This window comes from Diuraphis noxia, unplaced genomic scaffold (genome assembly GCF_037042655.1).
Source record: "Diuraphis noxia isolate RWA-SAM2 unplaced genomic scaffold, SU_Dnox_SAM2 contig0003, whole genome shotgun sequence".
In the NCBI taxonomy this organism is placed as follows: domain Eukaryota; kingdom Metazoa; phylum Arthropoda; class Insecta; order Hemiptera; family Aphididae; genus Diuraphis; species Diuraphis noxia.
Window position 1 is genome coordinate 55,554,312 of NW_028301713.1, and position 72,089 is coordinate 55,626,400.

Genomic DNA, 72,089 nt, shown 5'->3' on the forward strand with positions numbered 1-72,089 from the left:
ATTCGATGGTCAATAATTAAAATAAATGCTGTCCTTTAACTGAAGGTTAAATAGTGGCTTAAAGCATTTTATATGAAGTGTAATACAAACAAAACATCTAAATTAATAATTTATATAGGCCAATTTTCAAACGGTTTTTTGTTGTTGGCGTTGTCATCATGGGTACATATAAAACCACAACATGACCTTACGGTTAATCAGACATCAGTGATCGATGGCCATATATCTAAACTAATTTAATACATCACGTTTTGTCACAGGTAAATGATCACAATAATTTATATTTTATTTCATTTTATATATAGAGGTAGGTTACGATGTAATGATAGGCATTCACATAGTTTTATTCAAAGAATTAGCTCGTTCTAAAGAAAATTATGATGGACTCATTACCAATGTTTCACATGGTAATATTTTTTAAAACAAAAATTAAAATCATTTGCTCAATATTATATTAATAAATACTGTTAATAATTATGTTTTAGCTTGTTATAACTACAATGATCATAACTGCTGATGGACAGATAAACCGTTATATAAATCCTACATGGCTGGAAATGGATGCTAACAGCGAATTCTATCCTGGTGGTGAAGTAATAAGTCAAATCCTTCAAGCTTACGGTTTAGGAGATAGTTATGGACCTTCACGACTTAGATCATCTGTTCTCGATCGGAATGGTTACGGGAGATCTTATCCAAGAAACCGAATTGTAAACAATTTGAACAATGTATATGACTCAGATCCTTTATTAACTCAGGAATACGTTGATCGTAATTATGATTATGTTGACAACACAATCAGGTAATTTAATATTTAAATTTTATCTTATATTTGATTTATGACAATATAAGTGGCCCATTTACAACGAAGCATTAAGTTGTATGTAGGTTATGTTTATAGCCTATATAGGTACTAAATAGACTCCATAGAGTAGGTAGGTGTGACATGTACTTGTGATTTATCAAATCAGATCTCACCCCCACCTTTTTACTGTTAATTATTCGTTTGATAATGTGTTGAACATTTTTATGTACCTAATTCAAAATTTAAATGATAAGTTTCTTAGTTATTAACATTTTTGTACTAAGGATAATAGACCTCAAATATGGTTTTGCTTGAATATAAAATAGACTTAAAATATTGGAACTAGTATTTATTATACTTGGACCATGTTCACAAATTATCATTGTTAATAGATTGATATTAATGAATATAATTTACACAAATTTATATCTCCATAGAATGTTCCTTAAATAGTACAATAAATCTAAAAATACCACGAATTTAAAAATATCATCTTTAAGTATACTTAAAATTTCCAAAAATCTGGATTTTGAATAACTCCGTTATTAAAGAAAAAAGAATGAGCATGGCTGGGAAATCACTCTGTATATATACTAGATTATTTCATAGTAATTAAGCATTTGATTCACTGATGATTCACTTCAAGCAGAATTTAAAATCATTAAATATTTGAACATAAAAAATTCAATTCTGAAATAATTTACAAAAATCAGATTTAAAAAATTGTATAAGAAAATACTAAAAATGTATTGGACACCATAATATTTGTCTCTCTAAATACCGGTTTTGAATTAATATAAATCCCATAATTGTACTGTAAATTGTGATCAAAAATAATATTAAAGTCTGTTTTGTAAATATACCATAAAATTAAACAAATATGAAAATCCATGTGTAAAAAAAATGTTTATTTAAAAATATATTACCTTTATTAAGTACCTACTTAAAATTAGAAATATGAACGACTATTAACAAAAATTTGTTGTCTTATATATTTTTCGAAAAAGTTTGACAATTTTTAAAAATAACCTAAAATATGTACCTATTTGTGTCCACTTCCCAGTTGATATAGAGAGACCATATGATTTTGTCAAATCATTTTTGTTACTGTAGAAAAATATTTAAATAATAAAAAATAAAAAATAAATTATTAAAAAATATTTGTCACAATAGTTTTATAAGAGAGAGGTAAATAAAATAAACCTTTCATTTCAATACAATACATTATTTTAATATGATTTTTACCTACTTTGTCAATACTATGTTCTGTAGTTTAGCAATTTATTTCCACGTTGAACTACATACTTTTTCTCACATTTAAGGTTGTGAATTATACACGACTAAAACAACTTAAACAAAATAATGTTATCAAATGAAAACCGAATAAAATATATTTATTATATTTTAAATGCGTATTTTTTTATTTATCATAGGAATGTATTTAACCACATATTTTTTTCTGATTTATTTTCAATTAAAATGTTGCATACGATATAACATTCTAATAATAAACATTTTTTCAGGGGTTCTAACCATAGGAATAGGAATAGTTTAATCGATATTCCTCGGAGAACTAGGATTAATATGGTTTCTGCTCCGAGAACTATTTATTACCCAGCCGATTACGTAGACAGAGATCCTCCAGCACTATCTTACTCAAGGTCAAGATCGGTAATCGGAGATCCAGTAACGTCCCAGGAACTAATAGTTCGTGGCCGAGAAACTTCGAGACTTATCCCAAGATCCACTGTGGCAACCGAAACCAACGAAAAACGCAAAATTTAGCAGATTTCCATACATATATCATGAGTTCAGTAATGTCTAGACATGGTGTGTGACTTGGATAAAAATTAAGTTATAAAATCAAGTATTTTGACTTTATATAATACTTGTCCTATATATGTATATTACAAAGTTGATTTATAAAAAATTGACTTCTATCACGTTTCTTGTATCGTAAATAAAAAATATATATATAATTTATTTTTTCTTGGTTTATTTTCCTATTATTATGCAATATACGGATCACGATTCTTGGCGACGCGAGTGAATTAATGCATGATTTTTGGCTATGCATGCTACCTAACTATACCTAATATTATAAGAAACAAGAATGCGTGTCAGACGAAATAAAAGTGAACGTGTGAACATTTTCTATGACAGTCAGACGTAGTTCACATTATAATAGTAAGTAGATACATATTATAATATATTATATATGTGCACTCAACTCTAAAGTGTTTTATCTTCCCAACGTTGTATTAGTGTACAGTAGATATTATAAATATAGTAGAGTTACATATATAATATGAACAGAATTGGATTGACTTAAACAGTTATATATTATATATTATTGTTTTAATAATATACTTAAACGAAAGTATACTTAAAGTATAATACACAATATACATGATACATCTATATGACTATATATTGCTATGTTTGCTTGTGACGTATTATATATCTTTAATGCGAAATTATGTATTGATACGAATATACAATACCTTCTTTATATTATGTTATATTTGTATAACGTTAGATAATATGGATATATTATTATTATTCGTATTATTTTATAAATCGTTTTGAGACATCAAATTATCAGCAAATGCCATTTAAATTTCTGTACATTCTTATAAGTCATCATGCGTTGTAAAATCAGTTGTTCTCTCGATGATAGAAGGGGAAATTACTAGTTTCACACAATGTATACAAAACGTAGTCCAATTATTATTTCGTTTATGCACTCTCTCCCGCACTGTCTGTCCGTCCGTCCAATTGTGTTTGCTCTAGTTTCAGTTCATTGTTTGTTTTCGTCATTTTCGCAACTATCATTATAGGGTAAAAATATCGTGATCTGCATTTAAATTGAACCTAACATTACGTTAATGCATTTAGGCTACTACGAGTACTTACCACTCATGATGCAGACACGCTTTTATTACTATACCAAGTATACCTACAATAAGAGTAATAAGACCCTGAAATTAAAGTATTAAACACAATATTGTACATTTACGTAGAAATATATAACTACTTTTATTATGGTCGCAATTTTAAAAACAATAATAACTATTTATTTTATAATAAAAAACAACTATTGATTGTAATTGTACGAATATTAATTATTATCGATTGCAAAGCTAAAGAATGCCAAAAACCCAGTGAAACGGATTTAAAATCTTAACGCATTCAATGTCATAACTCATATATTCATATACTTATATAACAAAATAACTTAATTGATATAATAAATAACATACTAAACACTCGTGATTGCAGACATATCATATAATGTATATTATCAAGTTTTTAATACAAAAACAATTCAATTATTATATTATTGGCAATGATAAGATTTACACGATACGTCGGAAGATGGTTACAGTAGCTTTGCGCAGGTACCTATGCGCATAAACAGAATATGAAAATATAATAATACATCATTAATTACGTCAAATAAATTTAATTTAAAAGTTTAAGCTAAGATTATATCGTAGAATTACATATGTTCTCTGCAATGAGTTATCTCGTATACCTAATTATCTATGCAAATCCTCGTAGTATTTTTTAAAATTATATAATCTAAAATATAATATGATGATTATAGTTCGCATGTTTGAAATATTGAAATATGATTTATCAACTAATAAGATTTCATGTACTTGGGTACAATCATGCATTTTGAGCAATAACACCTATTAAACCTATATTCTTTCCAAAAACTATTTGTACCTATAACCTAAATTCGTTAGTCATCGCGCAATCGTACAACATAATATAAAGTACAGTGAAATTGATCTAGGATTGACTATAAATGATGCATAAGAAATTAATAGATTTTTTTATTATGAAACATTTTAAAATAATGGAAGCGTTAAATATATAATGTATATTATATGTGTATATTGTGTGTACCTTATACACAATACATATATACGTATAGCATGTACGCCGTACAGTAATGATTGTTGTGATGTAATGAACGCCTACAATTTTATACACAGTTCTCTCAAATTTAATTTAAATATACATTTACTAAACAAACCACTCCCGCATAATATTAAATGACCACACAAATATTAAACTCAAGGATACAATATTTAAATTATACAGATACTTAAATAATATCATCATACGAATAAACTTATCATTCTATCTCTACATATAGTTTTATTTTAGTTTTAGCTATGATTATATTTGTACATTTTTGATTAATCAATATTATGCAATATTACATAAAATACCTACATTCTACAATAATGCACTTACGACCTATACCTATTCAACATCATTCTTAGCCTACTATTTTAAAAACAAAAAATAAAGATTATGTTTTCACTAGATTTTTGTGATGAAGACTCATCGTATATTAATATAATACGAGTATTATCATTTAAGGTACTGCAGTATCTGTAATATGAGTAGATCAATCTTATGATTTAAACTTATAACCATACGATAGAGACATAGAGGAGATTTTGCGGGTTAAGTATTTGAGTTGAAGTATTATCAACTTTATTTTTAAACACAATTATCAAAGTAATTTAAAAATTAAGAGATACATTTTATATTTATGTCCAGTGTTGATATGTTTAAAAGTATGTAATTATACTTTTCTTTAAAATGAATACAATCTATTGACTATTTACTAAAATATAATTTTGATTATATTAATCTTAGAAATACATTGGTTCTTTTTTATTTTAATTAATGTTATTTGCTATTATTTTTTTAGTTTAAAAGTATGTTTTAAATTGTATGCATGTCTGCTTATTTTTTATCTATTGGAATTTTTTTTATCCAATTGGTAACACACAAAGGAAAAACTTTAAAAAACATTTTGAAACATCTTAGGCTTATGCCATAATTATACCAACCTAATTGCTGGCTATTTTCTTTTAGGTAGTCCTAAACCCTTAAGATAATGGGTATTTAAACAGAATTTAAATATTGTATTGAAATATTAAATATATTTATTAATTTACATATTTTAAAGGCTGTAACTTAAAAATTCCACGAGTTAGGTATAGGTACTTAGGAATGTTAACGATTTCTATTAGTTATTAATGTTATTACTATTGTAATTCTAAAATAATTCAAACTCCGCTTTGAACCATTTTTTTAAACTATGATTTATGATATTGCAATACTGAATAATAATGGATAGGTATACATCACTATCCTATGTCTAGCGAAGCGAGACGAGCTCTACTATCTATTAACCGGTATTTGTATCCTGTCCAGTTATTGCATTCATAATATAACTAAATAATTATTGTGTTAGTAATTAAATTTACGTACAAATCAATGACAATAATTATTGTTATTTCACGTTTATTTGTGTTTGTATCATTTATATTTATACCATTAATGTTAAATAAACTGGATTTATTTAATCTATAGAATTTAAAATGTATACCTACTTTATTACTTTAATACTTACCTTTTACAGTCATATACTCATTAAACTTAACACAATATAATATGTAATAATATGTTTCACTAACCTTCAAAATACAATGAAATTCCTGTACGATTTTAGTCACAAAAAAATCAAATATCCGCGTAATTCACATTTTTTCCCATATACTGTATATATTATCTATTGTCATAAAATTAATAACTAATATTTAAAAACTAACAACAATAAAAAAACATTCATATGGGATGATTTTTATAACAAATTGTATAGTTATATACGAAATGTTTTTTGTTTAGAAAAAAAAATGTACTTAAACAATATTTTAAAATCATAAAATAATAGGCACCTATGCATAAAATATTTTTTGTTAACCTACATTAAAATTAAATCCCATAAATAACAATTCCTATCATTGAAAATGTATATATGTTACACTTATTATATTGTATAAAAAGTAGTGTGTAGTTTAAAATGATATTACCGTTATCATAAGTATAGGTATGGTATATGTATATTGTATATACCTATATATATATATATATGGAAATATGTAGGTATATTGCAATGAGATAAAAAGAAAACATATATAGAATACATAGAAATAGAAATGCTACTGAGAATGAAGAGGAAGTTTAGGGTTTTCTTATAAGTAAGAATCCATCTCGGTTTAAAGATAAATAATTCAGTATTTGGGACTGATGCTGAAATATTGTGAGAAATTGTAAGATGTTTTGTGACATAAGGTAGGTATAGTAATAGTATTGCCGTATAGTTACAAGGTACATTATATACTATTACAGGTACATTATTGTGTGCCCTATGCACAATATGGGCCTGATGCCGGAGCACAAGGATAACCAGATAACCTCTAATAGGTACCTGCTTATTGGAACTCAAACTATGGAGGTACGAATTACGAACTACATAGTCTATAAGTATCTACATTATACAATGTATATAAATATAAATCAGCTTTAAAATGTAATACCTAATATTACCTATGCATATGCTTACACTCCTACACCATACAATACCTATAACTATACCTTGTTTGATAGCTGTTTTCCAACTCTAGTATATATAATCAACTAGTTTGATATTTGAATTTAATTCTTTGATTGATTTTTTTTTTTAAACATAACATTGAAACAAAACGATAATCGAAACATATATGTAGATTGTAGGTATAATGTAGGTACATGTGAATATAGGTAAATACTAGACACATAATATATATATATATATATATATATATATAGCATATTTAATATATATACATAGGCGTAATCTGAGGTAAAATCTTGGGGGGCAGTCTGTGATAAAACTAAATTTATAAGGTAGGTATAAAAAAAATTGGCTTTATCCCTCTCAATAAATAAATCATACTGATTTGTGGTTTATTTCCTTTTATACTGAAAAATAATATCATGGCTAAATAAAATTTGTTTAGCCATGATTAATATACAATGCTATACTGCTATAGTATATTTTTTGTTAAAATAAAGTTAACTTAGAACTATGATAGGGGGGCAAAAAGACACTATTACCCACTCAGCAAAATATTTAAGGGGGCAGTTTCTCCGTCTTGCCTCCCCTAGATGAATATGAATATAAATATTGATTATTGTAATAATTGCAGGAGTGAATAATTAATTTAAATCGACTAAAAGTATACGAAACAAACAACAATAATTTCACAAAATATAAAATACATCCAATCTTCAGCACTTAAATATTTTCATCCACATTTACGTAGGTACCGTTTATTTATTGTTTTCGAATTAAACATGCGCCGCAAGCCATTTTTGGATAATAATACCAATATAGGTGCTTACCTATGTTAAATGTAATATTGCGTACCTAAATAGCGTGCTTAATTCTATTTTGTTGTACAATATTATAAATTGTAATATATATTCTATATTAAATTCTAATGTAGAATGTTACGTGAGGATGTAATAACTGCAGCCAGCTGGCATTGGCGGCGGTGGCTAAAACGTGAACAATTATTATTGCGAACTCGTGATATACTACTTTTGTTTGTTTGTGTGTGTAGTATTAAAAATAATAATGTATATACGTATGGGGGAAGTCAACGCGTTTGCAAACTAGAGTAAAAGGAACACCGCCTCTGAACTGACTGAACTACATCGTGATCACGCTAACGTGAATCAGTCATGCTTTGAACGCTGTTCTCGTACAGACTTGTTTTTCCTCGCGCAACTGACCGGTGTTTTTCAAAATATAATAATATATGATATTGATATCTTCACTAAATACTATTTTTAATATACAATTTAATTTTGTACCTACGATGATTATATAGATTTCACAAACCAAATATATATAAGACACAGTACATTTTAAATTTAAATCAAAATTTACAACAGTTCGGATGTCATAAGTATAAGTATAGTGGAATGATAAATTAATAATTATAGTTCTTAAATGCCATTATTCAAATGTTCTGTTATATTGTGAAGTATCTGCAGGTACGTGACTATAACCATAATACTTATTCTGTTATTTGAATTATTTAATTTTAAGACGTTTACCGTGTAGATTAGGTACACTTAAGTAGGTTGGTATATTACATTTATACATTTTCTAGTTATTTTATTTTACTTACATATTACAACTTCAGTACCTACCAGATAACTATAGCATAGGTAATCACTAATCAGTACATCAGCGATTGCCGATTTATTATAGTCCATAATAAGTCTAGACTCTTTAATAATGATGAATTATTACTATTACTATTATTAAACTATATTCTATATACTACACGTGTTTTTAAATTTAATTTTAATTTTCCACTTGTTAATAAGTTATTAATTGGATAATAGATAAATACTTACAGTATTTTAAGTTAAGGTACCCTAAGTGGATATTGTGGCATTACACAAATTTAGTAGTGGTTAATTTATTTAAAATATAAGATGTCAGTTAAAAATTATAAATAGCACCTACTAAATAATTTCTTAGACAAATATAAGGATAAAGAATTATAGGTCAAATAATTTTTTTCTTTTTATTGATCTTATAAACTCGGCAACTATAGCCATTATAGTTACAATTTAATTTGGGTTACAGTATTTACAGTTTTAACAAATATTTTTTTTTAGATAATACAACATTAAAAGTGAAGTTAATATAATTACTTTGTACCTATATAAAACTAATATAAAATTTTATAATTTTATTTTATTTAATTTTTAAAGTTTTTACTATTAAACATTTTTATCACCGGACTGTAAGCCTGTAACTCTACACCTATATATAAGTAGTATGTATATTAATAAATTGATATACAGTTCGAACATAATTATACATGTAAATGTCACTGTATTTTTCATTAAGTATAATACATTTAATTGTAATAGTAGGTATATTATATTTCTTGATTGCTCATTCTGCCAAAATTTAAAAATCTTAAACCCTAATTGATCCTTATTTTTTGTTATTTATTACTTATAAGGTAAGTATATACTCACATACTTAGGTATTTAGGTATATCGTATTTTATACCTACTTATATATAGACTAAGTGAAAGGTTTTACATATTGGTTGCAATTGATTAATTTTTTAAGTATTTAACTTGACTTTTTAAATAGCTTTTATGAATATATTTATGTTTAGTATAATTTACATAAAATGTATTACCTACACTTAACATTTATCATACAAATTTCTACTATACAGTCCTATCTACAATTAAATATGTTTTGTATTCTTTATTATACCATTTAAGTTTATTATTATTTTAATTAGAAAGTTGTTTCACCTTCAAATAAAATATACAAGTCCTTAAAAAATCCAAATTTATAAAATGTTTAATAAATGTCACAACATTGGATATCATATTGTAAGTCTTGAGTAGTATAATTTTAGCGGTTCTAGCACCTAGTGTCCTAGTCCCTTGTCGATGCGAGTCAATGCCTTGCGCTGCCATTCCCCCTCCATGCCATGCTGTGCCGTGGCTTTCTCCAGCACGTGTTACGTGCCCCCCCCCCCCGAAAATTAAAAGTGGTCAAAACTAAAATAATAGATAAATAGTATCATATCATATCATATATTATACATGATATAGCAAACTATTATTATAGTAGATGATTCATTATATTTTCATATTTTCATTTACCTATATCAGAAATCAATAATCGTCTATAATCCTAAAATTATCAATTATCGGTCAGTCGTCAGTAGTTCAGTACACCTCCAATCATAAACTATACAGTACACAAATGAATATCGTTATGTCTTTTAATATTCATAGTATTTATTATTTTATTAGGAATATCAAACATTTGCTTGTTATATTTTTATTTATTTCGTTTTAAATTATATTACGCGTTATGTTCAAAATTGCTCTACTTTGTAAATTTAAATAAATATACTAACAATAATATATTATTGTTCGAATACGCTATCTAGTTGTTTTAACTGGATTAATCTTATTTTAACGCGGTAAGTAGATATGAAATATTTTAGCAATTCATGGCTTAAAATGCTATTATTACTTAAATAAGTACATTGAAAATCAATTTCCACCCAATCCTGCAATTACCAATAATCGAGCAGCGTGTTTTCAGTCGTATACTATAATGTACAAACAAATATCATTACGTCTTTTAAATTTTAATATTTCACATGCCAGAATTACAAGTTATTATTATAATAGGTAGATGATTCATCATATTTTCATTTAATGAATTAATATTAAGTATAGCATTAACAGTATTTTATCTTTAACGGTTTAAAATACAAGTCAAGGTAATATTTATAAATATTATATAGGTACAATATTTAGGTTATTATATAATATACATTAAACATATTAAACTAAATCTATTTCATCAATATTACCCTAACTTGTACTGTAAACCTTTAAAGATAAAATAAAAATTATTTATTTACAAATCATATTTTGTTAATTCAATTGACTGATAGCTGGTTTATAAAATAAAACAATTTAAATTGGAAGATTTTTGGGTTCTTCCTGTGAAACCGTAGTAATATGGCTTGGCCCGCTGGCAGGTGGTAGCGACGAATCGTCAACAAAACGATGCCACGTTTCGTGAATGCTGTTTTCAATTATAAACGCCGAAGCTTGCTTTTTATCTGAATGGTATTATTATAACTATTGACGATTGTTATGTTGTAAGTTTGTATTTGAGATCTATTTTGGTGTATTAAGTTAGACGGTGCAGCCCCTTTATCAAATACTTTTTGTAAAGCTCAATATATAAAATCATAGCCTATCTTTATAGAGGCCTTCGGCCCTTCGCACTAACATACATGGTTACGTTGGAATTATTTAGATTTCGTTCATAATTGTCAATACTGAGTTTCATATCGCCAATATTTTTTTGTTCCTTAAAAAAAAAGATTTAATTCAGTGCGTGTAGGTACATATGATTTGATATAATATAATATGAGATACAGCATGGTGACAGACGAACGGACAGCTGAGCGAAAGAAATAGGGTCCCGAATTATTGTACGCTACCCTAAAAATTATCATCATTATACATTTTGAATTTTGTACATACCTGCATAGTCCTTCTATGCCCTTGTGTGAGCTCTGAAGGAGGTGTTGGTGGAATATATGCAAAGGGTTTCTTGGTATATAGCCGTATTATCCGTGATTGAACCAGCCATGTTTAAAACACTTTGAGAGAGAGAAGAACGACTTGTCGGTAAAGTGATTGTGTTAGGTACAACTGATTACTGATAATATTGTAGACACTATACTCGACTTTATTTATACCACAACCGGCTCCCATCTTGCGCTTGACTTTCATAGCTGTAATATAGTAACTAACCAAGATGCGGCTTTTTCCTTAATACCACTGTTTTTGGATTTAAACACTTCCCAAGCTTGATTTTCAAATATTTGATCAGCTTTGTGTCTATCAGTTAGTGATTTACTTTTATCATACGCGATATCATGAGCTCTAGCCAACTCGTCAAACTGTTTACGCCTCGATCACCACGCGCCAGCCTTTCTTTTAATTTCGTTCCAGGACCGGCGAATCTAAATGCAAACCCAAAATTTAGTTAGGAATTAATAATGTAATGTACCGACTTACCTATAACCGGGTAAATGGTAATTCCACCGGTAAATGGTTTATTACTGAGTTAACAAGGCCAGAACCCTTATTGGTGTTTCGTTTACGAACGCGAGACATCGTGTGACACTATCATAGACAGTATTACATGTGTATTTATAGCGTAACGTTTGCTTTGCAAAATGCGTTTTATCGAGCAAAAGAAAAAACTTCGAGTTTATAACATCGATACCTCCGATACAGTACAGTATAGACATGACGAGTTATTTCCAAACACGATACGCTCGTAGTATTGGGGAGTTCGGGTTGCGGCAAGACGAATTTGATATATTTTCTACTCGTCGATGAAAACAGGCTTCGATTTGAAAACATTTACATATACTTTAAAACGCTGGAACAACCGAAATATAAATTACTGAAGGGTATTATTGATGGTATTGATGGAATTAACATTTTCACGTTTTTCGAGAACGATAAAGTCATCGCGCCCGGAAAAGTATTGCCAAACTCTATATTTATCATGGACGACGTTATTGGAGAACAGCAGGGGGTAATAAAGGAATATTTTTCCAGGGGGAGGCTTAATAAAGTAGATATATTCTATCTAGCTCAGTTATTCAATAGTACCCAAACAACTGATACGCGATAACGTTAATATAATAGTATTATTGTTCAAACAAGACGAAACTAATTAAAAACATGTTTATAAATTTATAATGAACACTGTTCGGGCGATATGACGTATATACAATTCAAACAATTTTGTACCGTGTGCTGGAATCGTGATAGGTTTGCGTTTGTAGTCATTTGTAAAGATAGTGAACGTGACAGCGGGCGTTACCGATTAGGGCTTGATACGCATGTAGTTATATAAGAGGGTGTTTTAAGTTTTTAGTGAATGAATATCATTTAAAACGCAATCATGACTCATGAGGGAGGAAAGTAATATATTAGAGGAGTTGGTAAAGGCTAAGGAAAGTATAAAACGTAAATATACCTCATCAAAAAACGGCGAAGCCGATGTTCAACAGCTGATGGTGCAAATATTCAAGCCAATTGCCACTTGCCCATGAAAATTATTTGTCGTTTCGGAATATATAGGCGTACGGCGTGTATTATACCGAGACGGTTAGACGCCTACACATTAAAAGACACATTTTTTGACGGGCTCGGAAAAGGGGTAGGTCTAAACCTCGATGGGTTTTTTACAATATTCTACTACGTTTGTTTTTCTATATAATATAGTGTTGCAGCAGAACGAGTGATTTCAAATCACCCTGTATAATATATATAATATTATCGTCCAACACGCATACAAGAACCGATCTCGGAGCACCGACGCGGCAGATGAGTGAAATACGCAGTTGTGACGTATCCAGTTTGTACTGTTTTCACAATGCAGGGTAACAACTATGGCGCACGCGCATGCGTGTGTGTGTTGTATTCGCGATTGCAATTCAAATTTGTAGTCGTATAAAAATAATTAATATAATAATCTGATTAACATATGTATAGTAGGATTTTATTATTAGTTTTTAAATTTATACTAGATAATAAAGAACTTTTCAAGGATTCAAAATATTAGAATTTTGAGTTTAAATAATCGTGCAACAAGTAAATTAATTTGTTTTTATTAGGTACCTGGTACATGTGTAGTTAACTTGTTTATATGTACCATATACAAATAATAAAAACCATGACCCATTATACAGGAGCCATAATAATAATAACTTGGTTACATACTTCATGTCTACATCGTGCAGCATTGTACATTTTATATTTTAGCTTACTTTTTATGAATATTAAAAACTTTTTATATGTTATACCTACAAATAAGATAAATTATTTTTTATTTAATTCCTTTAGTTTAAAAATATAAAATTACAACATGAATTGGGTTGAAAATCAATTATTAATGATCACTATTTACTTGGTACGTTAGTTGTTTATGCAATAAAGTTAGATAACTATATAAAAAAATAACTATAAATAGATAACAACTATTATTGTATTACGTGAATAAATCATAGAATTGATCCATGGACTTATATAGGGTAATTTTTATTATATATCTTCAAAACTGCAATAATAAAATCTTAAAAATAGTTTACATAAATATAAAATTACCCTAATATTGATAAAATAATATTAAAAATTGCTTCAATTCGACTAGTATTTTTTACGACAAACGAGTGTTTACCATATACCTATTTTTTATGACACATTTATAAAACATTTACTTTTATCCTATTTACGTATTATATATTGCTAGTGTTGTACACGGCCTGTGTCCAATTGATACTGTATAACATAGATCCAAAAACATCAGCGATACTCCAATATTTGAACTATACATAAATTCGAACATTTGAATTAAATACGCCATAACCAAATAAAAATATAAAATATAAAAACGTCCGTTATTTCGTTAATACCTAAATGGGTTACCATGTAATTATTTATGTTATAAATTATATAATTAAGTCATAGAGTACTCTATGAATATAAAACATATTATCTTTTATAAATATACACGTTAATAGATTCTGAGCAGATGCCTAGGTATAAGCTGGGTGCCTATTTATAAGTTTTATTTCCGTAAGGTTAGGTTGAATATAAATATATACATAATGTACCTAAAAACGTAAAAGGTAGGTACATAATTATATAGAATTACGCAATAAAAAATGACTTATACAGATGTCAGATAGATATTAAAGTAATACTAGTAATTAATTTACATAACTATTATAGACGTTTGGATTGTATATAGGAAAGTATAGATATATATAGATAACTTTATTTTAAGAATAGTTAAGAATTTAACTTAAGTTATAATTTTAATTTATCACATTACATAATTATTCTTATTTTTTTCCTTAAGAAGATATACCTAATACGCCCTAAAATAGTAAAACAGGTGAACAGGTTTGTGTGGGGTAATGGGGTGCCTAGAGTTCAAATGTTCAAAATGTACAATGATAGAATGTGTTAAGTGTTAAGTTTTGAAATTATGAGAAAAGTATATAACAAAATGTATAATTAAATAGTATATAAATACCTATAATAATTAGGTATACTAAACTTACAAAAATAAAATTATGATAGTATTATTAATATGAAGTACAGTCAGTACAGATGTATGATATTATAATATATAGACGATTACATTATAATTTATATAATGAGAATACATAATTGTACACAGTTTGATACCAATAGGCAATATAATAAGTTAGGAATAATAATATTTATCATTGCCTGTTTATAATAAAACGTAAACCATACCTTTAAATTTATCAAAAAAAAAAAATTATTACTTATACCGTTTAATAAATATTAATACTTATGGCGTATAGGTACCTATCTTATTATTTTAGATGCTTTTATAATATATGTATAAACTGTATAATATGACACATGGTGTATTTCAGTATTTGTGCGTATGAATAAAATACAATAGCCGATTATTAACATAATAATATAATATATAGTAATAGTATAATGTTATATAGTATGATTATATTATTACCTCCAATATATCATAGTACCTATAGTACCTATACCTATACTGTTCAAAATTTTTCAAAGTCAAGATATATGATATATTTACTTATAGTCTATACTGTGTACGAAATACACATAATTTAATAAAATCTAATATATTCTATTATTCAATAAATAGTGGCCATAAAGCATGGTATAATACAAAACACGGTTTTTACTTCTGCACAACGTTTACTAATTCTTATTGTTGTTGCCTTGTTGATAAACAATAAATTGAAGATAACTAAAAAAAAATGGACACGTTGATGACCCCAGATTACACTTATGAATAACATAATATGTATTCGTCGGTTATCCTTTTAGTATAATAAATTTTATGTTTAATGTAGATATTGATTAATCGTTTTCCGACGATAGATATTTTTATCATCCGACGGCACCTGCAGCGTCGGCTGTTTTGATTGTTCCTGTGGTGGCTCAATTTCGACGGACGAAAGAGCTCTTTAGAATAATATATTATTATGGTTAGATTTAGATACCTATATATTATATTTATATATAATATAGTTTGCGCTCGGACTCGGCGGTTCTGGACCGCTGAACCGCTACAATAGTCATCTGATATTTTGATCCGTTCACCAGGATAATTTTCTATGAAATTGTCATCAAAAATTCGTTGTGGTATACCAGTAAATCGCAGAAAATCGATTGTGAAATTTTAAATTCCTCTAAACTAATTACAGTTTAAACTATGATACTGTGACTCAGCTCTGTTGCAGTAGGAACAGCTACTATAGTATACATGTAGGTATAACAGTGTATTTTTGTGAAATTCATTTTGATTTTAATTTCTCTAACCTTTTCTATACACACATACTTTTTCTATTTAAATTCTACTCAGGTGTAATATATAAACGTGTGTGTAAGCATAAACAAGCACACACACACACACACACACACTGATATAATATCACGATGCCTATAATATGGCTGTACGCCTGTACATATATATAATATATTTGCATTCATAAATTCGCATATAGATAAAATCGAAATCGAAATGTTGTCACTATGTTCGACGTACGTGGTCACGTGGACAATGCAGGACAATACGCAGCTAAGCTGCTTACAAATACAACACTATACATTGTTTATAATAATATGTGTATATAACATGTATATGAAAACAGTGTTACGTTAGTGTGGGTGACCACTGTGGCACTGTATAAAATAATATGATGAATGTCTGATATTGTCATCGTTGAATCGTTCCTATTTTATATTATATTGTCAATTATATTTACCATTCTACTCATGAAAGGGAAATTCGGACGTCTTTCGCTCAGTTTACACCAAATTATCGATTCGTTTTCACCAATTGTACGTGTGAGGACCAAATTAAAACGAAAGTGACGGTGTTTTAATTTTTTTTTCACTCCAAAATTGTCTTAAATCTAGAGGTATTTAGAAGGGCAGTGGGCACTATATAATATATATATATATACAAAAAGGGGCTGTATATAAAACCTTTAATGTGACTAAACAAATTGGATTCCATAAACTTTCTTTTCGTATCAACAAAAACACAATAAATTTAAGTAACAATGCACAATCGTTATTTTATTTTCTATTCATATTAAAATATCTAATAATATTATAGACTAATTTTTTCTTTTGTTCTCTTAATTTATGAATTTAATTTAATAATTTAGTATTTTTAATAAATTTTAGGTACCTAGTAGGTTTTGTCAATACTTATGAAGTTTAAACTGTTTGAAATTATTTTATATTCATTCGATTATAAAACTGTTACGATTATTATTTTATCAAAAGAATGTGATTTTCATTTGCATCTTTTTCTAGTGCTTAATCTAATGCTTGTTTTTATAAGCATCTGATTTATATCACATATAGAATTCAATAGAACAAATTTAACTTTCCATTTTTCGGTATGTATTGGTGAAAAGGTCAATTTTTACTAATTTAGATGCATTTTCCTAATTTTTGTATTTATATTTGAATTTTTAGGTTTAAAATCTGAGTAATAGTTGTATATAAATTATAAAACTGATACTATAAGTACATATGAAAATATTATGCACATACTTGAATTTTCCAGTTCTTAGTACTATATTTGTATGGAATTTTTAATATCTATTGGAAATAGGTTGTTAGTAGGTTGTCATCTAGTATACTTATATTTTGTTATATAATGGGATTTTTATGACAATATGCCATCACTAAAAGGATTTATATATTATAGTCGACTATTTAACTATATGTTGTATAATTTAACCATACCTCTAGTTGTCATCATATATTAATATGTATATAATATATATAATATGTGAGTACCTAACAGGTAGGTAAGGTTAACAGGGGAATCTTGGACGGGAAACTACATTAAAAAGGTAAAAAAGTATGATAAATAGCGGAACCTCAAAAAATTTCGTCTGTAAAAATTAGTCTAATATCCGGTAATATTTTTTCATTCATTTTTTAACATCGTAGTCAAATTATAAAAAAAATAATGCATATAGGTACCTTTGTACATAATATGATGTCACACGGATGTCGGTCATCAATTTCACACTTTATAGTATAGCTAATTGAAAATACAAAAAAATGAGATACGGCTAAAAGTTTTTATTTTATATCAAAAATTAAAGACCATTGATTTTTAATATTTTAAGTAGTTAGGTATACTGATGGATTAAAATAAATACACAATCAATGATGATATAGCCGATATAGGTGACTATGTATTTGTATTAAAATTGTATACATTTTATCGTATGACATCTTTGTTCTTTGGGGAAAACCAAATGGTCATTAAAGCTTTAATTTTTTATTTTATTTCAAATAATATAGTATAAGATAGTTTGTAAAAAAACTACTATAGGTATACATCAAAATATCATTATTTTAGTAGGAATACGTAGAGTGTACCTATGTACTTATTTTTGAGGGCAAAGTTACAGCACCAGTTACCTTTACAAATAATATCTAAATTTATTCAAATTGCGTAGTTAAATAAGTAATCCATAGTCTATATTTTTTTTTATTGTAGATTAAAACTATTGTTTGTTTGCATTTAGATCGAACGAATTTAAGGGTAGTACTTATATATAGTCACGTATAGGCAGATAGGTACTTCAAGCTATATATCTACTGTACTGGAACTAGGGGAGAAGGGTTAGATCCTATCTTTTTTAGTATATTTACTATATACCTAAATGGTGTATCATATAACAATACAAACTTTAAAAAAGTAAACTTACCTAATATATATATTGTTAGCTAATGTCTACTACACAGCCATAATATTAATAATAGTAATAATATAGTTATAGGTAATAGTTTTAGTATAAACTATAAAAAATACCTACTAATATTACTATAGTCACTAAGTAATATAAACATTTTAGATTCTGAGCCAATCGTAATTTTATGAATAATATTATAAAAGTTATAACTTATAAGTAGTTACAGTTATGTGAGTCCATGAGCGTATAAATGTATAATTAGTAGGGCTAGGATTTATATGCAATAAAAAATTGTAAAATATGCATTTTATTTACCAAAATATGCAAAAACAAATTTTTATTAGGTATTATTTATTATAATTCATAATTTTTTATTACCTATTATTAGCTCATATTATTACATTAAATATTAGTTTAATTAGACGTAACTTGGCACTTTCACTTTGAACTTTCGGCATACTGGACACTGTTATTAAAACTTAAAACCATTCAAATTATTAAGTATAAACGTCTGCACATTTACGCAACACACGACGTGCCAATACAATTTTTCTGTTCTATCTTACTGTATAACAAATAACAATGTGTAAGTAATTCTACCGGTCGTCCGACCAACGATAAGGTAACGAACGGATATCATCTGACCAAAGATAAAATATGTAGTATTTATGCTATACATTTACGAAAATTCAATGGATAAACCAAAAACTGTCGGTTTCGTGAAGTATCATTTAAAATTAACAATAACTTATAAAAATTAAAAATGTTAGTTGAAAAATATCGAATTCTAAAAAAATCTATGAATATGCAATTATATGCATTATGTCCAAAATATGTAAAAAAAAATTGGTTCTATTTAAACGAGAAGAAGCCAAATCGTGGACAAATCTGACAACCAATCAATTTGGACTAAAGGAAAAAAAATATGCAAATTCATATAAATCTTAGCCCTAATAATTAGTATTAGTGACGATAGCTAGGATAGTTGGACTCTAGAAAGGTATTATTATTATTATTATTTTTTTTTTTGGTAGCTAGGTTTAACTTAGTTAGATATTATAGATTACAAATATATGCAATATAACAAGAGATTAAACGAATTTTATTATTAAAATGTAGAAGTATATATACCTACCTAATTTATACAAACTAATAATATACACTATACTATTTTTTTTCTTCAGAATGTCGTCGAAATGATGGCGTTGGCCTTTTCGTTGGCTACTCGTACAAACCGCGGTGGACTACGTACGTCCGTGCACTTTAGCTTGGTGCTGTTGGTAGTGTGTCAAAGTCTGTGCGGGACATCGAGCACGGCGTCTGCCACCCGCCATTGGAGTTTGGCCGAATTGTCGGTGACGTCTAGCGAGCTGCCCAAACAGATACCGGCGCCGCCTTATCCTGTACAGCAAAGGATCCAATCGACTCCGCACTATGACCAACAGCTTAAATTGCCATCGGGAAACGGTGTAGGTTCGCGGAACCATTACTATCCGTGGACCCGACCGACGGTGTCGATTATCTGAGCCGATTGATGTTATTATTACCCATAATTATTATTGCTTTGTCAACAATTTCATCGCTACATTATCAGATCACCATTTCGTGAATAGGAACCGGAACTGAACCGAAATGAGCCGGTTCCTTAAAGATTTATTCGTCATATCAAGGGAGGTTCTTGAACAGCTACAAGTGAGGAGGCGAAAATATTTTGCACATACTTAATATTTACATGCATATCCCATTTATTTTTTCCTATTGCTATCATATTTTTACACAGCCCAAAAGATGGGGCGCCACCTATCGCCCTTCTCCCCCTCGTAAGACCACCACTGCATCATTTAATATGGATCCAATACAGGTTGAACCTTCACTTTAACAAAATCCACAACACTGTTGAGCCCTAAGTAGGTCCATTTCCTTTAACTGTAAATGATCAGAATTTTTATCATGCCAGTTTTAAAAGCAAAAGAAGCGAGAATGACTAATCCAAAATCGGGACAGATCTGCAAATCAAATTATATAAAAGGTTCCAGTTCCTGAATCACTTATTAACTAAAGCCAGTATAACAATATTAAGCCAATAATTATATTGTTTTACCTATTTGGGATTTTTAACTGTTATTAATGATAAATATTAAATTATAAAATATTGTAAAAGAAAAATACATATGTAATACATGTTGCGGTGACCAAAGTTACCTGGCTAAACTACATGTACCTATATTATGTTACCTTCACGTTATCTATTATTTTTTTAAGTAGGTGCCTACACTTATTTTATGTTATTTATTTATTTTTATATTTAAAAAATAGTTAAATAAATTTGTATGTGAAATTATAACACAAATATTCATCATTAAGTATATAATTTTAAATTTATATATGAACCATTATAATATATGTAAAATATATATTCTTATACTATACCTAAAGTATATGAAAAATTAGTTATATTACACAAAGTTGTTCTATTGATAATCATTGTTTAAAGTACTTAGCATACTTGGTACTTCGTATTTTATTTAAATATTGCATATTTTATGTGACATAATTATATGTGTCTATATTACTTGAGTTATTGTTGATTTATTTAATAATAACTTGATAGATTTAAGGACAAAACAAACCTTATTAAGTATCAATCAAGAAAATATTCTCTTTATCAGTCAAAAAACTGTATAAAATGTTTTAGCTTTTTATAAGGTTGTAAATAATATTCAATAATTACTTCAAAGATATTTCTAACTAATTTAAAAAATAAAAAGAGGATAACTCACACTGATGTATAGTATATGTTCAGTTTAGCATGTACTACTTACTTTAAGGTACTCAATAAGAGTAAGCACCTATGTAATGCATTTTTTGATTGGACTTCAATTTAATTATGAATAATTGCATAAGAAAAAGGGTTGAAAAGATGGAAAAAAAATATTAAAAATGTCAAGTATCAATATAAATATTTGTTTATGAACTACTACAAAATAATAAAAATTGTTTTGCGTAAAAATGTTTGTTGTCTGCAATTGTTTTTATTTTACTCAATTGTTAAGAAAAAGTAGATGAGTATCAGACTTTCTTACTCATTTGGCACTTCTCTATACTCATATAACATATATCAACTAGATCCACTTTGATACCAAAAAATATACTGAAGTAGAAAATATACAATTATTTTTATTGCTCTAATACGTCGTAAGACGGAAAAAATCAAAAAATGAATTACTCCGCTAATCTAAAATATAAAATTTGAAGAATAATTAGGTAAATTAAATTATTATAATATTATATTACACAAAAAAAATAATATTAATTTATAGCTTGACCAAAATATAATTAAAATAAAATAAACTTAAATATTAGACGAAAAAATAATTTCTATAATTATGCAAAATTAAATTTTTGGTTCTTTAATAACTGATAATATAACTTTGGTATAACTGAGATGAAAATAAATGTTGTATACATATTTATGCAGTGGATACATTTGCAAACAATTTGGTTTGTTATGTATTTTGTATGTTGTTCAGTGATTGGTTTCAATTAAGGTAGATTATGGAAAATTATTTTTGTATTCAATACCAAAATTCTAAAATAATAATTAGGTATATGGTCAGTCCAATTTAAGCAATACACATAAATATTAAATATTACTTGGTCCATTAGATATTCAATACAGATGTTACACATCATAATAAATTGTATTAGTTATCCATTTAAACCAGTCGCCAGTGTGCCATCTTGTCTCCTTTCAATTACATGTTCTGTAAAATAAAAATTTATAGTCATAAAGTATTAAACACAATTATATTATTATAAAATAATAATATTATAACATATAATAATAATATATATATTATAATATTATAACTAATTATATTATATTATTGTATTTACTTATTTAACATCCAATTTAAGTTGATCATAATTTACTAATGATTTTCATTAATTTCTTCATTAATTTTTTCAGTGATTCCTTCTATGCCTAATGAAGTATTACGTACGATTAAAATTTTATTTCTCGATCTTGAACCCTAGAATACATATATTTAGAAATTAGAATAATTAATTTAAAAAAACAATATTAAAATTGAAAATATAATTTTTATTTGGAGATGAAATGACAACTGTTTATGTATAATACATTAGTCGTTGATGATTATTGCTGAAAAAAATATTTTCCAATAATCCTAGTTTTTATAAGTAATATTAATTTGTTTTAACATTTAATAGTTAATATTTTTATGTTGTATAAGAAAAATTAAATATAATATTACATAGGACATTCCCCCTTTTCCCCCGTTGTTTTTTCTATTGCAAACATTTCTTTTGCTTTTTACTGTATCAAATAGACAATGAAAAAAATATATATATTTTTTTAATTAATTAGTTAATGAACAATAGATAGTACAACATATATTAATAATTAAAGTATTTATTTTGGTAATGTAATGTTTAATTTTATCACAGATTAACACGAAATAAGACATTAAACAAAAAATTAAATTTCATAGTCAAAAATTTTTTTAAAAAATATGAGGGGAAATGTCATGCTTTACCAACAAAGGGAAATAGTCCCTTTACTTCATATAGCCATATGGGTATCGTTTATATAAATACATGTTCAAAAAAGTCAAGTATAAGCAAAAAAAATAAACTTACTCGATCTAAACTTAAATCACTTTTTCTCAAACCCAATACTTTTGAAAGATATTTTATTAATTCTGCATTAGCTTCACCATCAGTCGGTGGAGCATTTATTTGAACACCAACGCCATCAGAACTTATATCTTTATAAAAAAAAAATACAAATTAAAAAACTTAATAATAAACTAACTTTTAATATTTCAAATTTATTAATAATTTCAATCACAAGTATTTGTTATTTTATGCTAATGGTACAAAATTACCACTATTTAGTTAAAATATTATTAATAAGTAAAATCAAAACATTTTACAAAAGAATCGTTATTGTCTACTACACCAAAGGCTAAACATATTTGATAGAAGGACACTACACAGATATTTGTTATCTTCATCTTGCAGATACATAACATAGCAAATTAACGCTCAGTGGATCATGTATAGCTTTGTTAGTTTAAAAATTAGAATGAACCTAACCTTGTGAAACTTGAAGGTAAGAACTGCAAATTATCTGTGTTTGTAATTGGGTTTAAAATAAGAAAGCTTAATTAATTAGCTAGTTTAGCATATTTTAAGATACAGTAAATTAAAAATGCTCATAGGTAACTTACTTAAAAATTGAACTATCGTAAAACCTTAAAAACTCACATTAAAACACTGATAATATTCGTACTATCAAGTTTAAAGTTTCATAGTAGGTTGATTCACTTTAATTTTTAATCTAAAGAAGTTAAACATGATCTGTTAAGCCTAAATTTGGCATGTTACTCACTTGTAAGACGAAGACAACTTATGTTCTTGGAGTATCCTCTTAATATGGTGGTAAATTAACAAAGAAGGCACCTGTTATGTTATTATTTTTGGCACCAGGTTTGGCATTTATTTTAATGACAATATCACCCAATTTGTCGACTGTTATAGGTCCAATTTGAACAGTCTCTAATTTCCCTTGAACCTGTTTTGTATTTTTTTTAGGCATAATTTGTATTATCTTTATGGGAAATAAAGTAGCATTAAAAAGTCTCATTTACACGGTCTAAATAATTTGACCAAAACGTTAAATACTAAAAAACGTGAATTATATACTATATACACTGACTTTAATACAACTATTACTATAGGTCTATAGAATCAAAATAACTTTAATCATGGCTTAACTTCTACTCTTTAATTTTATTCCTTAACAACAACAGAAAAAATCAAAAAAAGACAATTAATCAAATATTTGTGATAAGAATAAATTTGCTGAATGTGATAGTATCAGATAACATATCCCAAGACAAAAAGGAGGGCCGTAAAAACAGGAAATTATTTTTCAGGAAAATTAATATCAGAACGCTATTTTGTATGAACGATATTTTTCATGAACACTATTCAACAAGACTTTTATTTAATGGAATTATTTTTTATCAGAATGTTATTTTTTTGGAACAATAATACCATGGAATATATTTATCAGGAAATTATTTTCTCGAAAACCGTTTACAAAGGAATGGTATATAATAGTATTATACTACACAGAATCGTACGAATCGGGACAGTTTTTTATAGTACGGTAAAAACAAAAAATTATTTTCAACGATTTGTAATTACAATTTATTAATTAAAAAATAAAGTATTTTACAGAATCGTACGAATCGGGATGATATTAAAAACAATATACCAACAAACCATGGTCGTAGTAAATAGGTTATAACCATTATACTGTTATCACTTATCAATTAGTGTTAAATTTACCGGTTTAAATTAATTTGTGTTCTAATTTTAGTTTGAACATAGGTGCAATTAGGGAGTCAAAGCCACAGACAAAATATTATTAATATTGTGTTTTAATGTAGGTATTGTTAATAAAGTTGAGAACACCGAACAATACGCTCAATTTTTGGGAATTTTATATTGGAAGTCATACGATCTGATGTCAGTAAATAGTAATATTTAAGTGTTCAAAGTTCATTACCAGAAATTATTATTTTTCTCTCGCGCAATTAAGTTTTTGCAATGTTTTACATTTGTAAGACGGAGACAACACATGCGGGTATAGCGTTCTCTTAATATACGGTCCAAAAGACCGTGTGCCTGATCGCGAAAAATCAACTATAGGTTATATTTTTAAATTGTGTTTTCCAATAATTGCTGCTGAATAGACGATATCGATAATGGATCAATAAACTATTCAATAAAGAATATTATTCAGTCCTAATATGTCTAAATAAGTACTAACCTAACCGTAACTGTAACTGCTAATATATTATATGAGTTTAGTATTTATATTTTATTCAACGTATGAAGACTTTTAGATCAAGCTTTTCGATTAATTTTGTTTGAAATTAATAAAATATGAATAAAAACGGTTTTGTATATAAAAATAATGGAGGCATCCATAAAAACAAGAGTGTTCGGTAAGTTTAAATAAAATCATCTTATTATTGTATTCAATTTTTATGATTTTATATTTTAATATTAATCAGATATTTGATCTGCAAAACCAAATATTGCAAAGGCTCTGCTAAAATGTTAGCGAATGGGACAATTGTTGAGTTGGAGAAACATACGCATGACCCTGATGACCACAATCACGAAATTTTGAAAAAAGCATTCAGGCAAATACTGAAAGACCGTTCTAAAAACGAGACAACAAGACTCCGGACCATATATGATGAAGAAATGATTAGGTAAACATGAATTTAAATATTATTTATTAGTTATATTTTTGGCATAAATGCAATTAAGCTCCCTGCAAGCGTTTTTTGGAATTTTTTTTTTTCAAAGTGTGTGTTATTTCATGCCTAATTTGATGGTACTTTCAAAAAAAGCCGGTCAAACTTATTTTTGGAGTTATGGTAAAAAAACTTATTCAAAAATCGTGTTTTTGAATTTAAAATTAAATGTTTGTATTTACATGTTCAAAATTTTTGTGGAATCAGAATTTTCCTAATAGTTGCGAACTTGTGTCTTGAGTACTATGCCTATAATAACATGCCTCTCGATTTTATTGAAATTTACGAGCTTTTTGGGCGAAAACGTCAAAACGTCAAGGGGATGTTTCTATAGTAGTGATTGAAAAATTGCAGTCTTGGACATTAATTGCCAAAAACAATATATTAAAATGTGATCACGGGCATTATCTTAAATTCTTAAATTATGTTTGAGAGCATATTGTTTGAACGGATATGTATGGAGACATTGTAATCGTTCTATTAATTTACCCATGCCCCCACATCAGGGTTTTTTTTATATTACTTTGTAACGTACCTCGGGTCGCCCTTGTCAACCATACGTAATTTTGGCGCGGCGACGAATATGCAAATGTTTGAAATAACTTTATAATTCAGTTTTATGTGGTTTATTAACAATAACATAAAAAGTAAGTACGATAGGCAAATTCTGATTTCACTAAAATGTCGAACATATAAATAGGTACAAACATTTCTAAAAAAAAAAAATTCTAAAAACTTAAATTTTTGGTATTTTAAATTCAAAAACGCGATTTTTTTTACTATAACTTCCAAAATAAAAGTTTGACCGGCTTTTTTTGATTGGGAGCTAAATTGCATTTGTTCTCATACTATTTATATTTATTTGCACCCCTTATATAAAGAAAAGACATAAAATAAACAAATTAAAATATTGATCTAAAATTGTAAAATTATATAAATTAAGATTAAACTTTTAAATAATAATACATATTTAAAATAAATTTTATTAGAAATGCAGCTGCTGCAACCCTATACCCCTGGCCAGTGGCTGAGATCTCGATGAGAAAAGCTAGGAGAACAACTATGCCAGTTTTACCGTCATCATTGAGTGAATTAGCAAACTTCCTAGATTTCAATGTGCAACGTTATATGTGCTGTCAACAGCCCTTCTTTCAAGATAAGGTTACAGATACACATGGGAAATGTTCAATCATTTTTGCATGTAGTACACTCATTAGAAAAATTGTTATTCTTGGTAGTAATGAGTTGCATGCTGATGCAACTTTTAAAGTTGTGCCTTCAACTCCACCAAGCCGTCAACTTTTTATTATGCATTTAATATACCAAAACCACGTGAGTTTTGTTAATTAAAGCTAACCATTTTTTAGTAAGTATACATTAATAATTTCTAATATTTTATTAGTCCATACCGATTGTTTATGCTTTGATGGAATCAAAAACTGAAGAGGCATATACTATATTATTAAGCAAATGCAAAGAGTTATTTCCGTTTATAATGCCAGCAAATATAATGACTGATTTTGAATCTGAGTTGCTGAATGCTTTTAAATCTGTTTATCCAGATGCAGATCAGCATTCTTGTTTTTTCCATTATGTACGGGTATTTTAATGATAATTTAAACATGTAGTCATAATTTATTTATTTATTGAAATGCTCAGAAAAATATTTTGTTTTTGAAAATTAAATTAAAATTACATGTTGTCATTCAAAAAAGTAAAAAACTTAAAAATATAATTTTTTAATAAAAATGTTGTTTTTTAACAACTTGAAACTATGTAAAAAAATAATTTCTTAAACATTAATACTTTTTGAAACAATAAGTGACAATGATAAAAAAATCACCTTGTATATTCATAATTACAATTTTTTTTTCCATATTTATTACTGGCATTTAATGGATAAATGGAAAAAAAAAATTGAATAAATAATCTATAAATAATTCATTGCCAAATGTTAAACTTCTTAATTAGATTATTTTTATTTTGTTTGTATGGTATATCTTAAACAATATTGTTTATTTTCACTTGTTATTTCAGGCACTAGTCAAAAATATCAGAACAAGAGGATTAACGCACTTTGTTAAATCTAATTTGAATGCACAATTTTGTGTGCAGATGTTTTGTGCATTGGCATTATTGCCTACAAATAAAATTGATGAAGGGTATACAGTAATTCGCCAATATGCCAGGGATAAGAACATATTCATGGATATGGCACCATTTTTTAGTTATTTTTCAAGGTGTGCCACCTATGTGTATAATAATATGTTAATAGATAAATTTTATATCTTAAATTAAATTGATGTTGTTTTGTTTTAGGTATTGGTTAAATAATCAAAATGGAGGTGAGTATTTGTTTTCAGTACACGGAATAGCAAGGCGTACCAATAATAATATTGAATCGTTTCATGGACGTCTAAAAGATAAATTTCAAGTGATGCATCCAAACCTTTGGACATTTTTGAGTAAGCATGACTAAATTCCAATTTTTAATTATGAAGTTTTTGTAAAATAATATAATTTACTCCATGAAATGTTTAGAATTTAATTAGTGCAACCTGAATTATATTAATAATACCTCTATTAATTGTTTTATTCGTCTATTTTAACCAGGGGCATCATTTGAGGGGGCCAAGGTGTGCAATGGCACCACTAACTTAAAAAATTTTAACAATTTGCCCACCATTAATACTCCAAGCGCCGTCATAATTAACTGATACATTATGTTTTCATATATAGGTAATATAAATAAAATATATATATTTTTTAAGTTTTTATATTCATTATAGGTACCTTATTTGCCTTTTTTTCCCAAATAATAGTGAAATTAGCTGGTTGCTTTAATTGCTTATAAGCTTTTAATTCTTTGAATTGATAGCTATTTAAAAGTTGCATTAGTCGTTATGAGTTTCAATTAGAATTATAAAAGGGAAGGAAAGAATATTTACATAGGTTTGCATAGGTTTCCTACATTTATATAAATAAGTTTATTTTTTTTTGATGGCCTGGTGAAATGTCAAAATTGGCCTGCCTAAAAGTTTGCACACCCAGAAAAAAAACTGAAACGACGCCCCTGATTTTAACATTAAAATATTTACTACTTTACTAATAAGAATCTAAGTTTGCATACTTTTATGAAATATGTTACCTAATATTTATTAAGTAATTTCTGTTTTGTTTATAGCACATTTAAATGAATTAAGTAAAAAATCACACATTATAATTGATCAATTGGAACAAGGGCGTTCAGTAACTCGGCCAATAAAAGTTAAATACATAGCGAATTCACAACGTATTAGAATTGCTTCATCTCAATTAGACCTAGGTATTTTAAAAGTGAATGAGTTCCTTTTCCAGTGCTGTCACACAACTGAAAGATACTTAAGAGAAGAGCTTAATTGGCAGATAAATGTGTTAGGAGGTATATTTAATTCAACAAATTTGAGAACAATGAAGGAAACTAACCTTGTTTATTACTTATTGGTATTGTAAATAATATATTATAAAATATGTATAGAAGTTACATCGGAAAATGATGACAATGACCATGATGCTATACCCATTCATCAATTGAATAATTCAACAAGCATGGATAATAATGTGACAAATGAACATATCCCTAATAACATGGTGGACAGTGATGCAACGGGAGATGAGATTTTTGTAGTTGATTTTAATAATATTTCAATTTATAGCAATGGTACAATACAAAATTAAATAGTCTTATTTTATTTATATAACTGAATTTAGTAAATATGTAATATTACATAACATAATTTTATTAAACTTTAATTTTTTTAGATTCAGATGGTTCAGAAAGGTTGAGTCATGTATCAGGCCAGCAGAAACAAGAACCACTTGTTTTGTTAGGTATAGTTTTAATATACTTATTTTAAAACATAAAACTTATATTCAAGAAATGTATTGTATTATAGACAATGAAAATGACTATGCGATTCCAGAAGATATGGACCCAATTGAAACAGAATATGTGGAAATAATAGCTGCAGAAAGGGAGGAAGACAGACAGCATTTATCATATTATGCACAATACAATCATAATGAACCATTGCAACCAAACCACCAAACTTGCATAATTTGTAACCAAGCAAGTACACATGTTATAGTGCCTTGCGGACATAAAGTTGTATGTGGAAGTGAAGAATGTTTGGCTGGAATCCAAAATAACTGTCCAATTTGTGCAGTTCCTCTCACTCTAATTATGAAAGTATATGATTAATTAAGTTAATTAAATTAAGTTGGTAGGATTTTTTTTTGTATTACAGTGACAAATTATAGTACAATTTGTATTATGATGAGATTTTCAATGTAAAGTGGTAAACATATTTATATTTGTTGCATATTTGCCACTTAGTTAATAATTATTATTTAACAATTAATAACTATTATTGTTTATTAGTTTTTAGTAAATATGATTTATATTATGTGCTATCAGTATTTAATATACTGATAATGTACAGCAGCTGTTTTTTGATTATATTTTCCCGATTAATACCATTCTGTAATAGTAATTTCCTGAGAAAATCTGTCCTGGAAAGTACAGTTCCTTCCCAATATTAATCCCAACAATTTTGTATCCCAATTTATATAATTCATTTAAATGATACTTCCCACGACTTATCATTCATTCATCAAAGTTATTCCTATATAAATTCTGTCCAGAATAGTACGGGTCCCAGTAATTATTATCCTGATTTTTACGCGGGCCCGACAAAAATACAAAAAGTAGTATAAGACAAAAGTGCTAAGTCCGTTTCGTGAATAATGAGAAGTCGAGAACCACATTTTTATTGTTATGTGGATATTCACTGGATATTGATTGTTATCCCCATGGTCAAAGATCTAATATATAAATAAATGTTGATTTTATTCCAAATTTCCAACTGATATTAATATTCAATTATTACACATATATATATATATATATATTCATAAGTATGTTCAATAGGATTGTATAAAATCAAAAATCGAAATGCAAAACATAATAAAACTGTCATTCTATACATAGGTGTAATTACGAGGTAGCTATTTCTACTCCACCTGTTTTATTATTTTATCCACCAGCTAAAATACTATTCAAGATGCTTTTTGCCTCATTATTTTGCTCCAAATGACACCCCTAGCTTCAAAATTGTTTAGAATAAGCCAAATGTAGACTTAATAAACTATACATTTGTAATAGTCTGTACTAAATACAATCAGTTACCTAAATTGGCTTAGACCACAATTAAAGATATATATCTTTAATTGTGGCATAACACTTAAAAGCATAATATAACTCACTGTTTATTAGTTATATCATGGATAATGTGCCATGGCTTGAAGTATGTGGTATGCTATAAATAATTATAACCTACGTTCTTTTAGATTGTATGGTGAGTAAAATGTAATATGTTTTTATTCGCCATTAGTTTATTACCTCAAATTCACCAATTTAAAGTCTTACATATCCTACAACCTTTTGCAGTAGAGTGGATCCACCACCAATACTGTCAAGATACAGTACTTTTTCATATCCTTTTATAGTATTATGATTATTTAAACATAAAAAAAAACAGATTATTAAAAAATAAGTCAGTTCAAAAAAAATATTTTATTTAATTCTTAAAAAAAAAAATTCCAACCACAAGAACACATTATTTTTATTGTTAAATTCTATCTCAATACTTAGGCACATCAAATGAATACATATGTCTATATTTTAATAATAGTTGTCTTTTCATTTGTAAAGATTGGCGGAGATCATCCATAGCTTTTAACTGTTGTTCACTGTTGTATTGGATTCCAGGTAATTTACAGATCTAAACAATTGAATAAAAAATGTTTATGTTAAATAAAAATAAAGTTTAACAAATTATTTATGAACATAATATCAAACTAGTTCTTAGGTTTAACAAGAAATGTAAAATTTATGGTAATATTATACAACTTACATAGAATAGATTTTTAAAGTACAATTCCATTTTTATTTTTTATAAACTTGTAATGAACAAAGTTTGGGTATTTCAGTCAGACGTGGATCCAGAGGGGTGCTAGTGTGCTATAGCACCCCCTTGGCATGTTGCTACCAGGTTAAAAATAAATATTATACATATTTTTGAGTTTTCCAGGTAAGGTAATACTACGGTATACTAAATTTGTAACAAGAAAAAACTTTTTTTTTTCAATTATGATGTGTATTTTGATTCAAATAATATTTTTTATCAGATCTTTCTCAACCTTCAGAAGGTTGAAAAATTATTCACTATATCTGAAATGCGTCTAAATGGATCGACCATGTTAAATATTTATTAAGAAATAGATATAACATATAAATTAAGTAGTTGACACCTTTGTTCGGAAAAAAAAGGAGGATGGAATTAAAAGATTGGCCAAAATGACCTAAAAAATTATATTTATTTTTTGTTAATTGATTATAAAGAAATATAAATATACTAAGTAGATGTAAATTTTGAATGATGCGAAATAATTTGTTCATATTTTTATTTTTATCTTTTTTTTATTACAAAGAAGATTATTTTTTAATAAAAGTACCTATTTGTTTTAGATGTATTTTTAAAGTTACTTATGTTTATCCATTTAAATTTTAAATATTTAGCACATTATAAGGAAAAAAAAGTCATATCAATCAGGATGTAGTAAACAGAACACAATTAAACCTTAACCTAAGCACCCCCTCCCCCCATAAAAATCCTAGATCCGCAACTGATTTCAGTCAAGTTCAGGTCGTTCAGGATACATTTAATTATTACTATTGCGCTTATATATTTTGGTGCAGTTTTTATTCAAGAATTAACAAAATATGTAATAGTTAAAAACAAATTGTAAAATCAAAAAGTACTCTCACATCACTTCGTGCTTGATCAATTTTTTTTTGTAAATCTTGAATTTTTTGTGATATTTCTTGGGCTGATTTCTGAGGTTCATGATTTTCCCTTTCACCGCTACAAATAAAATAGATAAATAGTTAATAATTTTGAAGAAATATTTGACAGAGTTCTTTTACCTTTTTATAATATCATGAATTAATGGTAAAAAATCTGTATCCACATCATTGACGGTTATAGTGTTTTCCATATTTAATATTAGACACTTATAATAATTAATTAATAGACATACCTACAAAATGGTACTTAACACAAAATAGGTAGTAAATAAATATAATATAGTTTGTTACTTTGTTAGATACTACAACTGTACTACTAGACAAAAGATACTTGCTAGTATATTTACGATAATTTAAGAATTTAAGATCTTAACAATAATAATCAATTTTACCTAGTTCTAAAACTAATAAATTAATATTAATTGTAAAATAATGATAATTGATACAAAAATGTAAGTAAAATTTGAAAAATTATAACGCAGTGGTTATTTTACGTGCAAAATGTATGTTTAATGTTTATCAAATAATTCAAAACATTATAAACATTAAATACTAATATATTGTTTACCTTTTGTTAAATGATGATAACGTTGATAACACTAATCTATTGCTACCACGATTTAAGATATTAAATCATATTATCTACTATCAAGCATGCGGCATGAACTAAAGATAGGTTATAGTTGATACACACAATATAAATAAATATCAACTGTCAATGATTGAATGGTACTCTAAACTCTTCTTCAACACTATTGGACATTGGTTTCCTATTTACTTAGTAATTTCTCAATAGCAAGCAATGCAAGTACGTTTATTCTGTGGTTCTGCTAAAGCCTAAAGTTTAATATTTCGATACATTAACAGACCAAAATTTTTGTCTATTGTAACTTTTGAGACAAATGTACGTATGTGCTTGCAATTGAAAAAAAAAGCCAATCATAAAGAAAGTTCGAACAGTAAGTATGTCTGCTTTTGAGTACTATGCCAAGAAGAGTGTTACTGAAGATAGTGTGAACCGTAAACGTAAAAACAAGAAGAAATTAAAAAAAACTCCTGTTAAAATTTCTAAAAATGAAAAAGGCGATGAGAATCCAAAAAAAATCAAGAGCTTTGATCTGGATAAAATTTATAACTTAAACTTAAAAGATTCTTCCAAAACTGGTCAAAAATTGTTGGAATGGCTAATACATCCAATCAGTATTAACGATTTTATGAGGTAAGTGGTACACATATAATATATATAATATTATGTAGAATGTAGATGTAACTTAATATTATATTTGCATAGCTGTTCCCAGGGTTTTACTTCAGGCGCAGCACATTAAATTTACTTAATACTTAATACATTATACGTAAACACTTACATTTCTATATCATACACATAATGTACAAACTTCTTTCAATTTTATTACTTGAAACTTTCATTTTATTGTATTTTATTTATTACAAATAGCTTATGTTTGAAAATTAATGTAATTTCAAGTTGTATAATATTGTATCAAGCAATAAAAAAACGTGGTGGTTGAAATGTCAGGTGCAGCACAGGCTCTGTAGCCTCTGTAGGCTGTACCCGTAGAACCGCTCATGTTTATCTGTGTGTAATAATTATAATATATCCCCTTTTCACTTGTGTTAATATTGTATGATATTAAGGTAATGTAAAATGTATATTAGTTATACCTAACTTTTTTTTGGTTATTACTGACAATTGGATTTTTAAGAACCATATAAGTTAATTCAATCAAAGAGTTAAAATTTATTGTTTCTCAGGGATCATTGGGAAAAAGCCATCTTGCATTTGCCAAGAAACAGTTCTGATTACTTTTCACAATTGTTCTCTCTAACTGAACTTGATACCATTCTTCGTGAAAATAACCTTCAGTATGGAACAAATGTAGATATCACGTCTTATACAGACAATATTCGCGAAACACATAATCCAGTTGGCCGAGCTCAACCTCATGTTGTGTGGGATTATTACACCAATGGATGTAGTGTCCGGTTACTGAATCCTCAGCTATTTGCCCCAGAAATTTATAAATTCATGGCTAATTTACAAGAATATTTTGGCTCATTAGTTGGTTGTAATGTTTACCTTACACCACCATTTTCTCAAGGTTTTGCTCCTCACTACGATGATATTGAAGCATTTGTTGTGCAAGTGGATGGTGAAAAACATTGGAGGGTTTATAAACCAAGGTAAATATTTAAAAAAAATTATAGTTTATTATAATTTGTTTAATAATATTTTATTTTTAGAAGTGAATTTGAAACCCTGCCAAGGACTTCAAGCCGAAATTTTCATCCAGATGAAATAGGTGAACCAATTCTTGATGTAATATTAAGACCTGGAGATTTTTTATACATGCCAAGAGGATACATTCATCAAGCTGATACTTTATTTACAGAAACACATTCTTTACATTTGACATTTTCATCATATCAACAAAATTCTATATATGATTTTCTCAAAGTGGTAAGAAGTTGTAATCATGTTCTACTTACCTACCTAAGTTTTTTGATAACATTGTTTCTAATAATTTATAAATAGTATATTTTTATATATTAATATAATTGGTGTTTATCTTTTGAAATTAACTTGGATTTGAATTTTTTATTTTAAATTTCAAATTTCAAATATCAGCTTTTATTTACATTAAATCAAAGAAAATTATTTATTTTTGTTTTTTTCATCATCTTACAAATTACAATTAATTAAATCTTTGGGACTCTATATGACTATATCTATATTAGTTTTTTTTTATGATCTTATTTGACTTATTTTTATTTTTTTAAGTAATTATTTAGAATCTGTTAAAACTATTACATTTACTTTGTATCATTTTTCACATGTACAATTTGTAATTAAATAAATATTGTCATATTAACATTTTAGAAAAATTAATTAACTTTTATTTTTAGGTGGTTAATAATTCTTTAACTAATGCTGAGAAGAATGATGTATCCTATAGATCTGGATTGCCTGTTGGATACCAACATTTTGGAGGCTTATGTGAATCAGAAAAATCACTTCCAAAAACTGTTCTAAGGCAACAGTTCGAAAATAAAATCAAACAATTATTAACAAATTTAAAAAATCACATGAATCTTGATCATGATATTGACATGTTTTCATTGAAAAATTATTACACAAATTCATTGCCGCCATCAATATGTAATGGTAAGTTACATATTATTAGAAGTTAAAAATAAATAACATTAATAATGTGAAGGATATCATATCCCTAGTGAAAAAGTTTTTAAGTGTGTTGGGGGATTTTTAATGTATGCTGTATTATATTTGCAAAACTTGCTTAAAAATTGTACCATCATTAAAACCCAACATACAAACACAGATAATGTTCTTACCTTAACATAAGAGGTCAATTTACTTTAATTTTTAAAAACCAACAGAGCTAAATTTGATCTGCTTAGCATAAATTTGGTATGTTGCACACTTATAAGTTATAAGATGGAGACAACACATGCGGGTATGGTGTCGCCATATTTAAATCAATTAAAATGTAAAAACAAAATATATTTATAGATGAACTACTACGGACAGTTGCTAATGGTACAAAAATGTTACCTAATGGAAAACCCACAGGAGAAGTAAACCTTGAAATTGCTGAAGTGAAACTTATTCGTGGAAATTGTTTTAGGTAAGATACACATGATACACATTTATTAGTTATATTAAGAATTGTTTTTAATTTTTATATTAATGTTTTTGATACTTATTTTTTATCAATAATTATCTTAAAACATAATATTAATGTATTACGTTGTATTAATATTGATTGTAAGCATTTATATTGTATTGTGATAAAAGTCATAATAATTCTTGGAAATTTTGTTTAACATTTGATCATAAAAAAGCGCAATTATTGTTATGGCTTCATGTGATAATATATGTATTTATTAAAGTGACAATTAAAATTATAAAATTTTACCTTTATAGGCTGGTTGAAGAAAGTATGTTGGATGAAGAAACTGATCAAATGACAAACGAATTAAGATTATATTATAATCTCGATAATTCTAAATTATTGCATGGTAACGAGTGTCAATTTGTTGTTATACCAGATGAAATGGGATTATTTGTAAAGAAACTATTTAATGTGTATCCATCATATATTAAAGTATCTGACTTATGCGATGACAACGAACAGGTTAATATTAAGTTGCAAATAAAAATCATATAAATGAGTGAATGTTTTTTGTTTGTCTTCACATTATTAGTTATATTTATATAATTCTTACAAAATTAAATATGTTGTTTTATTTAGCTTAACTATTAATGCAAATATATGCTATTTTCTAATTAAAAACAAAAAATTTAAAGATTTAATTTTAACAATAATGTTATCTAGGGTTAAGTAGGATACAAACAAAAAGTATCTTGAATCTCGATTCATTAAGATTTAATATATGATATGGAGTTCTTAAAAAAACCTTAAATATTTAATATAATACTGTTATAGAGCTTAAATTTACTATTAAATCAGTTTAAAATAAAATTTGAACTTAATTATATTCTATTGCAATTTACAGTTTTTAATCTAAATAACTACATTTTATCAACTACATTAAAAAAAAAAAAAAATATTTGCATATTAAGCTTGAACAATTGATAATGGATATGCAATATAGTTTGGCCAAATTGCATTATTTGTGTTGTAGTTTTGATTTTTATTATTGTCATACAATAAAAATATATTGATTTATTAAAAATATCCCCTTTATATTCCATACAACATTGTTATTTGTGACTATATGTACTATATTATATTGAATTATAATGCAACATATTTGAATGTGTTGTTGTCTTATTTATTATATCATCAATAGTAATTATTGAAATAATTCTGTTTTAAAATAATATTTGGAATAATTTAACTTTTAATATGACTTTGAGACATTTTATTTTTTGATGTAATGATGTTTATTTATTACGTTTTAATTTTTACTGATCCAAATTAAGTACAGATTAAACTGAGTTGTATAACTCAGATTTTTTATTTTTAAAATGTATCATTAACATTTTATATACAAGGATAAACATTAAACAATGTTTATCCTTAGGTTAAATATTTTTATTTGTAAGCCAAGACAATAACCTAATTACAATTTTTGTTTAGAGTTTGACCAAACTATTTTGTATATAATTTGTATACTCTTTAAGAATTACTCAATATTAATCAGTAATAAATAATAGATATTTGGATAGTTAACAACAATAGTCTCTTGTCAGTACTTAGGTTTTTAAGTTATTTATACTTTTTCCATAACATATTACCTTTATTATTTAAAATATAAACATAATAAATTTAAATTTATCAAAAATTAATACTGATTACTGACTAATATAATAAATTATTGTTATATATTAAATTACAATTGTGTACATTTTTTAGTGTTAATATAATAAAATAACAAATTATATTTAATAATTATTCTTTTTAAAGGTATACAATACTTATGTATACAAATTTGTTGCAGGTTATGCAGCTTGTAAATGATTTATGGGAACGAGGATTATTAATCACATCAAAAAATATTATGACAACACCTAACTAGTTTTTTGAAAGAAACTACTTAGACATATATATTAAAATTTTTGTTAGAAATAATACTTAACTTATAATTAACAATGCATTTAATAAAAGTAATATATTATGATATTTTATACATTTTGTAAATGCTTATTCTTGGCAATCACATATTCACTGTAGCTGAGAAATCCATCATAGTTTGTATCATCATCATATAGTATTTGATCAACTAAATCTAATAAAAAATTTAATATGTCTTACATTATGTAACTAAACAAATACTTTACCTGTATAATTTTCTAAATTTGATATTTTTGGTTCTGTATCTCCATAATTGTCCATGTTATGAGCAAACGCTGACATTAATTCTAATCCATCAAGCATTGTGTTTTTATCATAGTCATGAGCACTATAAAATTAGTTAATTGTGTAATTAATTGTATTCAAAATGTTTATCATTAGTATATGTTACTTACATGAAATATCTAAATTCTAATTCTTCATCTGTTAAATTAGTTTCATCTATGTCGGGAAGTCCAAGATCCTCTTCAATATGTCTATTTCATTTTTAAAACATAATTTTGTTAAAAATAGAGACAACACAATATACTTATATGAAAAAATGTAAAAAGGTTATTTGAGATTTTTAACTTCTTAATTTGTATATTTATTATTATCAACAAAATGCTTTATACATGTTTAGGAACTTACTCCATACACAGAATATATTACAAAACTATTTGTATATAAATTAACAAATTATAATATAAACATAAGGTTCAAAGTATTATCTATGTTTATTATTCTTACTATTTTAATTTCAGAACTTGGATGAATAAAAATTAATCATAAAATGTCTGAAAATTAATTTTGTATCTTTTAAGACGTGTATGACAAATTGTTTCTATAATTTATTTTTGTTTATTATTCGTCGCTCAAATTTTTAATTTGCTATGTTCTGTTATAATTTTGTTATCTAATCTTATAAAAATTAACAATATAAATGAGAAGATGAGAAAAATGCATTATGTTCTCTCCATTTCAAGATTAATTTTGCTGTCACTTGAGTAAAAATTGTAAAAATTTCATAAACCTGTTTGACATCCTCGTCACCTTTCACACTCCATGTAATAACATGTTTTCAAATCTAAATTCATTTATTTATTTTATTAACTATATTTCAGTAGTGGCCATAACGAGCCTTATGTGGCTTTTGAAACCAAGCTTAGAGTAAAATTAATTCATATAATATAAAAAGTACTTCTCAAAAGTAAAATCCCACTTCTTAATGTGTAACTACCTGAACAATAATGCTCTGTATAGTGTAAATAATGAAAGTTCCTTTACTTATTATAAAATTAAAAATGTGTTTTCATTTTATAAACATACCTACCCACCTTAACAATGTGGCTCACTTTGAAATAGATTTATAAATTTGCGGCTCCCATAATTAAAGTTAGGGCCCACACCTGCTATATTTCAATATAAATAATACAAGTAAAGGGATACATAGGTATATTTGTTTTCAATTTAATTAATTTACAGTATTTTAAACTGAATTTTGTTTGAGGTAAATATAACTTTAAACTGACAACTCATAATTAGACTAGTAGTATTAAATACATAAAGAGTGCATTTTTTGTCATAGATAATTCAATCTGTATCTATGTATTCTGTTAAACCCACGAGTTAAGATAATATCTTAAATCGTGGATAAACCTCAAACCGCATATCGGTATCAATGGTCGCGGTAATCAGCCAATAAAAGATAACTAACATTTTAATTTCCCGTTTTTCTTTTCAAATATTACTGAAATACTTTTTTTTATATAGGTATTACAATTTCTGCTAGTTTTGTTAAATACAAAATATTTCAAATTTGTTTAATTATAATCCGTGTAATGTTTTATAAACAAGTATATGCGAGGTCTAATGGACTGTACGTCGGTAAAAATACTGTCTACTAACTATGTTACAAATGTACACGTTGGTCGTTGGCAGTTAAGGGCACATATTATAGGTATTTATGTATAATATTATTGAGTAAATAATATCAAAGGATATAACAAATTTTCCAAGAACCAAAAGAAATTGTTTTATTTGTTATTTAAAATTCAGTGTCAGTAAATAAAAACCAGTTGAAAAAAAATAATAATTTTTACTTAAGTATGGGATTTTTTATGCAGTGGCAGTCCTACGGGGGGATGGGTGGATTGCCCACCTTGGTTAAATATAAAATATAAAATTATTACATGTAATAAATTTTTTTAAGGCTTCTATTTTTGAATAGGTACTTATTGTATTTAATGTGAAAAATATTTCGCCCCCCCCTCCCCTGGAATTGGTCAAGGGCCGCCACTGTTTTTATGCTGTACCTAGTATCTAAGTATTATAGTATAAGGTATCTTCCGTGTATCTGAATATCTCAGATAAGCGTATACTTTATGTCTATATAATTATGTAAATGTAACCATGCAGTGGTTTTGTAATGATTGACTGATTGTGACCGTCTGAATGAGTTATGATTAGGGCTTGGATTTTTAAACGAAAAATACTGTTGCACAGAACATTTCAAAAATATGCAAAAACTACATAGGTACCTATGCATAAAAAAATATGAAAATATTAAAGTTTTTAAAGATTTATAGGATGATATCAAGGTACAAATTTTTAATTATTGTTACTAATTTATAATGAACAATAACACAATATAAATTGAACTATTTAATAAAACATTTTAAATTAAGTATTGATGACATTCAGGAAATATTATTATAAATGTATCCAGCCAATAGTTCGATTAAATGCTCTAAAAAGGTCAATGGCTAGTTTGTGGAGGACATGTGTGCCCGCACATCGTACACGAAAAACTCTTATGTCTCGTGTGCTGCACAATCGTCACAAAACATGAATATATTTGATTGTTGTGTGGGCACCTATATTGTGTCGTAAGTATATATGTTATAATACGTGTGATATATTTTATACTCGTCGTCGTCACTGACCTCTTGTCATGTAGTATCGGTTTGTCTTGAGTGAACTTGGTGTCGCCCATGGGCTTGGGGTGTTGGTGCTCGTGGTGGTGGTTCACGATTCTCGGTTCACCAGACACGGCGGCCCTCGGATGGTGTGGACCCCGTTGGAACCCGACGGCGATGCCCAGCAGCAACAGTTCGACCAGCACCGTTCCTCTCATGTTATATTATACAGTGCGAGTTTATCCCTTCGCCCCCGCATCCACCGACTCCACGTCCTCGTCGTCTCCTCTTCCTGTGTGTATACGACGGGGCATTTTTTTTTTTTATTTCTATTTTATTTCATTTCATTATCCGCTTAACGGAATAATGTTTTCGCGCGCGACAGATGCGCTGCAGTTCGGTCTCGCCGACCGCGCCCCGCACGTACACGAGCCAGCGATCTGCAAATTCGATTTACTCGGCTCGCGCACCACGGTTATTTCACGGCCGACGTGAACCCAGCGTGGTCCGATCACCACTCGTCTCCAGTGGAGTCGATGACGAAAATGTTAAATCCAATAATCGGCGGGGGCCCATGTCCTGCCAGCACTTTGAGGAAAAAAAAACCCTTTTACCTTCCTCACCCTCACTCTATATTATATACTATACCTACCACTCTACTAGTATATTGGGCTTATTACTTTTATGATTATATAATATTGACATGTATTGTTATGTGTGGCTTATTTGTATAAATGCGATGCTTATAAGTTTTAATATATAATATGATCTAGCTATTATGTAATAGGTAGGTTAGGTATACGAGTTTAAGTGCGTGCAGTAATATAGAATGAACCGATGAGGCGACTATAGCTAGGTCTAGGTATATTATATGCAAGACTTTACCTAATAAGAACTTAATATTATGTTTAACTCTTTTTTGTTTTAAAATAATCGATATTCAACATTTTTTAACATTTTTTTTTGTGTAATATTGGTAATATAGGAATGGTATAATTATTTAAAAGAAAAAGTAACTTTTTTTTTAGAATTATTGATCAGAAAAAAAGTTTTAATAAATTACTTTCATATTAAGTGAATTTAATTTGTCAGTTATTTGTACCATAAATAATACAGTATAAAGGTATACGATATGTTTTATTTTCCATTTATTGCAGGTATTCTATGCCGTGTTGGTAAAAAGTAAAGCGCGTAAAGGTTTTCGTTCGAAAAAATTAAAAACTTTAAGTTATAGGTATTGAAACAGAATATACCTGCATATTATACATGAGTACAACGTTTACATTTTGTATGAAATTCTTGATGATATTCTACGTTGGTGATGATCGTTCTTTTAAATAAATTTTTTGCCGAGTTCTTGTGGTCCAATCTTTTTGTTTTCACTTAGGAATGTGTGTGATTTACCTATTACCATTTATTATATTTTAGATTTCAAACTGAGTAATAAATGTATGCTGTGAGTAGTTTTTTTTATGTCCGTCATCAGCTTTTGGAGTAATAAAAATTATTTTATGATCTCCTATATACTTTGGCATCTAGCTTTTTTTATAGAAAGTGAATCAATAGTTGGTATCTACATTGGGAATCAAAAGTAAAAAAATCCCAGTAGTTTTCAAAAGTGTTGAGAAAAACTAAAAAAACATCAAGATAAAACGTGAATTTTTACTAGTAGGTATACTATATAAGCAGTTTCCAGTTCTTCAAAAACAAATAACTGTATATACCTATAGGTACTTTGAATTTCCACAAAATATTTTTAAGTGAACACTTTCCATACGAGATTATCATTCAAAACATTTTTACCTTTTTTGAGCTATTTGTAGACACAAGAAATTAAAAAACAAAAATCAATATTGAATACCTATATCATTAAAACTGTGATCCCTCGTACGCATATTGCACTTTATGTATTTTAGTATTCATTTCTAATGGCAGTAATGACATGTAGATATGAACTCACGATTTACGAAAAATATACTTAACGATATAACCATATAGGTAACAAAAATGATCCAAAACAAATTACAATTTAATGTTAAATGTATATTGTATAGGTCAGTGCCGTATCCAAAGGTGATTTTTTGGGTTTTTCCCCCACCCCTCTCCCCCGAAATCTCAAGTGAGATATATTTTTTAGTAATGTGTAGTGGGTTCATAGCATAGTAATAATGTTGAAGGGTGAGCTTAGATTTAAAATTGTGACAATTTACATTAATATATTAAATACATAATACATTAAATATAGTATGCATATATATATATATATTTATATTATTTTCTATTTTCCTATAGAGTAAAGTATGAATGTTTAAGTCACCCCCCCCCCCCCAAAAAAAAAAAAAAATCTGGATGCGGCACTGGTATATGTGATCAATTTATGGGTATTTATGACCACCGTGGTTCGGATCCTGCAGTTCTGTTCCATTTTTTCTTAAATAATGAGTTTATTAAGTTAAATTCTTATATTTTTCGGAATATTTAAATATGGACCATATTAAAAATTATTTGAATTTTCATGTAAATAGTGTCCTGTGGCTATCCTAATTTATTTTCATAAATGAGAACTATAATGATCGGTACACGTGTCGTATGCTATCTACCGGCGCATGCTATCTACAAAAAATTAATACTTGTGTCGTATGCTATCTACGCGAAAAAAATGTATTCTCACCTTACCTAAATAATTTTATCAGAGCTTGTAGTTTTACAGTTGTCATTGAAATTATGATAGATTTATAAAAATGTATCCTTTATGTCTAAAAATTTGACACAAGATTCGTCGTTAAAAATAATATTTCTATATAAATCACCTAAATTACTCATTTTCATAAAACTCAAATAAACACAAAAATACAAATACGTTTATATAATAATACGAACACGTTTATCGTTTATTAAGCACCGAACACATACTAGACGACACAACATAATACGAATACAATCATTTCGTAATTGGTAATGTATTAAAAATAGGATGGGAAAATGTGTAGATAACTTTAATAATGTAGATAGCATACAACACCTATAAATCGACCGTAGATAGCATACGACACGTGTACCTAATGATCTTACAGTTACGGTTATTTATTGCTCACTACAAGGAAGCCCGAACGAAATTAAATTCATTGATTTTTGGCGTAAGCTAAGAAACAAATTCATTGTCGGTAGAGACTACAATGCAAAACACACCCATTTGGGATCAAGACTCATCACTCAGAAAGGACGTGCCCTATTAAAAGCAGTTAATACTATTCACGCTGGAGTAATTTCCACCGAAAATCCAACGCATTAGCCTACTGACCCAAATAAGATACCTGACCTTTTAGACTTTTTTGCAGTTAAAAAAATTTCATCTAACTATGTTAAAGCTGAGGGACTTAGGTTAAGGAAAGGGGCTATCTCATTGAAGGTACTACCCCAAACATGTCATATAGGTACTAATCAAGATGATAGACTTTAAAAATGGTTTTCCAAATTATAAAATGTCGATAGATTAGTTTTAATTATTATTAAGTTTATAAATCATCATGGCTATATTATAATATATATCTTACTAAGTTCCGAACCTATTATCACTTATTATTATTTAATTATAAGTCCATACAAAGTCAAATAACTCTTCGTTAAAGAGATTATATCTATTTAAATTTCGATTTGGTTTTATAAACATATTAAAAATAGTAATCTGATTAATAATTTGCAGAAAATAACTAAATAAGGGTGATTTTCATTTAAAAAAAGTTAGTATCGTCATAAAACACTTTTTGAATGGTATGAACCTTCTAAGTATTTGAAAATATAGCTCATATTTAACCAGAAATCAGAATTTGAATAATTTCATTATTAAAATAAAATGGGGGACATGAGAAAGGGTAAACATGTATGGTAAATCACCCTGAACACCATATGATATCTAGACGATTTTAGATTACATCATTGATTGTACTGAATAGTATATTATTAGCACAGTATCTATATCTCTGCACACGAGTTTATTTGTCTTTTATACGACAATCAATACACGTTTTGTATTGTATAATATACTGTATGTATAGTTTAAAATAATATAATATATTGATATTTTAACTGTGAATTGATAAGTTTCTGGAATTTATATTTGAGTATCTTTTATAATTTTATGTAATATAATATATATTATGTATATTATTTTTCAAAACTTTATATTCTTATTTATTATAATTTGCATAGATATGTATATTTAAATACTTATAATATATATTATGTCATCGAGGATGTGTAATCGAATACCTATACGATCCGCATTAAAGAAATAAAGACCATAAGTGAGATTATAATCATAACATAATAATATCTCTATATATTTTATTATCCGCATTATAAATAGGGTTGAACTGTTGGCAATATGTTCCATAAGCACGATCGGTCGCAGGGTAGGTAGTTACCTATACAAAAGGGTTGTTGAACAATAGTCGGTTTCAAATGTACACACCACGGCACACATACTATTGTAATAGCACGACAGGTTTTAAAATCATTTACTACTATACATACAGCTGACAGATTTTAGTCATGATGACGTGCAGCGCTATAAAATGTTTTGAAATTTGAAATCAATGAAAACGTTTGCCTACATGTTGTTGCAACTAGACAACTATTGATTATCTTCATTAATTCATGGCCAGACGCTGTAGTTCTTTGTGTAAAGCTGTCGAACTAAGTTTGTAAGCTTATTAACAGCCAAAAAGTTCGTAAACGAAACTAACCTAACTATTATAGCCATTAACTAATATTTCGCTGATTGATGATTAGTATACATTTTTGGTTCATATCTATATTACGTAATATTTATAATTATATTTATAATACTTATACATTAATAAGAGGTATACCTATTATTAGGTAGGTAACTATTCTATAAGGTATATTAGTAAATTGATACAAATGCATTGGTATCAGTGTAATAGCTTTTCAGCTCATAATTATTATTGTATCTTCTTAAAATATTTATTGCCACTAACATATATATAATATTTTTATGTTGGTAGGTACCTAATTGGCACATTATTTATACATATCGATGTGAAATAAGATAAAATAAAAGCTGTATGGTGTTTACTATTGTATGTTGCTTCATTATGAAACTTTCATGAGGTACCACTTGAAATACAGATAATTACGAAATCGCATAGAAAACTGTACCTAGTACATTATATATACCTATACTCACTGTATAATATAGGGGACTATAGGTATAAAATTATTATTAATTTCTAATACACCAAAAAGTATTGGGATTTGTGGTCATTTATAGTAAGTATACGGTAATATATTCTATAGCTATTATCAAAATCATATAAATTAGAAAAAAACTGACAGGGACAAACATACGACTAGACATCCTGTAAAGGAATACACCCTAAAAAACAGATCCTTACAGCCACAATGACGGGGATGATATGGCTGTAGATAAATATATATCCATTACCTACGTGTTCGCGTCATAATCTATTATTATGCGATATCAATTAAAACTTACAAGCATTTAATGGTTTTATATTGTAATTTATTATGAATATATCATACGTACCTATACTGTGCAGTAGGAATCTGTGGAATTGTGAGTGCTATGATTATAATAATACTATCTATACAAGATATATGTGATAACGTTTTGGTATGTATATCAGCGAAACAGTTAGTGAAGTTGTAGTGGTCCTGGTGATAGGTACTTATTATACGCACATCAAGTTATGCTGGATCAATAGAATGTGTACGCTGAAATAAAGGGTGGTTTCGCATGGTATACGCGTGTGCATTAAATTCCGATAGATAGCGGTAGGGTAAAGGGTTTTTGTGTTCCCTGAAACGTTTCTGTTAGCTGGAAAATATTTATAATACTTACATAAAACTTTATCGGATAAGCGGGCGTCCTATTAATTTTGGGTATTTTGTTAATTCTTCAAAATGTTGTAACAGATAGAGAAGAAAACATCGTTTAACCCGACATGTTTAATTCTCAACGACTTTAAACTGAGTGTAAGGAGTGATAATATTTATTTTTAAATTGGTACCCCATTCTAACAGGGCATTTGATATATCTATTTAATTATTTATATAGGGAAGCTAAAATTTTGCAATTTCACCAACTGCCAAACCAAAAATCAGTCGCGAATATCTGTATGTGATTTGGCAATACGGAAATATAATCATGTATGTGTAATGTATATAGTTTATGCATATCTCTACAGTCTGCGGTCCTTTATTATCGTATCAAAATTATTACAAATTAATCAGATATAGGTACATAATATTATAAATCTTTATAATCTTTATGTATATAATTATTTATAATTATTCTTTTAACCAACTTTAAATGCTCAATATTATAATAATATTTCCATATAAAAACACAATAAATACAATTAAAAATTAATAAACAAACAATTTGGTACCTATAACTATGTAAAATTAACTAAAAATAATTAATATAAACAACATATACAATATTTAGAATCATACTTTATGCGTTATAGGTTATAACTTATAGGTCCACATTAGTTTATTACTTTGATACGATTTTTTAGTAGGTATATTGTTTTAATTTGAAATTTATATTTAAATTACAATATAACTTTAAGAGCTTCTATTGATTACTGATACAACTTTAACTTATAATAATATTATATTATATTTTTATAGATATTAAAAAACACTATGTATAGTATTCAGATGCTACTATTTCTTTTCAAAAATATAAGTTCAAAATATCTGATTTAACAAAACTTTTATATTTAAGGAATTTTACATTAAGTAATTTTTAAATATGATTTAAAATAATATACTGTATGCACTAAAAACTGTCTTTAGGCATTGTCTATCTGGTACGAGTGGTACGACATTTTTTTTGTCAAATGGATCAATTCAATTTTGACATTTCCCTCCTCCTCTCTATTTCTTTTATTTAGTCGATCTACAGAATTTTATTTTTTTAGATGTAAGTTACATGTATTGCATGTACGTATATAATATATTACCGTGCTACCTTTTGGTATTGCATTCATCAATTTCCTTTTTAGTTTTTGTTCCTTTCAAATCCTTTTGCAATAAAATTCCAAGTATCTCTATATAATATGTCTACAGTCATTCAATACGTTCCAACTGTTACTATCTATTTTTTTCTTATTTTATTTACAATTGAAGTCGATCCTATAACCTTTTTTCCTGTCTATTCAATCTTAGTTACATTTTATATTTATTCTTTTTTCATGAAAACTTTACCTATATATAATATTATAGTATATTTTAATTATCTAACCACGTCTGAAATACATTACAAATATTATACACATACGGTTATATATTTTATATTTTATATAGTATTATAGCATTAATTACTATATGTACACAATATACTCGTACGTACCTGCGATAGATTAATACTTCATATATTATATATTTTTTATGTATTGAACTGTGTAAAATTGTAATAATCAACTGGTTGAATATAATATCTATTTTTATAACTTTGAAGGTAAGTTAGTGAGCCATATCTTAAACATTAACCGAATAAATTATTCGGTTTTTATTTAATTAACTAATATTATTATTTAAATATGGAAAACCATGTATTGAATTTAAACAAAGTTAAATGTTGTACCTAAATAGATGGTTATAGATAAATTTATAAAATTCAAACATATCATTATAATCGAATTTGATGAAAAAAATTACTTTTAATTGATAATAAGATTAGGTAATTATAGGTTTGATATTATGCTGTTGATAAACAAAACGTTGAAAAAGTTAACTTTTTTTAAAAATATTAGATTGTAATGCAGTGCATTTTTAACAACTTATTTTATGCATATTTAAAATCCATTGCATATTATTATAATTGCATATCATTTGGTTACAAATTCAACATTTTAATGCCAATTTTCAGAGTATGGTTAATGTATGAGATAAAGTGAAAAAGGACTTTTCTAAGCTGTCAAATTTCCTATTTCCCTTGTGTTCTATTTTATCGGTACCCATAGGGGTAGTACCTATATAGCAGTATTCTTTCCAAGCAGATCGAAAAAACTTTTGAACATATTTAGTTCAGCCTGTCGTATAACTTCTCCATTCAAAATTAAATGAAAACGAGATCTGGTTTATGTATTTTTGGGTGAATACTGAATATATTTACTTTTTATTTCCTTTGTTAGGTACCTATCTACTCTACTTTTATTTTTATTTTCTCATTGTAAAATTAATTGACCGTTCTTTATTAAATACTAATTTTCATTTTTATGGTTGAACAGTTATACTTTATACCTACCTATAAATACTATACATACGTATCTAATAATATAATATACAATCTTACCACTTTATAATGAATTCTATTGATATTTATTCTTATTTAATATTCTTATATTTGATTAAAAAAAAAGAAGTATTTTAGTATAGAATAAAAAAGTATATGAGGTATAAAAATATGCGAGTTTATAATTTGCACTTAATAGTTAATACTAAATAGTATTTGTAATTTGAACCAAACTAAGTAGGTATCTAATGTATTCGATTATTCGTCAATTGTTTGGTATTTATTATTCTGGCTATTTGATTAATAATAATTATTTATAATACTTATTTGGTATTGAGATTTTATTTTTCGATCTAAATAAAAAAAAAAAGATTTTATTTTTAGCTTAAAAATACATTTTCAAAAATGTATTACAGATATAAAATAACTAAGAAGAATCTCAGTGAGCTAGGATTTTGTTTGGAGAGTTAAGTTCTAAACAGAAACGTGTAATTTTTCCGCCTATTATATATATATAAAAAAAAAAAAACAATGCTAAAGTAATTATATTAAGATTTACCAAAATCTAAATTGTATACAAACAATTTATCATTAATTGTTTGAAAATATATTTTTGTCTACAATAATGTTTTATAATATATTTGTCTTATATTATTGTTTTAAGGTAGGGAGTAGTACCCAGTTTTAAGTCAATATTGATGTAGGTACCTTAGATGAATGGTAAAAATATAGGTAAGTGAAATAATCGCCCAGAATCTAAAACGGAATATAATTGTGTTTTATTCCGAATAGCAATTATTATTTTTGTCATCATATATTGGTAGGTTATCATATATTTTCTTATGTCATTTTGATTCATTGACTATGATTATTAACCTAAAATTGACCGAGTTGCAGGCTAACAGGTTTTTTGAATTTAAATATTATTAGATTTTTTTTTAAAACACGGTACGGTATGACTATCTGTATTGGGTATATATTTTTCATGAATTTGGAATTTTTCTATCATGAAATAAAATTTCCACTTACGTCGAATTACTTCTTTATGCTTTATAAGAACATTGGTTCCTCTGTTATTCGTCTGCAGGCTACCTTAATTTTATTTTTAAAATCTTTGAAGTTTACTAGTGACCGATCTGCACAAAGAACAATTTTTAAATGTCCTCAAAAACAAATATAGTGGTGTCAAATCAGGTAACCGTGTGGTAACCATTCCATTATTAAACTCGGCCGTGAGTTTCCATCCATCGATTTCTAAACATTATGTTTAATTGTTATCAAACAATTATGGCGATATATGCTGGTGCATCATCTCAGATGTCTCCCAAAATCTGTTACCTTGTAACTCAGTCAATTTTAGGTTTACGACCATAGTTTATAGATCAAAATAACTTTGAAAAAAAGTTCTACCCATATCTGGTAACAAAAATAACCTTGTATACCTAAATCACAATATATAGTACATAATACCTATACAAGGGTTAAGAGATCAGTTTTTTTTTTTTAAATTAATAATAAAACGTTCCTAGCCTATGACTATCTACATCTATGGATATAATGAACATAATTTTTTGGCAATTTTAAAATGATGGGATATCAGTGATTAGTTTAATATTATATTAACTAAATATTATTCAATATTTTAAACGAAGATTTATTGATGAGTGATGACTATAATTAATTTTACACCTATTACTGTTGTATACGCATGTATATAGCTGTGGAGGGAGGTAGTGAGCCATCGTACGATATAATCTAAATCTATACTACAGTATTTCGTAAATTAGTTTTCACAATATTTGAAAATTACACACAGTATCAAGTATTTACATTACAAAATTAATGGTTGTAACGAATGTAACTAACGGGTTGATTATAGTTACATAGAGTATAGTATAATTAGTAGGTATAGGTAGGTATTAGGTACTTAAGTCTTAAGATGTACCAAATATTAAATATCTATACGAACTCTCCGTTGTCTAGGAAATATCAATGATCCAATACCCTGAAATGATAAAATACCGATACAAAGCGAACATGCAATTTTTATTTAAATATAGGTACTATGCTAATACAATGATTACCTACTGGATTTTGTTTTAAAATTGTGCTGTGGCCTGTGTGTTGTATATAGTACGTCATATTCTACGAACATGAAGCAAAAGTAAGCTGCTCTTTGAAATTGGTTCAATTATAGAATAAAACACTTTGGGTCTTAAACTTTTAGCCTTTTCATAAATTGTTCAATACACTTACAAAACTTTGGTACAAGGTCGTCGTGTCTTATTGAAATCAAACGAACCTATATATTTTTGTAAAGAGTTGTAATTATGTCTGCGTTGATACAGTTCTATTCCGAGAGAGATTAATTATGAATGGTACAATTTCATGTTGAAAAGTCGGAAATCGTTATGTATTATTATCAATTATTTTATTTTAAATACAAATTTAAAAATTCTTTATTACCTTATCGTAGAGATTAAAAATTGGCATTTGCTTGATTTATTATGTTTAAAAAAACATCATAATTTTAGGTTAGGTTTTCAGTGGTGTTATTCATCGGGGATAGTGGTGGGGGAGGGGTAGCGTTAAAAGTCCCACCATTTAACTCTTATATACCTACTTAACTGATGTTGGAATCTTAGTGATTGGTTCGATTGCATCTCTTTAAAAAAGAGTGTAATTCGTGGATGTTACTCTGCTGTACAAGTGGGTTACTGTAATGGATGGAATTAAATTTGAATCTAATGATAATATGATATTATATCATTGTATAAGAAAAAGGATTCTGAGCAAAGATGGTTAATCGTTTATCTGTCTAGGATATATTATAGATTATTAATTTCAAAATCTTAGATTTAAAAAGAAACATTTTTATGAATTTATAGCTTAAAATAATTTGTGAATTTTCGTGATTTTTACGTATACCTATGTTGTCAAAATTCAAACTTTGAATGCTTATAAAAAAAAATTGTGACTATGTATTTCAATAATTATTCAACTGCTATTGTGAAAATACGTTAGGAGCCTTGTATTACATTTTCAAGCTTTTCTACCGAACAAATAAATTTGTATCGATATTAATTTAAAAAAAAACTAATAATGATCGAAAATTGCATATGCCTATAAATAGTTCAAATTAAGTCGACAATTTTTGAAAATTGCATGGTAGATAGAATATACTTGTATAAAGATTCGGTGAAAATTCCATGTATCTATGGTCATTTGTTTTAATGTTACATTAAAAACCAAAAACGATTTTGTCGAAAATTGATTGTGTGTAAAAATTCTCGTTTTTTCCTTAATTTTTAGTTTTTTTATTTATTGATCTTGAAATTTACATAAATAAATTTCCGCTTTGACAACACGGACAACTAGCGTTACTAATTTTTAGTTTGTTTATCCCAATTATTAAGGAAAATATTGAGAATTTTTTACTTTTGACCCCCCAATGTACCAACTATATATTCACTTTTTGATCGAACGAGGTACCTACTGAATTTGAAAATCGAAGCACTTTTACTGCCCAAAAATGTGATGACAGACACACAAAAAAAAAAAATATAGAAAAAAAAACATCATTGTAAAATCAATACATTGCTCGCTGCGATCAGAATCTAAAAAGTTTTAATCAAATATAATATAATTCAATGTATAAAGTATAATTCAGTATTATTATGGCTCTTTCCTAACCCTAATTTATTAAATTTTTTAAAACATTTAATTGCATTTTGCGAATAGTTTACTGTTGTGGAAGGTATTATATTTTTACATTATGAAAGACAAATTTCTAATTCAATAAAAATATCAAAAAAATGCATCTTATAAAATGTATAGTTGTATATTAAATATTATAAAATTGTAAACAAGTTATTTTTTTATTATTTTCAAGTTCTAAAGAACATAACATAACAAGAAACAAACCTAACCTGACCTGACCTGACTTAAAAATGTGAATTAATTCTATCCGTGTCGTATTATACTAGTATAGTTCGTACCTACAACATTTTGTCAGATGTGCTGTCACAAATAATTTCAACTGATTACTTTTTGACTTTGTTTATATTGTCATAATTTGTGACTATTTCAATCATCATGCGTCTTTAAGACTGGATTTAAAGGACTAATTTCGTTACCATAACAACTGTAACATGCATAAATTACCCTACCCCTTCCAATTTATTTGAAAATAATGTTGTCATTTTTAAAATTAGTTTTCAGAGTTTGGAAAAAAAATTATCAGTCTGATATAATAAAATAAGATTTAGCAAGAAGGCGCTAGATTCATTGACCCTTCATATTATATTATATATACAACTAACGACTTCAACATAATACTAACATTTTTCGAATATTTTATTTTCAGGATTTATAAACCATTTTTTACTGTCTGATATTAAAACAACGCGATTGGAGGAGATTCGCATATCACATTTTCTGAGGCACGGTTTTCAAAATGGTATCAATATTTTGCAAATATATGTAAGACCTTATTATTTGTAAATTAATTCAATAATAATTATAGTAAGATTCAGTTTTGAACACAATTAAATTATGTGTATATTATAGTCAGGTAGATATTTACAATAAACAATAAAGTGAAAAATCACTTTTATTTCCTCTACGTGATAAATATAATAATCAGGTAGTGAAAAAAAATTAACTATAATTTAAATGAACCAAACGATTTAACAATTAAACTACTGAATATATATATATATATGTTTTATTATTACATATACATTAAGTTATACACAAATATACAATCTGTATATTTTATCACAATAAGGTGGCCATGAAAGAATAAGATTTACATGTATATATTTTTGAGTAAGAAGCCATCCATTAGTGACACGCATATCTGAATAAGTTTATAGATACTTAAAGGAATTTCGATTTGTCTTCCCAATCGTATAGACAAAGAACTTCCTTTGATTTAGTAGGTGAATAACTGGTTAGGTTATATTTTCAAACATATTTGTTTTATTTTATTTTTTTCATGGATTTTCAAATGCCTGTAAATGATGGGAATTATATTATTAAATAACCAAAATCAAAACAAATTTATTACGTTTAATTTTTGTTTTAATTCAATCAGTTTTACAATTGTTTGAAAATTCCTAGTCGTAAACAATTTGCACACATTCTACAAAACCATTAGGAATCAATGCAGATGTGTGCACATAAAATATATAAACAATTTCTCAATTTTAAAAACTTCTGATCAGAGCGATGTATGTATTGATTTTACAATGATTGTGCTTTTATTTGTATCTATATATACGATAAAATAAATAGCAGTTGAAATAACGTTTCGATTTTTAACTTCAGTATTTTTTCTAGTGGAAAAATTAATCTTGTTTATTGAAAATTCTTAGTAATTTTCAAAAGCGTCGGGAGAACAAAAAAAAATTAAAATTAAGAATAAATGGTAATTTTACAAAAAACAAGTTTTCAACAAAATCGGTTTTTTTCAGTGTAACTTAAAAACAAGTAATTGTAGTTAGTAAAAATTTTTACAAAATATTTGTACAATTCTTATCGATGAAATACTTTTCACTCGATCTAAAAACTTGATAATTTAACACACAATTCCTCATAAGTTGTTACTAGTTTAATTCAATAAAAAAGTTGAGCGTAAATCTACAACAATTTTTGAATTTTATCTAAAATTAGAAACTTGCACACCTTTTTATGTAAGTATGGCATGTGTCCAATTAAGTAAGAGTCAAGAGTACACATAATATGTGAATATTGCATACACTTCGGATGTTGGTAAAAGCTGATAAAAAGAAACTTATTTACAGCGTCACAATATATGGCAAGATTAATAATTTATTATAATATGAGGTGGTGATGATTTAGTGGATGAAGCGGACTGCGTTTAGAGTTTAGATATACTATCCAACAATAATAATAAAATATGAAAATGAGAATTATAATAATTGAAATCATAAAAGATATGAAAAATAAATATAACTATAATGATAATAAATAATAATAAAAACCTACCTACACGGATAACAAAAAGTGTTGGTTGTTTGTCTGCATGTTTGCAACTAAGTAATATATAAATTAATTTTTAAAAACTCTCATAATATATAAATAATATATTATATTCTTTTAATTATATGATATTCAGTCTTAATATTTAATTAAATTCGTTGAAAATCAATTAAATTTAAAATTTAAAAAGGACCATTTGTTTAACAAATTATAGTTAAAACATTGATAATTTACATAATGTAATATGATATTAAAATATCATACATATATATTCTTTACAGTATATCATAGTTTTCAGCAATTTTTGTAATTAGAAATTAGCCTCAGCAGCGGTGGCCATTGGCTGACATTGTTTACATTGTTTTTACATAATTTTTACATAGATTGTTTTGTTTTTACATATTATTTTATAATACTTGTTTACAATAGATTTTCGATTTCAGTTCTTTTATAAAATTTAGTGTCTGTTTGATGGCTGATAAGTTGGGATCTAGTGATAAGTGATTGCAGGTATAGAAATTCTGGGATGTTGTGTTCGGTTCTTGCAGCTTCTGTTTGTTTGCATTCGACGAGCATATGTTTGATTATTAAATATAATATATATACTTGTATTAAGTGCTCAGTGGCATAATAATGAATTTGTCCTTGGGTGGGGGGGGGGATAATTTTTTACTATGTTCATAACATTTGTAGATTTCATATTAATTAAATATTAAGGAAATCTATTTAAATATATCTTGTTGTGATGTCAGCGTTTAACCTTACAAGTTTCAAATTATTAAAGGCTATAGGAGGGATCTATCCCCTCACCACCCCCCTTAATTACGCCTCTGTAAGTGTTACATATAAATGATTTTAACGACATCTTAAAATCATGTTAAACAATTTTGCAAAGCTTGTAGTTTTTCTTTATTCAATATAAGTATATAAATAGATAGCGACGATAGCGTATCATTTTTCGTGATCTCGTAAGCTATGGTGATTCGAAAATTGTATAGTTATACTAATATTAATCTTTCAATATTTATAAAAGTGGTTCAGGTATAATAAATATTGGATCTGATATTAGATATATTTTATATTTTTGATTACACAATTTTTAAAAACTATTTTATCACCATTAATACAAATATTTTGATGCCTGAAAAACTACTCTATAAAATTTTAAATGAAGTATTAGTACATCAAAATTCTTTTAAATAATTCAATTTTCACTTAATAATTTATTAATAAAAATCAGGGTTCCATTTGTAAAAATTATTTTATAAACCCATAAAATACTCCTTAAGTAGTATAAAAATGTAAGAATTTTAAAATGTGGTCTTTAAGTATATTAAAATTCCAACGATCATAATTTGAATAAATTTATTATTAAATTAATTAAATGAGGGGGCATGCTTGGTGAATACCATACCTATAATAAGTTATCATCATCAAATAATTTTACTAAATAGTTAAGTATTTAAGGTCTTCCCAACAAAGAACAAATTCTATTTTAGTCATTGAATTCAAAATTCATTAATAATTAATCATCTTAAAATGAACCGAACACTGACCTACACAACTAAAGTATTAATCGCTAGAAGTCTACAATCGTTCAGAATTGATCAGTTTATTGAAACGTGTCCGTATTGGGTATTTAATATTATTATATTAATGATGCATGACTTAGTTTGAGGTTCAATCAGAGTTTATTAAAACTAATTAGAGCGTGCATAGAAGCTTACCAGGTTAAACGATGGCTATACCTTTGCATCTTTTCCGTAATTGATTCTTAATAATTATTGTAAGATATACCAATTTTTTTAAAGTACACGGATTTTTACTTTTTAAAGTTAAATGCCATTTTATAATATTCAAATTCCTATGACCACAAATAAGATCAATTGTAATGTTAAATGCTTATAATTAACATATTTCACAACTACTTGGTAGGACGTATACTTAAATAAATACAAATAAGTAACGACTATAGTATTTTTCGTAAATGTATAAATAATATTACAATTGATCTTATTTGTTTTCATAGGAATTTGAATATCATAAAATGGCATTTAACTTAGTTTCCATAGTATATCACATCTTTTAAAGATATAATCATTACTAAATTTATTTTATTTTTTTTTACACGGAGACGAAGTTATAACGAAATGTTTTTATTGTGATATTTCTGTCTATGTGCCTTAATAGGATATACCCAATCAAAATAGTTAATATGTTTTTTAATTTTTTAATATAAATTTATATAATTTTATAACTATGTAATTAAGGTTAGCCGAAAATCTATACTGTTATCTACCATGCATGTTTAGCTACAATTTACTGTTGTATATTAAAAATATAGCGACTAAAGATACAAAATATTTAAAAATAGGTATATTTATGCAGTTGTGAGTTTTATTTTTAATTTAATTATATGCAATATAATATTATTTCAATAACATTTTGGGTTAATAAAGGAATAATTATTTATTTTTTATTATTTAATCACTTGTTTTTGATAGGAATATTAATTAGTTTAATTACTTTTTAGTGCTTTGGAGAAAAAAATGTATATTATTTGACTTTGACATAAATATACCTATTCATTATAATATGTATGTTCTATGACTCAGGTATACTAACCATTTTATATATTATATAAAATATCAGAATTTAATACTAAAAGTGTTAGGAAGAAAACAAAAAAAAAATATTACGAATTTACGAACGAAAATACAACAATACATATTATATAGATATACAAATAAAAAGCTTAATAATATTATATAGAATTTATCGTGATAGAATCAAATTTTTCCCGCATATCTTTTATGAAACTTTATAATAACGAGAAAATCATAGTAAAATAAATTTATTTCTATATTAAAAACTTCTATAATAAAAAGAATGGGCCACGGACGTTCCAATTTCGGAAAGGTACAATATATATACAATAGATAGGTATATATATACAACAACATAATTACGGTGGAAAAAAATAAATCACAGCTTTAGGTTTCGCAAAAGTTCTTTTTCTCTTTTCCACACACCACATGTATACATTCATATATATTATATAATATATATATATATATTTGTCGCCCGCTGCTGCTGCCGCAACTTACAATAACGATCACGTTGCTCGGGGGTAAAAATAAGTCATAAATATATATATATGAGTATATACGTTCAGAGAAAAGATGTAGAGAAAAACGAGAGACGGGTAAGAAAAAGGATAGAGGGTAAAAAAAATACAATTTCGCCTTCTAAAGATAAATATATATATTTATATATGGGGAAACTCAGAATTTATAGAAACATTCGCGCGTTCCATGTACATATATATATTATATACGCATGTATATATAGCAACAGCAGTAGGGCGCCTTATACTCTGTAGTCAGCGGCAGCCTCCATTATTATTATTATTACGCGCTCGGAGCGACGGCGACGGTGATGACGACGACGAGGAAGAAGAGGATGAGAGACGGAAAAGCTCCGGTTCCGGGGTGGTGTTGGGGCCGGTACCGGAGGGAGAATGTAAGGGTGAAAATGGGCGTTACCGGATGGCACCGGTTACCCTGGGCAACCACTGTTACAGTGCTCGACCCGAACGGAGTGCAGTGTACCATCACTGTGGGCCGCCACACCGTCACTCTGCCGGGTAGATGGGTATTGATTTGAAAAGGTACCGGTGTAGAGCGTGTGCACACACAGCGTATATACACGACACTACTCTGAGCAAAACCAGGGGGACCGGTAAGGATAACGACTATGCTGGCTCAGGCTGTATATTATTATATAATATATATACACGCAAGTATAGGTACATCACACACACACACATACACACATTTACCTATGTAATGGGTATATGTATATATTATGTATATAGGTAATGTGCTGTATTTTGTATGTATAAAATGTGTGTGTGTGTGTGTACCTACTGTATAATATTGCGTTGACGACGGTTTACATATTGTATAGTATAAAGCGAGTGTGTGACAAAACACGAATTTTCAAACATGAATAATACATTATTTGAACGGCGAGTGCGCCAAAGCGGTATGTGTGTCCGGAGGGATAGTGAACGAGTCGTTTAAACGTCTATATATACACGTATTATAATAACAGATACGCGTGTACCCTATATAGAGCTATATAGGTATATTACAATTAAATAATATTATATATAATATGTATTATGTCATAGATACCTATGTGAGCAATGTAACGTGAAGACTTGGGCATTCAGAATTTATTCGGATAGGTGTAGGTTTATATTAGTGAACTGCAGCAGCAAAGCACATTTAAACGAAAACAATTTTCACGTACCCATCCTGTAATCTACATAGTGTATATACTTATATAATATATATATATCTACGCGTATGAAATATTATATTTTCAACAATATAGGTACAATCTGGTAGGTACACGCGCGTGCTTCGTTATATCTTTAATAATTAATATACTGTAATATTACATTCTGATCGAGTTTGATTTTAAAATAGCAATAAACCGAAATGTAATAATATTTATTACTGTGTATGGTCCGGAATTTAGGTTTTGTGGAAAACAAGTGGTGCCGATCCCTATGTCCAGGTATTGCAGTTGCAATACCCTATATTAAGGGTGGGTGTAATAAGCCTACGAAACACACTGAATACAATTATTTTAATTTATGAAATAAATTATTTTATTTATCATCATAGCTAACATTATGAATTAGGATAAACCATAAACCTGCTAACAATTGAGTAATTTCCGGGGGGGGGGGGACCTTCCGCCCACTATGCTACCGGTTTATATACTCTACTATCCCCCTTAACACGGCCCTGCTATCAATCTTTAAATGTTCTTATAACTCTTAGTTATTAAAATTATAGATAGATGGGAGGAAAAAAATTGTGGGGCAGTCGTTCAACCTAATGTGGGTGGGTGGGTCTTGCTTTGCAGGTATGCTTTGCAATACCTCTAAAAACTGACTTCAGCGCCACTGGCAGCTGCAGGTATAGGTCTATAATACACTACTATATTAGGTTTACATATTATATAATTTAACTTTCCAACTACCTTCTATATATATAGATAATAGTAAACTTTTGTAACATATTATATTTTATATTAACTGCCTATTGTCTATTGACTATTATCTATATACATAAACGTGATGAAAAATAGACAGTTTTCGAATCTTCCTGCTGGATATAAACACTTGTAAACCACTAAACCACATTGGAAAATTGGTATATTGTGTTAAACGTGAATTGCAGAACTAAGCTATGTTACTAATAAATTAACCATAGTTGAACTATGGTAGTTCTATCAAGTTGTAATAACCAATATGTTCAATAAATTATAATATATGATTCAATGAAATAACATACCTATAGGCTATAGTAAACTATATTAAAAACTGTTCTGTTGATAGATTATGCTGATATTATATTAAATATCTATACATAACACTTAATTTTCGTTAAAATACTTTCTGGTACTGAAATGTATTTAAATAATCGGATGGACTTTTAATTGAAAAAAAATATATAATGATAAACAATCCAATGACAGATGAGATGATATAATATAAAATACACCTACTGAGAACGGTTATTGAAATTTTTTTTGTTGCTCACTTTGACGTAGAATATTATTCTATCTATTATTATGAAATATATTTAAAAGCTATCATAGAAATTAAAAACAAAAAAAGCTTCTGAGTGGAATACATGTGATCCAAATGCTTTTTAGTACTTTTTCAACAATTTATGTCAGTCGTCAATAATAATATTATTGTCCTTACCTTTAGTAAAATAACATTAATAACTTGAAAAATATAAAAATTACTTTTTAAAAGTATTAATATACTTATATAGGTATCTACTTAAATTCTGATTAAAAAAAAATCTAGAAATTTTTTAAGAACTTTCTGTATGCGAATAGGTAGTAAATGGAAAAACATAATGAAACCAATATACATTTACATTCTTTGAATATTGCTTCTACACTTATTAGAATTCAATGTAATAATGTCTTGTGAATTGAAACGATTTTCTTCAATTTTTCTGCTTTAAACTTTTGTACAAAGATATGTCTGACTTGGGTTATGGTTAACTCATAAATATAGACATACAAATGTTATTAATTTAAATTTTAACTTATAGTCATTAGTAATTAGTATATATAATATTTTATTATAACAACCTGATCGAATACCATAATAATAATAATTACACAATTCATTATACATTTATAATTAAATAATAATAATTTAAATTTAAATTTTATTCCATCTTCAGACTATGAATTGAAAAAATTGAGTAAAAGGATATACTTTATTCAATATTTTTCAGGCAAGACACTAGTTTCCAGATTTACACATAGATTATTTCCACTATCTATAGTTTACACCATGGTATACTAGTATGTTGTTTAGGAACTTTATGACATGCAAAAATGTAACAATATCGATTGTAAATAATAATAAAAATAAATAAATATTGCATATCATATTATAAATAACGTATTAGTAAAGCTCACACACATAATATATTATTATATTAATATTTCATTTGCATTATACCTATAACTTCGCTATTTTTATTTATGTATTTATGGATATATTTATAAATTATTCTTCGAGAAGATGACGGATCTTCATGACTTCATATGTTAAATATTTAATAATGTAATAACAGGTACAGTGTACGACCCATGCATGAAATATGATATATACATTACATAATTGCAACCGCATTATAGAGGTGGCTCGTCATTGAATTGATACAATGACAAATTAAGTTAATGACCAACCACCGTTTATAAATTATTATTGTATAAATAGGTATCTCTATTATAGTTTGCATTGGACCGATCATCCAAACCATTTAGCTTAATATTATACTACTATAGTCTATGGGTAAAACATATATTTTGCGAAGATAAGTATTTAGCCGTATATAATTACATAATGTGTGTATTTATTATTTTCTATGCACCTACTGATAAATGATGTAACACATCATATGATATTATGTATACCATGCTACAATATTATATGCGTATATTAAAGTGGACTATTCCAATCGTAAAATAAAATCGAATTGCTGAAAAAAATAACAAAACCTGATATAGATGGTTTGTAATGAAATTGATTAAAAAAGTAGCCGGCAGATAACATGTAACCTCAATTAATTTCTAAGAAAATGTGTAAAATAAATGTTTATGTATATAATTATTAATGAATAATATCATGTAGTTTTATTTTAATCATTTTGATTATTTTTTTACGAATTTAGCTAGGCTCAGCTCCACACATTTAATGCCATGCCATTTATTAGGGACATATCTAAATATATACCTACGTTAATAATACTATAACGCATTGTTGCAGATTAAATCCATTTTTTTTTTTATTCCATTAACACAAGACTGATTTTAATGAGTTTAACCATTTATTAAAAAAATATCACACACTCGCGATTGATCAAGATGAGCGTATTATTTGAGCATCTGAAATTATGTTTGGACTGTGTTCAAAACGTATTCCCATTGGAGGGAGTCATTATAATTATTAATTATCATTGTTATTCAATATGTTGCCAAGAGCCAAGAAGGGTGAATTTAGGGACAAAATACCAGGGTACTTACCTATAATATTTGGCTGAAAGACCCAACTTAAGGTACTGAAGTCAAAAACTGAACAAATACATAATATACATTTTGTATAAACATGTTTCATATATGCAATTATTAAACTGTTTACATTGCTCACTTTTGCAACGTTAAAACATTTATTAGTTGTATAGATGTTGAAAAAAATTAAAAACTTTATCGTCAATAAGTCGTATAAAAGTAGTAAAAATAATATTTTAAAATTGAATAATCAATAAAAATATATTTTATATAGGAATCACGCAATTAAAAATCTATATATATTAACTCTTAACTTTGCCTTTATACAGAGGTAATAGTATATTACTATTAGTATAGGTACCTATTATAGTAATACATAAATATTTTATCATACATTTAATAACCACATTATTCAAATTTTAAGTTCGACGGGCTACATTTTAAGTAAGAAACTTGACTTTAATTTATTTAAATTTAACCACCAGTTCGAAAAAGAAATGAGTTAATTAGGTAAACATTTATCTCCCTTGTATTTTTATTGTAAAATTTGATATAGGTACATACAATCTACATTGTTTTATAATTTAAAATCACGCAATATTTAGTGAAATCAATTTTGGTATAAATATAAATTATCTTAAATTATTAATTTTTAATTTTCATGTCCTTTTATACATACATATTATATTATATATATATTGTTTTTATAGTATGCTATTAAATGTAATGCTAATGGCCTCAGATGTCGAAGCAGAAATTATTAATATAATTAACTAATTACGAGAGTTCAGCAAGATTATGAAATATATTATAGGTACATGTGAACACGAAGAATGAAGTTTTTACTTGTAAACATATATATATAACAACAGCAAACGTTGGAATTATAGTAACTGAACAAAATACACATCCGGCAGAAAACGGAAGAATATCGTAAAATCTACGAAGGGATAAAAGATGAGTGAAAAAGAATAAGAAAGAGTGAGAGAGAAAGAATGATGAAGAACACGAAAAATCGTCAAACTTTAAAGAGGTAAGCTTGATGGCCATCACTCTGAGTTAATTTCGTTAAGATTCTCGGCTCTCGCCCGTTTTCTGAAACCATTTTAAACTCGTACGCGCGCAGGAACGACAGACTTAATTTGACAAGAAAAGTCGAAATTGTTTTCAAAATAATTGACATTCAGCACGTCGCCAGAAAAAACTTATTTTTGTATTATTATTTTTATTATTTGCCTCTTTAAAATAATGAAAATAACGATAATAATAGAAATAATAAAAATAAATGACGAGTAATTTAGAAGTGTCTTTGAGTAGGTTATTGGGTAGACCCCCAATTATTTTTCAAAATAACGTGTATGCCAAATGAATTATTTTGTTTTAATACAATTTAAGGTTTTGATGTTTCAAGGTGATGTTTTAATTTGTTTATATGCATGTATGAACCAGTGTTTTCCATTCCCAATCTGGGGGCACAACGTACAACCCCCCGGAGGGCCGTGTTCACGTGCACACATTGCTGAGGAAGCGTAAATATTCGTCACGAAGTGACATTTTTATTCATAAATAGTTTTTATTTTAAGATACATAAAAAATGTAAAATGTATATCGGGTGTCGAGATAAATATGACAATTGTTTAGACTTATTAGTCGGTAGGTACATACGATAAGAGGAAAAGGCATGCTGTGTTCTAACTGGTGCGTGTATGCATTGTGATTCCTATTCTGACTACTGTTCTAGACGCGTGCGTTGTCTGCATGCGGTGAATATACAAGCTATTTTTATTTTTGTGATTATTATTCGCATTTATTAATAATTTTATAAAATTATTTACTATAATTTTAACTTTATAATTAAAACCACAATAAAAAAATAGTCAAATTATACAAATAGTATAATTTATTTTTAAAGTACACAATAAAGGCGATAATTTTCAATTTTCATATATTTCATATAACATTAGATACACATGAGATTTTTGAAAATCTACAAAAGGTCGTTAAGTTGGGAATCACTCATATACATGATAAGAAGTTAATTTAAATAATGCTTTTCTACTTCAGTATTTTTTTTTTGGTAGGAAAGTGAATCTAGTTGGTATTTAAAAAATGATCAGAATTTGTGGAAAAAAAAGAATACTGATCTCAGATGTTTTTTGTGGTTTAAAAACATTAATATAATATAAATTAACTGACAGACCACCTCCGCTCAGAATCGTTTTTCGTATAAAATGATATTATATCATTAAATTCAAATTTAACGGCATCTATTACAATGACCCACTTGTAACCTACTGTACATCATAGCAGTACCAACCTTTCTTTTTAAATTATTTTTTGTGTTTACGAATGCATTCACATCACAAAAAATGATTCAACTCTAAATGTCAAGGGTGGTTTCAGGCAGAAAATTGGATTTAGTTAGTATTTTTGAGAGGTCAAAAGGGAAAAAAAATAGTATAGGTATTCTTCTGTAGTGGGTGCTTAAAAATAGTAGAGAAAAACTGGAGTTTGTATAATTTAATACAAGGTTTTTCGTAAGTTTTCCTCAGAGGCTCAGAACAATAAATAATATCAAAATACATTTACGCAATTTTTTTTAGCATTCAAAGCTAAAACTTTTGCAAAATTCATCAAAATCAACATTTACAAATTTTATTGTAGTTTCAATTCACCTTGTTTGAGAAAGCATTGTTTATTAGAAATCATTTAATATTCTATACAATTATGTAACATTCCATAGAGCTACAGAATGCCGACTCTCAACGCCTACTATACAGCAGGACGTGTTCTCTGTTTTTTTCTTTATCGTATACGTGCATCGAATTTTTTTTCATGAAAACTGAAATTGATTTTATTGTAAAATAATAATTAGGTAGGTATTTGTCTTGCTCGTATCATTACAAATCTAAAATTATGTTGCCGAATGTTGCTTAGGTTTTTTAACCAAAAAGCAGGAACATTCGACGAAATAATTTTTTGTTTTACACAATATGTGAGGGTGATTGATTTATCATAAAACACTCATTATTTCAAAAAGTATTGACTTTTTTCAAAATATTTTTTTACATGGTTTCAAGTTGTTAAAAAACCAACGTTTTTATTAAAAAATTATATTTTTAAATATTTTTTATCCTTATCATTTTTTTAGTTTTTTACTTTTTTGAAAGACAACATCGAGTTTTAATTTCATATTCCAAGCAGAATATTTTTCTTAGTATTTTGATACATAGAAATCGAATTTGAGGCTAGTAGTTTATGAGTTATAAGTATTTAAAGTTTAGACAAGTGGAGTAGTGGACAAACATTTTGCGGGGTAACCCCGTACTACTCCACTCTGCCAATCTAAACTTTAAATACTTATAACTCATAAACTATTAGCCCCAAATTCGATTTCTATGTATCAAAATACTTAGAAAAATATTCTGCTTTGGATATGAAATTAAAACTCTATGTTGTCATTCAAAAAAGTAAAAACTTAAAAAATGATAAGGATAAAAAGTATAATTTTTAAATAAAAACGTTGGTTTTTTAACAACTTGAAACCATGTAAAAAAATATTTTGAAAAAAGTCAATACTTTTTGAAATAATGAGTGTTTTATGATAAATCAATCACCCTGTATATTAAACTAGATCATTGGAAATTGTAATCGCAGTTTGTTTTTGGTTCTTTGAAAATTCTCGTTAAATTCACTAACTAAATGACGATTAATTTGTGTATGTAAAACAATCAGTGGCCATTTTCTTCATGGCTACTGGAAAAATTGTGAACCACTATATATGACCACGATATATTATACAATTATTATCTGAGATGAGGATCATAAAATATTATATAGCAGGTAATATCATAGCGGCAAACGAGGATTGATTGTCAACCCGCCATCACGTATATATATGGTATATAATATACTTTGTAGATCCGATCGAGATATTATTCGAATTTATTAACAAAAATGTGGCTGATTATCTCGCCAATATCATAATACCATATATGAGTACATTGAATATAATAATGAAGTGCTCGTATACGAAGGGTGCGGTGTTTGGCAGAGGGGTTGTGGCGACGACGACGGACACACACTGTGACCCTGCCGATGATGACAATCAATCGGAAATATTTAAATTGTGATCAAAGTGCCGCGGGGGGGAGGGTCGCCCATCTGTCGACCAGTGCAAAACTAAATATGTATATAACAGTACATATATTACACCTGTTTTACATCACACTGCACGCCAAACGCCACTGTGACCGGCAGTGACGAGGGGTCGACGTCGCGCATAGATGGTCTGTAGAGTGTGGTATGTATATACATATATATATATATATATATATGAGTGTATGTTTTAATCCGAGAGTTCACACCCCAAAACTACATATAACATTATAACGTGTAAAACGAGTGTCCTCTTACACAAACTGTTTTCTTTTCACAACTCCCGCGAAATCCCCGCCGATTTGTCACCTCTATATGTACAGACGTATACATAGACATATGCAAGTACGTATTATTATTATTGTTTTGTGTTCTGCAAGTCCTATTTATTTAATATATATATAAATACGCGTTGGTATTATTATTGTCATCATCACATTTTCGACATTAATAATATACTTCGATTTCAGAGGGTGCTGAGCTGCTGACTGATGTAATGATGGTAGAGTTTGTTCACTGGACCCTCGATTCAGCTTACTTGTTCAAATTAATTAATAGCCACGCTGTATAATGTATATTAAATATGTAAGTATATATATATATATGTATATATATATTTGTACCTTATATATGTACTATGTATATGTATTAAGTATATATGCATTATGTATATGTTATAATATCGTCGACGTGACAAAATTTCTGATGTAGGCCACAGCTCCCAAATACCCTCATGGACCATGACGTTATGCATATATCAGCTGTAGGCGCTGTAGCCTTAAGGTATACGTGTATCGAGAAACTGTTGTAAGTAAATTACAAAGTTCTACGGTAAGGTGGTAAGTACCTATTGTCTATTGAGTCAAAAGTTAATAATAATAATAATAAATTATATAAATATACCTAAATAATATTAAAATAATTAAATATTAATTATTGATACCTATAATATAATAAATGCAATGATTTGGCGAACTCTAAATTAGGGTCTCCAAAACCAATAATACAGTGAATTACTTAACAGCGATATCAATAGACATCTCTTGAAATACTTAGTATGCAATCGCAATGATTTTATCATCGAATTCATATTTAACACAAACATTAAAGTAACCTACTCAAGTGATGGATATACGATTCTGCACAATACTAAACTTTTTATCGATTTCGCAAATCTTGGTTATACAAACAATTTTTTTGTATTTAACCTGATCATAGGACGATCCTGGATAAAAACAAAATATAACATTATTTATTTTCATTTAAGTATATTATAAACCATCGTTTCTCAACCTTTTTAGCGGCGCATACTAGTTGCCTCCCAAAATATACGAATTGCTTCCTGTCCTTATGGCTTATCGTAAGTAAAAACGTTAATTTACACTAGTTGCCTCCAATGACCAGGTAGTTCATAATTATATACGAATTGCCTTCCAAAAATGTTCATACTAGTTGCCTCCCATATATAATTAAGTAGTGGTTCATAAACTTCACTAAACAGTTCCACATAAATAGGTAATGTTTATTCATTATTAAAAATATCAGACTTGGTGCAAACAATAATAATATAAAAATAATTAATACAAATAAAACATATTTTACTATTAATTAAAAATATATTGTGCAATAAAAAACATCAGTCTTAGGTATAATATATAGAATGATGTTATAATAGTAATTTTAGACAAACATTTGCTGTCTGGGATACGACATTTAAAAAAAATTATTTATTACTCATTATTTATAAAAAAAATTACAAAACTATAAAAATAATAAATCAATAAGTCAAACAAAATAGGAATTAGTACCTATTATTAGTCAATAACATAAATGTATGGCAATAATAATTTAATATAATATTTATATTGTAAATAATGGTAAATTATTTATAACATTGCTTAGGCTTGTATTTTTTAGCCAATATTTGTAGGTACCTACTCAAATTTTTTTTCACTCAGCTTTTTTATTTGGGTATAATGAAAATTATTTTAATATAATCGTATCAAATATCAAATACGAAAGTAATATTGTATAACAAAAGTCATAAATTACGACTTTGAAATTACAAAGTTATTTTGCTACTGCTACATGATGTTTGAAAATATTTGGAACCACTCATATATTTATTACTTGACTAATGGGAGGCAACTAGTACTAGACCCTTTTCGTTTATGATAACAATTAGGGTATGTCGGGGGGACTCGGGAGGCAACTCGTATATAGTCGGGAGGCAATTCGTATAAAAATTATGGGCCTTTTTGACTTCGGGAGGCAACTAGTGTGCGCCCCGTTTTAGTGTCGCGACCCCCAAAATAGGTATAAAATATGGTCAATCACTTCACAACCACCTCCATCTATATTAGGTAAACATTTGAACAGTGAAAATATCCTATCATTAACCAAATGAAATATAACATTTTATATAATAATATATTTTATTATATTGAATGGACACACTGTTTTCTTCACAGGCACACAAGTGCATACTTGTAGCAAAAAAAATGCCTAATATAAACACATTATGATAGTAATTAGATTTAATTTATGATAAATAATTATCATCTGTAATTTTGAAGTCTAAAACTGTTATTAAAATAAAATGTCCATGACACTTACGCTACAAAGTAATTTTGTATGGAATTGTATGAATAAAAAGGTCTATGCGTAATCGTGAAATACCGCTTACTCGATGGAGAGGTAGGTACCTATAACAATATAGTAAATCAGAGAGGTTTAAAAGTACTTTAAGTACTATAGTGTGTATACCGTACTTGTAAATAAATATTGAGGAAAATATGGTGAAAGTGAAATCAATAATTTATTTAGACATCATGCTTTTTGCTTTCCGAGTATAATAAACTAATAATAGGTAATATAATTAAAATTTAAAATGTTATTATTTCGTAATAATTTTTAAATATTTATTTTAACTTCCAATTTGTATAAGATAACAATAAAATATAAATACAGCACATGGGAGGATATATCTCCTCCCTGTAATTACGTCCCTGTGTTCATTAATAATTGTTCTACCTATGAAAAATATGGGTGATAATGAATAGTTGTATTGTAAACATCATTGTACGAATATTGAGTTGAATGATTGGTTATTTCAAAAAAGTTTATGAAAATAATTATCTGGAAATGTTAAATAATATAAAATTAAAAATAAGAATTCTTGTAATTGTGTTTTATCTTATATAATTTTATATAAATTATGTTTTCTCGTCTAAATTAAGTTTATTAAAATTATAATTTTTATTTTCAGTATTAAAAATAAAAATAAAATATATACTCACTACACTTTTAGCACAAAGTCTGAAAATTATACATAAAAAACTTTAAATATTGATCAGAAGTATTTAGAGAAAAAGTTATTTCATTTATCAGATTCTTCTGACACATTTCGTACATAATATGTTACAATAAACACCTTAGTTTATTTTATTAATATATTAGTAATAACTTATATTACAATTTATATTATGTCTTAAGTTAAATATTTTAAGTATAGTAATAATTATACCTATTATATATTCTCAAATTCTCAATTCTGTACCTATATTGTATTACAATATTATATAATTTATGCATAGGTACGATTTTTACTAAATATAATTCTATCTTATTATTGGTTTCAATGTTACCAAACAGTTATTCTATTAATAATATAAACATTTAACATTTAAGGTTGATTAGTACTTTTATCTTTTATTTTTGTGTAATACCTGATTTTTTTATGAAAAGTAGGTACCCATTGAGAATTTTAAATTTTGACCTCCAAAAAAAAATTTACCACATCTAATTTTGACTATTGAAACCTACTACAAAATTTATGATCGAAGTTGCATTTTATTTACTAGAAAAAGCGTCTTGAGTGTTGAGATATAAAAATAAATGAAAAAAACATACATCACTGTACAATAAATATATAATTATAGCTTCACTCATAGTCTAAAGAAAGGAATAGCCAATAAATACCTATAAACAGTATAAACAATATATTGCAGTTTTATCATTTTTATGAGTTAGTTTGAGTGTAACAATCATTATTATCGTTGATTTTATACTCTATGATATACTTCACAAGAAAAAACAACTAGGATATTTTGATTTATTAATAATGTTCAATAT

At 27.2% G+C, this 72,089-nt stretch overlaps 7 protein-coding genes across 7 annotated transcripts; 4 read left to right on the forward strand and 3 right to left on the reverse strand.

The window, feature by feature from the left end:
- The first annotated feature begins 252 nt into the window (after nucleotides 1-252).
- Nucleotides 253-2,788, forward strand: LOC107165484 (uncharacterized). Its single transcript, XM_015513734.2, has 3 exons — nucleotides 253-407; nucleotides 486-802; nucleotides 2,329-2,788. The coding sequence occupies exons 1-3, from the start codon at nucleotides 378-380 to the stop codon at nucleotides 2,588-2,590; spliced, it is 609 nt and encodes a 202-aa protein (XP_015369220.1). The 5' UTR covers nucleotides 253-377; the 3' UTR covers nucleotides 2,591-2,788.
- A 5,593-nt stretch (nucleotides 2,789-8,381) lies between these two features.
- LOC107165482 (uncharacterized) lies at nucleotides 8,382-22,087 on the forward strand. The gene is made up of 2 exons (XM_015513733.2): nucleotides 8,382-8,722; nucleotides 20,262-22,087. Exons 1-2 carry the CDS (start codon nucleotides 8,693-8,695, stop codon nucleotides 20,601-20,603), a joined length of 372 nt encoding a protein of 123 aa, XP_015369219.1. The 5' UTR covers nucleotides 8,382-8,692; the 3' UTR covers nucleotides 20,604-22,087.
- Nucleotides 22,088-22,977: 890 nt separating this feature from the next.
- On the reverse strand, nucleotides 22,978-24,925 carry LOC107165486 (UPF0235 protein C15orf40 homolog). Its single transcript, XM_089222957.1, has 3 exons — nucleotides 24,565-24,925; nucleotides 23,740-23,867; nucleotides 22,978-23,111 (listed from the first exon to the last, which is right to left on the reverse strand). Exons 1-3 carry the CDS (start codon nucleotides 24,746-24,748, stop codon nucleotides 23,010-23,012), a joined length of 414 nt encoding a protein of 137 aa, XP_089079083.1. The 5' UTR covers nucleotides 24,749-24,925; the 3' UTR covers nucleotides 22,978-23,009.
- Nucleotides 24,926-24,989: 64 nt separating this feature from the next.
- Nucleotides 24,990-30,875, forward strand: LOC149057561 (uncharacterized). Its single transcript, XM_089222956.1, has 10 exons — nucleotides 24,990-26,120; nucleotides 26,190-26,393; nucleotides 27,428-27,770; nucleotides 27,841-28,032; nucleotides 28,476-28,678; nucleotides 28,758-28,903; nucleotides 29,623-29,859; nucleotides 29,956-30,138; nucleotides 30,240-30,308; nucleotides 30,374-30,875. Exons 1-10 carry the CDS (start codon nucleotides 26,059-26,061, stop codon nucleotides 30,676-30,678), a joined length of 1,944 nt encoding a protein of 647 aa, XP_089079082.1. The 5' UTR covers nucleotides 24,990-26,058; the 3' UTR covers nucleotides 30,679-30,875.
- Nucleotides 30,876-32,033: 1,158 nt separating this feature from the next.
- Nucleotides 32,034-33,850, reverse strand: MED9 (mediator complex subunit 9). Its single transcript, XM_089222659.1, has 3 exons — nucleotides 33,466-33,850; nucleotides 33,307-33,403; nucleotides 32,034-32,260 (listed from the first exon to the last, which is right to left on the reverse strand). The coding sequence occupies exons 1-3, from the start codon at nucleotides 33,534-33,536 to the stop codon at nucleotides 32,120-32,122; spliced, it is 309 nt and encodes a 102-aa protein (XP_089078785.1). The 5' UTR covers nucleotides 33,537-33,850; the 3' UTR covers nucleotides 32,034-32,119.
- A 175-nt stretch (nucleotides 33,851-34,025) lies between these two features.
- On the forward strand, nucleotides 34,026-39,039 carry NO66 (Bifunctional lysine-specific demethylase and histidyl-hydroxylase NO66). Its single transcript, XM_089222658.1, has 7 exons — nucleotides 34,026-34,564; nucleotides 35,119-35,547; nucleotides 35,608-35,824; nucleotides 36,271-36,529; nucleotides 36,896-37,010; nucleotides 37,310-37,520; nucleotides 38,851-39,039. The coding sequence occupies exons 1-7, from the start codon at nucleotides 34,311-34,313 to the stop codon at nucleotides 38,926-38,928; spliced, it is 1,563 nt and encodes a 520-aa protein (XP_089078784.1). The 5' UTR covers nucleotides 34,026-34,310; the 3' UTR covers nucleotides 38,929-39,039.
- On the reverse strand, nucleotides 39,001-47,610 carry LOC107165475 (multiple coagulation factor deficiency protein 2 homolog). The gene is made up of 5 exons (XM_015513721.2): nucleotides 47,451-47,610; nucleotides 41,909-42,173; nucleotides 39,380-39,460; nucleotides 39,191-39,312; nucleotides 39,001-39,138 (listed from the first exon to the last, which is right to left on the reverse strand). Exons 2-5 carry the CDS (start codon nucleotides 42,097-42,099, stop codon nucleotides 39,035-39,037), a joined length of 498 nt encoding a protein of 165 aa, XP_015369207.1. The 5' UTR covers nucleotides 42,100-42,173; nucleotides 47,451-47,610; the 3' UTR covers nucleotides 39,001-39,034.
- Nucleotides 47,611-72,089: the final 24,479 nt, after the last annotated feature.

Bases quoted from the DNA above. Each gene is read 5' to 3' on its own strand.
- LOC107165484 (XM_015513734.2), top strand. From the start codon at position 378: ATGATGGACTCATTACCAATGTTTCACATG. The intron at 408-485 runs GTAATATTTTTT...ATTATGTTTTAG, and splicing joins CATTACCAATGTTTCACATG to CTTGTTATAACTACAATGAT. The intron at 803-2,328 runs GTAATTTAATAT...ACATTTTTTCAG, and splicing joins TATGTTGACAACACAATCAG to GGGTTCTAACCATAGGAATA.
- LOC107165482 (XM_015513733.2), top strand. From the start codon at position 8,693: ATGTTCTGTTATATTGTGAAGTATCTGCAG. The intron at 8,723-20,261 runs GTACGTGACTAT...TTTTTTCTTCAG, and splicing joins ATATTGTGAAGTATCTGCAG to AATGTCGTCGAAATGATGGC.
- LOC107165486 (XM_089222957.1), bottom strand. From the start codon at position 24,748: ATGAGACTTTTTAATGCTACTTTATTTCCCATAAAGATAATACAAATT. The intron at 23,868-24,564 runs GTGCCTTCTTTG...TTTTTTATAAAG, and splicing joins CAAAAATAATAACATAACAG to ATATAAGTTCTGATGGCGTT. The intron at 23,112-23,739 runs GTAAGTTTATTT...TATGTATTCTAG, and splicing joins GTGATTTAAGTTTAGATCGA to GGTTCAAGATCGAGAAATAA.
- LOC149057561 (XM_089222956.1), top strand. From the start codon at position 26,059: ATGAATAAAAACGGTTTTGTATATAAAAATAATGGAGGCATCCATAAA. The intron at 26,121-26,189 runs GTAAGTTTAAAT...AATATTAATCAG, and splicing joins CATAAAAACAAGAGTGTTCG to ATATTTGATCTGCAAAACCA. The intron at 29,860-29,955 runs GTATATTTAATT...AAATATGTATAG, and splicing joins GCAGATAAATGTGTTAGGAG to AAGTTACATCGGAAAATGAT.
- MED9 (XM_089222659.1), bottom strand. From the start codon at position 33,536: ATGGAAAACACTATAACCGTCAATGATGTGGATACAGATTTTTTACCA. The intron at 33,404-33,465 runs GTAAAAGAACTC...TTTTATTTGTAG, and splicing joins ATTCATGATATTATAAAAAG to CGGTGAAAGGGAAAATCATG. The intron at 32,261-33,306 runs GTGAGAGTACTT...TCAATTGTTTAG, and splicing joins TTGATCAAGCACGAAGTGAT to ATCTGTAAATTACCTGGAAT.
- NO66 (XM_089222658.1), top strand. From the start codon at position 34,311: ATGTCTGCTTTTGAGTACTATGCCAAGAAGAGTGTTACTGAAGATAGT. The intron at 35,825-36,270 runs GTAAGAAGTTGT...TTTTATTTTTAG, and splicing joins TATATGATTTTCTCAAAGTG to GTGGTTAATAATTCTTTAAC. The intron at 37,521-38,850 runs GTTAATATTAAG...AATTTGTTGCAG, and splicing joins TATGCGATGACAACGAACAG to GTTATGCAGCTTGTAAATGA.
- LOC107165475 (XM_015513721.2), bottom strand. From the start codon at position 42,099: ATGAGAGGAACGGTGCTGGTCGAACTGTTGCTGCTGGGCATCGCCGTC. The intron at 39,461-41,908 runs GTCAGTGACGAC...AAAATGAAATAG, and splicing joins CCGATACTACATGACAAGAG to ACATATTGAAGAGGATCTTG. The intron at 39,139-39,190 runs GTAAAGTATTTG...ATTTTTTATTAG, and splicing joins AAATTTAGAAAATTATACAG to ATTTAGTTGATCAAATACTA.